The following is a 72089-nucleotide window of genomic DNA, read 5'->3' as shown; positions in this document are numbered from 1 at the left end:
CTTAATTGTGTACTCCTATGCGTACAGAGTATCAGTTATTTTCGAGACTTGTGGCACCAAATCTTCATCCTCCTTTATCTTAGAAATTGTATGCTCCAGATTACCTCCCATCTCCTTCTTAAATTTCTCCAGGGTTAATATTTCTTCTTCACTCATCAAGTTTGGAAGCCCCTTTGCATCTTCAAGTCTATCAACATCTCTCTTCAGCAGCTGATAAAATTCTTCATGTTTGCTCAAAATGTTTGGTTCCACTCCATCCCGATCCATTAGTTTTTCTTTCAAACTCATATGGTGATCAATGCTTGAGAAGGTTTGCTTATAGGTAGACCAGAATGGGACTGTTTGTGCATCCATGGTGTCGATTTTGTGCTTGACCACCCCTATCACTAATGAGCATACAAATGTCTCTTTCTGTGCCTCCAACCTATCAATTGTTTTTCATACTTCTCTGCTTTGTACTTCCAATAGATTGCATCTTGTGAGGCTAGAATGATTATGTGTTCTTCATCAAGATAAATTGCTCTCTCAGGGGTTGATTCCTTCTGTAGCTGCAGGGCTGTTTCCTGCCATTTCTCACATTTTTCTTGTTCCTTATGGTACAAATGCTTAAAAGTATTCTATCGTCCGCTTGACATAAACCATTTGGTCAATGTTGAGTCTAGCCACATTCAAGTTTAACATGGTTGTTTCCATGGGATCACTCTTGCCTACTTGGTGCACTAAAAGAGTAGCATACATTTCATTTGGGTTCAGAATGAGAGGTCTTTTATCCCTAGGAAAAATTTCCAACTATAGTAAGGCCTTCTGTCCAGGATCTTACCCTGACTCAGTGTAGATTGATTCTATGTTATCTGGCAATCTCATCTCATGTCTCCCTACTGCTTTTGTAAAGGTGTCAAAAATCAATGCCCCCTTCATGTTCCACCCTTGGTATATGATAGCACCTAATTCCTTCAGCAGTTGTCCCCCTCTTTTTGGGGTCATCATCTTCGTCTCCTCCTCGATTATGCTTTGTAATTCATCCAAGAGTGCATTCATGTGTATATTTTTCTCTTCTCCCTCAATTCCTTGTCTTTATGTTCATACAAGAATGATCGAAACTCTTCAGTCTGGATAAAATCATTATCTGATATAAAGGTTGCACAATCGTCTATTCTCTCATTGACAATTGCTTTCTCCTCAAAGCCCTCCTCAACAATATTTTCATCACCCCCCTCAGAAGGTTGTGTAGGCATATTATCATGCCTCTCTTGTGCTTTGGAGTCAGGGGACATGTGTTCAAGTGGTAGTTCCTCAATTGGTGCCTCAAGTTCTGCCTCCACTATCTCCCTAGGAACATCACCAAAGATTTTCTCTACATGTTGAATTAATGCCATTTCCTTATCTACTGGATTCACTGTGCTTTCTACATCAGGCAAGTTTATTTTCTATTGTTACATCTTCCAAGTGTAGGCATTACCATCCTTATTGTACAACTCCTTTCTTCTGACTGATTCCTCCCTCTCCAAGTTTCTGATGATGTCCTCATTCACTAGTGGGATATGCTCTATTTTGTCTAATACTTGTGAATTCTGATCTTTCTGAATATACCCCTTAGGATCAAATTTTTCTCTTGGTGTACCATAGGACAATTGATAATATCCTATCTTTCCCTCAAGGAGTGCATAGCTTGTTGTGCTTCTAATCAAAAAATATCCAAAGGATAAACATCCAGGTAAGAAAGACTATTTCCTCCTTGCCCTTAGGTGGACTTGTGTTGATCCATTCATATGTCTGACGATTTCCAAATAGGCCAACCGATCAAGGACGGTCATAGGAAGGATATTAGGGATCCCTTCAAATTCATAAACTCTGATCAAAGTGTGGTTTTCATGTGAAAACCAGTCTCCCCAGTTATGATCAATTCCTATCTCTTCATTGAATTGCAACGATCTGAGAAACTTCTTAATTTCAAGGAATAAGTAGAAATTCTTATTGTATCCTAGTAGACACATCATAGGCTTTACAAACTTGTCCTCAAAATAATTGTACTAACAATTTGGATACCTTGAATCCCATATGGACAACCACAGTTGAACATGCTTCTTCTCGTCATGCTTATCAAGCACATTTCATGGCAAATCCTTTCCCCACATTGAATTCATATCCCCAACAAATAATAACATATGCATTAACATAGAATAATGAGTGAACACTATCTGTCTAGAATCCCCTTTTATCTTCTCCAAAGAGTGATTTATCCGATTTGCAATATAGGTTGCATAATCAAACTCTTTCAGATCCTTTGATTAGATATCTATAGCCAAAACCATCAGTGCAATGTCCATTAGGGGAGGTGCCTCAACTCCCAATACCTGTCCCACAGAGTAATAGGTGTATTTGATGTGTGTTCTAAAAATATTCACATCAAACAGAGCTAATTCTTTACTTCCGAATACTACTGGTTTTCCCCCTACTTCCCTGCTTCTGTGATAAGGCAACCTCTGGTTTTTGTATGTACTTTCTAGGGAAACATACTCTTGTTTTAATTTTTCCATATCAATTTGTGCTTCATTTCTGAAATCTAAATTGAATACTATCTCAATGAAGTTCTTCCTTATTGCGACTAATGGCTTGTTGTCTTTGTCATAAATTATCTTTGTTTTAGGATCATATCTATCTGCGAGAGCTTTTATCAGTTTAGGACTAATAAATACATTTGGAACTACTAGTCTCCCTATATTCAACCTCCATGGATTACTGACAGGCTCAAGGCATTCTCCTCTTCCAATGAAACATGAATAAATCATACCCTCTGATCTCGGTCCAAATATCTCCTACAAATTCCATATTATCCTCTAGGCCATCCTCTTCAGACTTCACTCTACATAATTTCATGCTAAACGCAGGGAATTGGTCCAATAAGTCTTGGTTCAATGCTCTCTCTTCCTTTTTCTGTCTTTTTCTTTTAGCTACCTCACTAGTATCAATAGGTAGGGGATTCTTGGGCTTCCTACTCTTAGCTGGTTTAGATGAAGAGGACTCCATGAATTCACAGGGAAAAATCAATATAGCAACTTACTTGTTTCCAACTATGTGTTCCTTTTACTGTATCCCCAAGTCGCAATTCACCTCTGGATCAATTGTAAGCTTTTTCTCTTCCAAAATGGCTCTATCCTTTCTTTTATGTTTTAATCTGAATACAACATTCTTTGTATTTACTTCAAAACACCTTTCGAATTTAATTCTGTTAAATCTCACTTGTGCATGTATTCATTTTTTTCTCTGATCAAGGTATTACCATCATTACTAGTCACATCAAGAGCGATCGATGAGTTTAACACATAGACAATCCCCCTTTTTCTTTTATTGAAAAGCAATGTGTCATTGATGTGTATTCCGAAAATCAATAAGACAATGTCCTTCTACCAAACCACTTTTCGGATCATCGAAACCCTTACTTTTATCAATGGGTTATATCGATGAAACCATAGGCTTCGATAATGAGCAAATCCCTTTCTTTGAATAGCTTTGTTTCTTTGCAATCACTTCGATGATACCTCCTCCTTCGATAATCGTTATTTCCCTTTTATCAATCCCTATCATATCATTGAACTGCTTGTCTTTGATAAGATGTGGTGCTTCGATGAGAGCATTTTTTTTGTTTCTTCGTTGTATTGCTTTTATCGACCTTGATAACGTTTATTCCACGATGATACTCCTCCTTCACTTTATTGGTGTTGTAACTTTTATCGAAGTTCACCCTTTGATAACTTTCAATCCCTCGATCATATGAATTTTTCGTATCATTGATAGTATAAGACCCATCGAAGTGTTTTATAGTAGCTAACCTTTATTTTGATGATCTTGAATCTTGCGATGATCACTCTTATGGCTTCACCGATCTTACTTGTCTCATCAAAAGACTTGCTTTTCGATAATACACACTGTGGCGATAATAACAAATAATCTTTTATCGAAAGTATATGTTTCATCGATGTTACTATGTGGGTCCCAGTCTTGGTGTTCCTTCTTCGATGAAACTTGTTCTATCGATGATACAGTCTTTATGTTTCACCGAAACCCTTACTTTCATCAATGAGTTATATCGATGAAACCATATCCTTCGATAATGAGAAAATCCCTTTCTTTGAGTAGCTTTGTTTCTTCACAATCACTTCAATCCTTCTTTGATAATCGTTATTTCCCTTTTATCGATCCTTATCATATCATCGAACTGCTTGACTTCGATAAGAGCATTTTTTTGTTTCTTAGCTGCGTTGCTTTTATCGACCTAGATAACATTTACTCCACGATGATACTCCTCCTCTGCTTTATTGGTGTTGTAACTTTCATCGAATTTCACCCTTCAATAACTTTCAATCCCTCGATCATATGAATTTTTGGATCATCAATAGTATAAGACCCATTGAAGTGTTTTATAGTAGCTAACCCTTATTTTGATGATCCTAAATCTTGTGATGATCACTTTTATGGCTTCATCGGTCTATCTTGTCTCATCGAAAGGATTTCTTTTTGATAATACACACTATAACTACAAGGATATAATAAATTGATGCAGGAGCATCCCCAGTTCACAACAATCTTGCATCAACAAAAAAAAACATTTTCCTTTCTGTTTGCAGTTTCAGTTTTCCTTTTTGTGTGTCCCAGTTTTGGCTCACTGGATCATGTGGAGTTTGATTCTACTTGAAGACTTAATCATCTTTCTTTATTTCAAACCGCATCACATTTGCATCACTTTCTGGCAAGATATCGCTATCGGTTTCCATGACAATTTCTTGTTACCAGTTGTTCCTTTTCTATCGGTTGCCTGAGACTTGTTTTGGTGATCTACCGAAACCCATTCCAAAGCTTGTGGAGCCTTGGGAATTGATTTCAATGTTCCTTGGCATGTGGACGACCTTCTACATTTCATCCTTTGGATTTTCTAGAGGAATCTCTTGGCGGAGGCCGACCTTTTTTATTTTCATGTTAGGTCTTTTTCTTCAGGTTTTGATCCCTTTTGGGCCGACTGGATCCTTTGGATCAATATATATATATATATATATATATATATATATATATATATATATATATATATATATATATATATATATATATATATATGTAATTATGCTTTGTAATGTGATCAATTAGAGAATCAGGTAGCTAGACTGTGCATAGAAGATAGATCTTTCGATTCAAGGTCCCAATTATGACCAATTCTATCAGGTTTGTATGTCGGTATGTTGTAACCCGGTTGTTACTGATTAGATGTAATCAAACTTCATGCAATAAAATTATCTGTTATGTACTGCCTCCATAATATCTTTGTGTTTACTCTTGTTGATCGGTATAGATTGATCTCTTTGAGGTCCCTCCTCATCGGTGACTGCTTCAAGTGGTATAAGAGCAAAGTTTCATTCTGGAGGTTGCGTGTCCTGAATTTTGTTGTAGGGTGGTAGATTACAGATCCAACCTGTAATTGTAGAGGACTAGAATGAATCGATGGCGTGAAGAGGAACTAGGAATGGTGGAGCACGTGGGAATGTAGACCATGTTGTGATGGAGATGTTGCAAGGAATAGCAACCTGGTTAGAAGTCGTGGAGACATCCCAAAGAAGAGGTCAACATATTGAAGATGTAAGTGAAGTTGCTTGAGAAGAAGCCCCGACAGAACAAGTAAACCTATTGGCGATTGACCCAGATGAAGAAAGGCTTTTAAGGGTTTTGAGTAGGGTGAACACTAAACCTCATTTTACCCCACTGGAATATGATGGGAATTTAGATTCAAATGAATTGATGGATTGGATCTTGGAGATGGAGAAGTATTTTGATTTTGAAAACACTACAGAAGAGAGGAAGGTGAAATATACATGTACCCAGTTGAAAGGTCATGCATCTCTTTGGTGGGAACATTTGCAAGTTGATAGACAAAGAAGATGTAAAGAAAAGATTAAGACATGGGATCAGATGATTGCTATTGAAATCAAATTTTGTGTCGATGAATTATCAAGAGGATTTGTTTCGGAAGTTAAAAAATATGAGACATAAGGAATCTAGTGTGAAGGAGTACACCGAAGCATTTTACAAGTTGAACATGAGATCCGGACATGTTGATGATGAATTTGAATAAATTACAAGATATTTGAATGGATTGCGGATGTCTATACAAGATGAACTCAGTATGATCAAATTGGAGAGTGTTGAAGAGACTTACCAGTATGCCCTAAAGGCTGAAGATAAATTGAACAAAAGACATGAGCAGAGACGAAGAGGTAGAGGTGGAAGGTTTACCGGAGGAAGATTTCAAGGAGGAAGAGGATATACCGAAGATAGAGGAACCAGTATAGATCAGAACAAGGACAAGGAAGTGAGCAAAGAAGGTAATTCATACCAGAAGTATGATAGAAATTTCTACTGAAGGAGAGAACCAGATGGTTACCGGAATGAGAACTTTGGAAGACAAGACAAGAGGATATTTAGAGGAACTTGCTTTAAGTGTGGAGGATAAGGACACCATGAATTTGAGTGCAAGAAGACATAGGCTACCAAAAGAGTAGCAGTGGTGGAAAAAAACCCCACCGGATCAGACAATAAATCGGAAGATGGAGAACTGTTGATGATGAGGAGAGCTTTGTGTCATGCCGGAGGAGATGAAGAGCCCTTGCAGAGGAAGAATCTATTCAAGACCAAATGTAAGGTATCTGGTAAGTGTTGTAAAGTTATTATTGATAGTGGTAGTTCATATAATCTTATTTCATAAGAGATGGTGAATAAATTGAAATTGGAAAGATTATAAAACCCTAAGCCTTATCAGATAGCATGGATTCGGGATAAACATAAGTTGTTAGTAAGTGAACAATGTTTGGTGAAATTGAAAATTGTGAATTATCATGATGAAGTTTTGTGTGATATTATACCTATGGATATTTGTCATCTTTTGTTGGGTAGACCTTGGCAGTTTGATAGACAGACAATACATGATATGAGGAAGAATACATACACTATTGTGGCCAATGGGATGAAGCAAACCTTGTTACCTTTTAGAGGAACCTTTGAAGAATGAAGTCTGATGCCAAAATTTGTTTAGTAGATGGAAGGAAATTCATGGATGGATTGAGACATGAGAATGTGTGTTTTGCCTTAATTCCTAAGAAGACTGAGAGAGTTGAACCAAAAGGAGAGCACCTGGAAGAGATAAGAGATTTGCTAACAGAATATGAGAACATCATTTCAGATAATGTACCTGATGGATTGCCACCTGTAAGAAGTATTAGTCACTGCATGGACTTGGTTCCCAAAGCTAGTTTGCCTAACAAAGCTACACACCGATTGACACCGACAGAGAATGAAGAACTGAATAGACAAGTGCAGGAGTTGTTGAAGAAAGGTTTGATCAAGGAGAGTCTGAGCCCTTGTGCAGTACCAACAGTATTAGCACCTAAGAATAATGGAGAGTGGAGAATGTGTACCAATTCAAGAGCAATAAACAAAATCACAGTGAAATACCAGTTTCCTTTGCCTAGGATGGATGACATAATGGACTGTTTGAGTGGACCAAAATACTTTACACAGATAGATTTGAAGAGTGGATATCATCAGATCAAGATCAGAGAAGGTGATGAGTGGAAGACAACATTTAAGACAAACTAAGGACTATATGAATGGTTGGTGATGCCTTTTGGATTGACTAATACACCAAGTACTTTCATGAGGCCGATGAATGAGGTATTGAATAAATTCATGGGTAATCTTGTTGTTGTGTATTTAGATGACATTCTAATTTTTAGTAAAACAAAAGAGGAGCATTTGTTGAAGTTAAGATAAGTTTTGCAGAGGTTGAGAGAAGAAAAGTTGTTGATCAATATCAAGAAGTGTACTTTCATGAAGGATGAGTTAGTCTATTTAGGATTTGTAATATCTAAGGATGGTTTAAAGATGGACCTTGAGAAAGTCAAAGCCACTATTGAGTGGCCTACAACAGAAAGCATTGGGGAGGTAAGATCATTTCATGGATTAGCTAGTTTTTACCGGAAGTTTATCAAAAATTCATTTCAGTTTGTAACCCTATGACTGAGACCATGAGAGGAGATCAGAAATAATTCAAGTGGATCACCAGAGCAAACAAAAGTTTTGAATTGTTAAAACAAAAAGTGACTGAGCGGCCTGTGTTAGTTTTATCGGATTTCAATAAAGTATTTCAAGTGGATTGTGATGCAAGTAGAACAACAAAAGGAGCAGTCTTGAGTCAAGAAGGGAGAGCAGTAGCCTATTTCAGTGAGGATGCTCAGAAGAGATATTCAGTGTATGATCGAGAATTTTATGCTAGAATTCAAGCCTTGAAGAAATGGAGACACTACTTGTTGCCTAAGGAGTTTGTGTTGTATACAGATCATCAAGCTTTGTAGTATTTGAATAGTCATAGTAGGTTGAATCAGAGACATATGAGATGGGTAGAATTCTTGCAGAGTTACACCTTTGTGTTAAAACATAGAAGTGGGAAATCTAACAAAGTTGTTGATGCATTGAGTAGGAGAATGAATTTACTAACTGAGATGAGAGTGATAGTATTAGGTTTTGAAGATTTAAAGACCTTGTATGATGAAGACTCAGATTTTGCAGAACCTTGGAAAGCATGTAGCGAACTGGTTATGGTTGATAGGAGAAAATGGTCAGATTATTTCATTCAGGATGGGATGTTATTCAGGGGAGTTCAATTGTGCATACCTAAGAGTTCCATGAGAGACAACCTGATAAAACAGAAACATAGTGGAGGTTTAGCTAGACATTTTGGCATTGACAAAATAGGTGCATTGGAGAGTGAGCAATACTTTTGGCCTTAGATTCATAAGGATGTTAAGAGATATGTGCAAAGTTATAGAGTTTGTCAAGTTGCAAAGGGTAGTAGTCAAAATGTGGGATTGTATAAAACTTTGACAATACCGATAAGACCTTGGGAGGATATAAGCATGGATTTTGTACTTGGATTTCCTAAGACATCAAGAGGGAATGATTCTATATTTGTGGTAGTGGATGGATTTTTGAAGATGGCTCATTTCATACCTTGTAAGAAGACATCAGATGAATTGCATGTAGCAGACCTATTTTTCAAAGAAGTGGTGAGATTGCATGGATTACCTAAGAGAATAGTTTCAGATAGAGACATTAAGTCTGTTGGCTATTTTTGGAGAACACTTTGGAAGAAGATCAAGGCAGATTTGAAGTTCTACTTTTCATCCACAGACTAATGGATAGACAAAAGTTGTTAACCGGAGTTTGGTAAACTTGTTGAGATGTTTAGTGGGAGATAAAACTGAAAGTTGGGATTTGATCCTTGCACATGTAGAGTTTGCCTACAACAATTCAGTGAATAGAAGTACCGAAAAAACACCTTTTGAGATTGTTACCGGAGTGCACCCTAGAGGAATAGCAGAATTGAGAGACATTAGCAGTGAAGACCGGAAGAGTTCAGAAGCAGAAGATTTTACAAATCACATGGCAACATTGTATATTCAGGTTTCCCTCTGACCCCAACAAAGTGAGAGGCTCACTTTTTCATTAACCCCAAATATCTAATGTAGGAGCATCCTCGATTCACAACAATCTTGCATCAACAAAAAAAAAACATTTTCCTTTCTGTTTTGTTTTATGTTTGCAGTTTTAGTTTTCCTTTCTGTGTGTCCTGGTTTTGGCTCATCAGATCTTGTGGAGTTGGATTCTACCTGAAGACTTGATTGTCTTTCTTTCTTTTAGACTGAATTGCATTTGGATCACTTTTTGGCAAGATATCGCTACCGGTTTCCATGACAGTTTCTTGTTACCAGTTGTTCCTTTGTTATCAGTTGCTCGAGACCTATTCTGGTGATCTACCAGAACCCATTTCGAAGCTTGTGGAGCCTTGGGCATTGATTTTGATGTTCCTTGGCATGTGTCTGACCTTCTATGTTTCATCATTTGGATTTTCCAGAGGAATCTCTTGGCAGAGGCTGACCTTTGTTATTTTCATGTTAGGTCTGATTCTTCGGGTTTTGATCCCTTTTGGGCCGACTGGATCCTTTGGATCGATATATATATTTATAATTATGCTTTAGAATGTAACCAATCAGATAATCAGGTAGCTATACTATGCATAGAAGATAGATCTTTCGTTTCAAGGTCCCGATTGTGACCAATTCTACCATGCCTATGTGTCGGTATGTTGTAATTCGATTGTTACTGGTTGGATGTAATCAAATTTCATGCAATAAAATTATATGTTTTGCATTGCCTCCATCATATCTTTGTGTTTCCATTGTGTTTACTCTTGCTGACCAGTACAGATTGATCTCTTTGAGGTCCTTCCTCACCGGTGACTGCTTCAGAAATTCTATAAGAAATTCAGTAACGATTTTATAAGAAATTCTTCATGATATTAAGTTTCATGATTGATTTCCTTGATGATTGGAACCCATCTTCCATTGAATATCTAGCTTGTAATGACTGTTCTTTTGTCTTTATAATCTTGTAGCTGTAATAATCTTCAAGATCTGCATGAAAATATTTTAGGAACTAAGCCCTTGCTCATTAGTCTCAATGATAGTTTACTAGGACACTGCCTCCTATTCTTGACTATGAAGTGTGATTGTCTTTCTATACCTCCAAATGCCTCTTTTGTCTCATTTTATCTTCATGAGGTCCTTTAATACTTTCCACAGACCTGCACCTCTATCGTTATGTCTCTAATAACAATGACTATACATCTTCATTATTGTGATGGCTACTGTGTTTTTAAAGTTTGGATTGTATTTTGAGTTAAGAATTGTGAGCACTTATATTTCGACAGGATCATTTACTTCTTGAGACTGTGTCCTTGGTAGGGATGCTTTGGTGAAAGGTTTATTTGAACTCATTTATTGACTACTTTTTCAATGTAATGCTCATCTTATTGCCATCAATCCCTGCCACCTGTGTATTAAGATAGAGGATCAGGGTAGAGGTCTTGAAATCTTTTGTTGTTACTATTTTGAAGCCTCCTTTATCTCTCTTCAACATGACCATGCTCGTGATATATCATTTTTAATTGAGATCTTTGAGTCCTTAACTTTCATGACACTCTCATCATCAAAACTTATCACTGCATCTATGTTTCATCTTGTCATAATCTGACCCCTAAGGATTGCTTTATGACGATCTCTTCTAAATCCTTTGTATGTCTTTTGGTACCAACACTATATTAGGCCCTTCTTCCCTATGACTATATTCTCTTCCCTAACTGCTACTTGTAGGTATTTGCACTATTTATGACCATTTTAAATGTGAACTTCTCTATTCCCATTACTTTGACCCTATGATGGTTAGCTCACTGTCACCTTTGGCTGCAACTAATCCCTTTGTTTTTTGATGAGAGCTCATGAATATGCCTTTCTATGCTTAGTATGCCTAATGATCGCTATATAGTCAAAAGTTCTTTGCTCCAAGCCCTATGCCCTTAGTTGGCTGCCCTAGGGTCTTTTTTTTTTTAATGTATCTCTATCATGAGTCTATGCTTTAAGCATACTTCTTATTGGACTGCATATTGTAGCCTTCATGAAAATTTATAGTATGAATGACTATGCTTTCATGCTCACTATGCTTTGGTAGCTCTCCAACTGAATATTCTCTATTCTAACAGAGATTTCTAACATTATCCCTTGTCACTCTCTATTATTATGATAGTTGATGATCCATAGGGTTTTCTTCATGGCATATGAGGGGCTCTTGAATCTCTATTTTAATGACTTCATGTTCTGTCAAAGAAAGTTGTAACTTATCATGGACACCCCACTTAAAGCTCACCGTCTTAAGGAAGAAGGCTATCCTTGACTGCAAAAGTCTTTTGATATTGCTGTTGTCTTCAAAATTAAGACCTCCATAGACTTGCTACCTCTATTTGGTACTATTGTTGTGATTATAATCTTTACTGTGACAACAATAGTGATACCCTCTTTTAGGTTGTATTCATTGTGTCTAAGTCAACAAACATCTCTGCTATCTTCTTCATCTCTTTTACTGTCACAATCTTTTGTGCTTGGATAGTCTTAAAAGGTCTATCACCGTATATGCAACAGTCTTACAAATGCCATTTTGTCACAAGCTTATTGTTCTTTTAGGATTAACTTATGACTGCTCACCTTTGAAACTTTGTAACTATGAAGCCTCAGTGTCCTTTGCTCATTCAAGATATGAAGATGCCTTTTGATAAATAGGTTGCTCAAACATTGTTGATGTTGTGTGCTTTGTAAATGACTTTTGACTTTTGACTTGACTATCCTTAACTGTATCTTCAAGGCCATTTGTGATAAGTTTGTTTTTTTCACTGTCTTTGCCTTCTCTCAAGCTCATGACTGCCCTGTTGAAGCTGTGAACTGCATCTTTATGTTTGAACTCTACCCTTTGTATAAAGATGTGCACATCTACTATGCATACTCTTTCCTTATAGGTGATTTGGTCAGCAAATTGATTCTCACCATTCTTACTACATATATCTAGACTCCACTTATTACTGCTCTAAGGCTTAGCTACAACCTTCATTATTGTGAGGATTGTCATGAATGCAGACTTCTGCATATCTATTCTTCTTGAAGAGAGGACTTCTATTGAATTCCTCTTTTACTATCTTAACTGCTCTTTATGCACTTAAGATAACTATCAATGTTTTTGAGGTCCATTGTCTACCATTCATAATTGAGATTACGTGTTTAGACTGTGAGTTACTATGACCTTGATGTATTTATTATATTGTGCTACTAAACTCTAAAAGATGTTACTGTTAACTGTGAAAGGGTTGCACTTCTGATGTAGAATATTGCTATTGTAGTCCTTCACACCATCATGAGGGTCTTATATGATATCATATTTGCAACATTGGGACTATTCTCTTTTACTCTTTTGGGCTATCACAAGCTGGTGTCTGTTGCTTTGTGTGCTCCCAGTTGTCATAGCTTTGAACTAGGGCTATGATCTTGTGTAGAAGCTTCCTTCATTGTGACTAGGATGTTTTATTGTTGCTCTTGATTGTGGTTGCTAAAGCTTAAGATCATGGCTATCCCAAGTGATGTCTCTTCTTTGCAATTTTTGAGACTCGTTACTAAAATTGCAATATTTCTTATAATTGTATGACTATTACAGTGAATTCATAACTTTGGTCTGCTAGATATCTTTTTTTCAGTTGTAGAATCGTTGCAATATTTTTGAAATTTTCTTTTTGTAGTTATTTTAACACACGTACTATTAAATTAATGGTTGTTTTATTATGCAAATAAGGGTAATCATTACATATGTATTAATATAACATGTTATTTTTTCTTTTTGTAGAAATGTACTAATAAATTCAATGAAGGTGATAAAGTTAGGTTGTTGGATCCATTTGATAGTGTTGTTGTTTGCATTGGGAGGATTCACTCCCTATCTATTCTACATGGAGTAAACTTAAAAGGAATAGGCGACGTAAATGTGAACATTTTAACGGTCACAAGTAACATACCTCTTCCTTATGAAGACAAAATAGATGGAGTCGTCCATCTAAAAGAGAAAGAGGGAACCTTCGCAAGTTGGCCATTAAAATATTTGCAGAAAATGATATAGTTGAATATGTTTATCATGTTTCTTATTGTTTTATGCAATATTTTGAATATTTTGAAAGAGTTGGAAACTCTTAGACAACTTTGACATTTTTTATTATATTTACATATATACCCTTAGATAGATTTGACATCTTATAAATAGATTTATATATACATATTTGCATTATATTTATATATATATATACATATTAGCATTTTCACCAGTTACCAATGGAAGATGTCATGCTTGGCATTTACAGTATTTGTTGGATAAAATATTATATCAACTCTCCCTTTTTACATCTTCCAGAATATCTCATTGCCACAAAGAGATTAATAAAATTGTGAATTTCTTAGCTAATATGGCCATTAATGTTCAAGCAAATCATTTGGAGGTTTCAGCTTCAGATATTCCTTCTGATATTCATGAAGGAATATGCTCCAATATTATTTGATTAATTTGATGATCAAGGGTAAGCATATGGGTGCTTAGTTTTGGTTATGGGGTTGTCTTTACTGATATTTGTTGCTAATGGTTTTCTTCTGGCTCTTTAATTCTATCGGCTCATATTCTAAATCTGAATTATTTTATTGCTCATGGCAATGTGATGCGCTCTTGGATTTCATGGTAGACAGTGCACTTCCCTGATATGAGGCATTTATGGTATACATCCCATGCGTTGAGCTTTCACCATGAGGTGTGTCTCATGTAAGTCTTATGTGTAGGGGTGTTGACTGTCTCTTATCTATGTTGAGTTGGCACTTCTCATTGCTTACATGGTTGTATGGTGATTAAGACATGTTTCACCATTTCTAGTTGTACTTACACATGTCAGGAGATTGGTGGGGTACGACAGATTGCTTTGCTCGGCCCTTCCATTTATTGCACTATTTTTGTTTTGATGTGACAGGACAGTCCTTTATGATTTATGTTTTATTACTTGTTGTAATTTGTAGCTCTACTTTGGCACATATTTGGCTCCGCATATGTGCGAAACATTTATTGCCACTAATCTTAGCGAATGGCTAGTACTTTTATGGTGTAGTGGCATTTAGAATATATTTCCTTCTGCAGTTGATTTTTTTCTAAAAGGTTGTTTTGCAGATTCTTCTCGGCTTTGGGTAATCGAGTAATTAATTATGACATCTTCATATTATTTATATGATGTTTCTTTGCCTCATAATATTCATTGCTTTGTGTTTAAGCTGTTGTTTATGCTATTATTTGCATCTATGTCTCATTTTGTTATCTCTATGCACTACAAAATTCTGGTTCCGCCGAGATTTGGTGACTTCCAGGATGACCATTCTTTTAATGATGAAAAGCTTGGTAAAATTTTTAATCTCCTCTTATGAGGTTTCTCATTCGATCAGGAAGGTGGTTGGTATTAATTGGTTGGTGGCAAATCTAAATTGTTCTATTCGTGAGATGGTGTCTCGCTTCCTTATTATTTGTATGGATTTTCTTCTGGATGCTCCTCTAGTGCGAGCCTTGGCTGATACATTTTTGGTGCCCTCCCTCTATAATTCTCTTGCTTTGGATATTGCTTTGTCTAATTACTCTTTTGGTTTTGATGATTTTCCTTATGGTGGCTTCATGTCTCTTGTTGAGTTATTGGCTAATGGACGGTGTGGAGAGCTTCTTTTTGTGATCAGGTGTGGTCTTATTTGTGATGAGCTTGATGACACTCTGCTGCGATTTGAGAGGCTCATTGATTTAGTTCCATAGTCTCTCTTGAACCCTTCTCTAGATGCTTTCACACGTATTCATTCTCTTTTGGTTTTGCGGGCTACTCAGTTGGATGCTCCTCAATTTTCTATCCTGTTGCATATTATCTCCCCCTCTATGGATGTTGGGGATCCTCCTCTTGTGAGCTTGAGCTCCTAGTTTTTGCAGTCTTCTTGATTGTTGGGTTGATTGGGTCTCTGTTTTGGGCTGCATCTACATGGTTGATGCTTTTTGTTCTAATTGTTACTTGTATCAAGGTTGGTAATGATCTTCATGTATTCGGCTTCTATATGTTTTGGGAGACTTTTTGTATCTTGACTTGTGGGGCCTCTCATATGTAATGGATTTTTTTGCATTTTGGGTAGCGTTAGGCTTTTCTTTTTATGGGCTACAACCAGAGATTTTCTTCCAGATTCTTTACTGTCGATATGCCCTATTGAATCCGGTTGTAAATAACTTAATATTAATTAAAGTTTAATGGCTTTGCCATTTTTATCAAAAAAAAATATGATTAAAATAATGACTCAATATATGAGTCAGTTAATGACAAAATAAATCACTAATATGACTAAATAAATGACCAGATAACAACAATCAATGACTAAAGTAATGATTAATATATGACTTAATTAGTGACTAAATATAGGACTAAATTAGTGACTATTGTGACTAAATAAATGACCAAATAACAACAATCAATGATTAAATATATGACTAAATTAGTGACTAAATATATGACCAAATTAGTGAATATCATGACTAAATAAATGACCAGATAACAACAATCAATGACTAAATTAATTAAATATATGACTAAATTAGTGATTAAATATATGACTAAATTAGTGACTATCATGACTAAATAAATGACTAGATAACAACAATCAATGACTAAATTAGTGACTAAATTAGTGATTAAATCAATGACTAAATCAATGACCAAATTGATTAATCAAAACAACCAATAAATGATTAAAATAGTTTAGTCATAAATTTGGTCGCATGATTAATGATTGGCAATAAACTACCAATGGTCACGTGATCAAATTTAGTCATTTATATGCAATTTTTGGTAGTTTTTAAAGTCATATATTGTTTTTTTTTGTACTATTGAACCCTTAACTCACAATTATAAAATTGCATCACACGATACAAGGGTCGACCACCAAACCAATATAATGATATACATGATATAATATGGAGTTAAATCAAATTTCCAAAGGCTCGTCACCACTGGTAATCACACCAAGATCAACCGCAACACACTACACCACTAGGAAAACTGTATAACACGAAGAACATCACCAATTAAGCAAAATCACCAAGAACTCACACAAAAATCAATGCAAATCATCAAAACAAATAGGACATATTTAGGAAACACCAACAAGCACGTTATAATCATCAGTAACAACTGTACCAACACCACATATCAAATCTTCATCGATCAACATCTGAAACTGAGGAATACTCAAACAACACCAACTGTCATGAAGAAAGATAACTTGCAAAGCACCAAATCATGAACCATCTGAAATGAAGACAAACAAGACCATCCAAAACAATCTCCCAAAATCTCTGCTCAAGATCTGGTTATACCGGAATATACCAGAGGAAATACTGAACTCTATAAAGCACTGATAAGAAAAATAAATTGCAAAACCAATTTAGCAATCACTAGAGCAAGAATATGTTGATATCAATGACAACAACATATCCTAGTAACATAAATGTCCAACACTCACATGGCCCTATAGGTTCAAATGGATTGATCATATGTGCCTCAAAATTCAAGAAACAACTTGTCAAAGTTTGACAATTTTTAAAACTTAGGGAACTTAAGAGATAACATCGCTACGGTAGGGTGTTGAATGTTTGGCTAACCTGAGAAGAAAAATAGGACCTTGCTCATCATAAACCAACCTACCTGGACATGTTCACACTAATGGATCGTACCTAAGACAAACATAATGAAATTTACCCTATCTTGTAACTTTGCATTATATGCATTTGATGATTTTTGCATCAATAGAAAAATGGTTGCCCTAAGAAAATCAATACCGAGGTTATTGTAGAGTGTCCTCACATGGCTTTTTAGTTTCAAACGGATTGATCATATGTGTCTTGGATTTTGAGAAACAACCTATCAAAGTTTGAAATTTTTTTGAACTTAAGGAACTTAAAAGATAGCGTCGCTGTGGTAGGGAATTGAATGTACGAGAAACTTGGGAAGAAAACTAGGACCATTCCTAACATAAACCTACCTACCTGAATATGTTCACACTAGCAGATCATGCCCAAGATGAACAAAATGAAATTTACCCTACCTTGCAACTTTGCATTGCATGCATCTAACAATATTTGCATCAACAAAAAAATTGTTGCCCTAAAAAAATGGCTTTGAGTCTTCAAAAGTTGAGATAGATTATTATAGAGGGGCCTCACATGGCCTTGTGGGTTCAAACGGATCGGTTGTGTGAACCCTATTTCAAGAAACAACCTTTCAAAGTTTGACAATTTTTTGATCTCAAGGCACTTGAGAGATAGCGTCGCTATAATATGTTGTTGAACATTCAAGCAAACTAGAAAACAAACTAGGGCCATGCCTAGCATAAACCTTTCTACCTATACATGTTCGTGTTAACAAATCATGCCCAGGACAAACGTAATGAAATTTGATCATTTTTGAAAACTTTTGACTTTGCAACTTTTGACAACTTTTGTAACTTTTGACAACTTTTAACAACTTTTGACAACTATTGACAACTATTGACAACTTTTGATAACTTTTGAAAACTTTTGCAACTTTGACAACTATTGACAACTTTTGAAACCTTTTAACAACTTTTAAACCTAAGTCATTTGTAATGAATCTAAGTCAGTCCTAGTAAATCTAAATCATAAATGAATCCAAATAAAAATGACCAAGAATCTAGAGATAAAGACTAGCAACTCTATATAAAGTTTTGATGTAATCATAGTTTTCGTTCGTCATTTCTAAGCATCTATACTTTTCATCATAACTAATAACAATACAAAAAAGATCATAAAATTTGGTGAAGTTGCCCAAGGCAACCAAATTTAACACTTGAAATTTAGATAATACCAATTGTCATTCATAAGTTCCATTGAATTTTAATATCATTAATCCATAACATGCTAAATTGTTCATAACTCAACCATTCATAATTGAATAAACATTGTTTATAAGTTGTTCAAAACATAGCCATTCTTATTTGAATATACATTGTTCATAACTTAACCATTCTTAAGATGTTCATAAATTATTCAAAGTATGGAGATATGCACACAACGAACAAATTAGATCGAATATATATATATATATGCAGAATAAAAGTTTTACAAAAAATGTGGCATATGTGCCAACTCAATAAAATGTACAAAAATGGCATATGTGCTAACTCAATAAAATGTACAAAAATGACATATGTGTCAGCTCAATACAAGTTTTACAAAACTATGGCATATGCCATCTCAAGATCGATATACAATGGCCACAACTAGCAGTATATTACTCTAACACATACTATAGTTGTGGTGGATCATCAAAATTGAGCCTCTTTAAAGTACTGTGACTCTGTAGATGCCCACTGAATAACAATTCAAACAACAAATTAGATTACTTATGTCAATAATAATTTATATTTGTCAAATTAACTATATTGTACTATTATTTCTCTACAATTGAATTATTGATTACCTCATGTTGTGTTTTTTTGCTGAAATGTGTTTTGAAAATGATGGTCCCCTTTGACGATCAAGATTCCTACCAAATCAGTGAAGTAAAGGATCTGTGTTATGCTCATATCATGAAGGGGGATACACTAGTTGTAAAGTGGAAAATTGGATCCTAGAGAGTCCCCACCTAGGAGAGAGAAATGAAGCCACTAGGATGATTTTCACATGGAAGGACTTTACATTCAAAAGAGGTGGTTGAATCCATTAGATCCAAATCCAAGGGAAGCAAGGATGTGAATTCCATGTGGATTGCAAGGGTTGAAGTGTGATTTACCATCTTTTGTAAATGAGAAAGTTGACTTGTCGACTATGTAGAAAAGAGAGATGAAATGAGTGAAATAAGGGGCTACTGGTTTGGGATCACACTGTAACTTTGGATCTGAGATATCTAGACTGGTACAGATCTGCCCTGCGAATTTGAGGAGAAGTTGTTGGGACCGTGCTGAAAGTGTCCACGGTCCTCCGAAAAATCTGCGAAATGAAAAGGGTTTCTCTGTCTCTGCAAATGAAGCCCAAACCTGCAATTACAGTTGCACACCTGCAACCTACACACATAAAAGAGGGAAAGAAGGCTTGTGGATAGAGGTTTGCTTTAGTCAAACCCTGATTGAGGAATCAACCTTGAAAGATAGTAATTGCAAATGCTTGAATGTAAACAATGGAAATGTATACCTTATAGATCTACAATTTGTTGATAATGGTTGCTTTGCTTCTTGAATATAATGACAAATCCTGTATGAAATAGCATGTATCATGACAAAACCCTAACACACACACATATGCTTGCCAATGAATGTTGTAAACGTTGCTCCAATGGATGAATGAAGAAGACAAATGAAGAAGAAGACTTGATGAATGTTTGAAGACTTGAATGCTTGAACTTAACCTATTGTGTATATTTCCTCCTTTGTCTCTTTTGTATCGCCCATTCATGTATATCATCCCTCTACAAATGAGAAGATCAACTCCCTTTTATACATGCCTTAGAGGATCAATTCATCAAAGGTCGACATCGGGGAAGTTCGGAATCTCGAAATGCAGATAGGACCGAAGGGACCTATCTTGAGACCACCCTAAGAGGGGGGGAGAGGGGCGCCACACCATGCCCTTGTCCTGCCCTATCTTGGGGTCCGAACAGGGTCTTGAGGTCATCTCAGGGCTTTAACAAGGAGAGGTTCAATGTGGAAATGCAGAGAGAAGTTCCGGTTGGGAAGGAAAATGTTGTCGCCATGGTGAGGACTTCAAATGTGGTTAAAATTGCTAAGGTCCCAATTTTATGACACTACATATATATATATATATATATATATATATATATATATATATATATATATATATATATATATATATATATATATATATATATATATATATATATATACACACACACACACACACACACACACACACACACACACTTCTATCTAAACGAATATTTACAATATAGAATAAACATGTACCAGAGGCTCTGGTGGTTCTCTTGTTGTCCTAGGAGGGGTCATCGTTGATGAAATAGGTATCGATGTTCCCCATATGTAAAATGATAAGATTGTAATAAAATGAGTATACATGTGCATGTATAATCATAAAATTGAGAAAATAAAGAAATATATACCTTTTGCATCTCTTCTTCCAATGCATCATTAGGTGAATTCATCATTTTTGTAAATGATCCCAGCCATTTCTATACATGTACAAGACAAAAAAATGTTAGACCCTATCAATCTAGATGTACATATATAATCATAATACATTTGAAAAAGCAAAATCTAAACCATGCTACAATAACTCATGTAAGCTCTTGAAACTATTATATCTTGATTTAAATTGTGATCATTTACCTTTTTCCAATTAGGTGTCCTCAACAATGACCTTTTCAAAAGAGGAATCTTAGACACATGTGACATACCCTAAAAGAGTAAAATAATTAATACACGCCAACATATAATGTTAGCATATAATTTAACTAATCACAATTCAAATGAGATGCATATTCAATACAAACTGTAAACAAGATGTGTATAAAGAAGAATACCGTAATATAACTTTCTAGGCCAAATGAAATGGCAGTAATGGTGGCATCATGAACCTATGAAATTTGGTCCATAACCAACACATGTCAAACCCCACACAAATATACATTAAAAATTTAATATACATTATAAAACATTAATTTGAATTCAAGGTTTTATTCTATTTTGACATGAACTATAATTTTTTTAACCTCTGGTGCAGATACAAGTGCATGAGTTATGGTAGGAATTGTCGATGTCGTACTAAAATCTACTATTGCTTCCTGAAATGCATAATGTTTGCATTAGTTTAATTCAACCTATAATTAATGTTGATCCTGAAAAGGGTCACACCTTTAAAGAGGCAGTCAAGAAGTTTCACATGAATGGGACAAGCACCCTATGAAACAACCTCTGGGATTTTAGAAGTCGACTCTTTGAGATTGGGAGAAGGTAAAGGGAGAGAAGAATCTTCACCAATAGACTAAGCTAAGAAGGGCGATACACCATAACAAAGATTTGATTTAGGAGATGACTTATTGCAGTTCAACTAGGAATATGTATGATAATATCCATAGGGTTTTAAAGATTAATGCCATTATAGAGAAGACACGATGCACCACAGACCCTTCATTGTTAGACAAGAGAACAAAATGCATGAATCTTACGGGGAACAGGGCATAATATTCAGATCCTGACTATGAGAAGCACCTGTAAGGGTCTAAATAAAAGCATAAACTCCTAAGGAATGCTAATTCCTTTATGCCTAAAAAACATGATGTAGGGAGATGACCCTAATTGAGAGATCCCAAGAATGGGTTCTAGCTTCTTGATTAGAATAACTCCTACAAGGGTTCAACAAGAAGGTTTTAGCCTCCAAAATGTGATTTCTTGAGGAGCAGGTTGCAAAGGATACAATTCATCTTATGTTTTAGGTGTCCTATTAAGAGAACAAGACTTCCATGATCATAAGCGCACCTAATTAGATTAAAAATAAAAATACCCACATGATTAAACTAGACCAGATTCAAAAGAAATTAGCACAAGACTCTTTGATTTACAAAAATAAAAAGGTTGTATGGGCACAACTTCCATAATTCATTAAGAGCAAAAATGCCAAGGCTAGAGAATAAGTTCTAAAAAACTAATGACATTACATACACCTCTGGTGATAAAGCCATGGAGTTCCAAAAATCAGTTATGAATTTATAATTCTTTCACAATAAAACTTCCAAACTCCTAATTAGTCGTCCCCCCTTACAATATGAGCTTGCGGGCTTTTATAGGAAAACAATAAGCTTCCCTCCTAAAAGCGCAGAGTCCTTGATTTTCTCGTGCTGAGGATAAGTGTGCTCCGCTTATTGATTGTCCATAGGATGTGCACCAATTGTTGATAAAAGGAAGTCGCCCATGCCAATTTTGTGAGGTTGCTTATGATTGCATGGCCTGATTGAGAATACACCTTTTAACACTCGTCGGTTTGCAGTTGGACTATGAGAAAGCACACAATTGAGCATATTCTAGGAATATGAGTTAGCAGCCTGGACGAGAGAGTGGCTTCTATTGGGGACACGTGTCATGTAGGTGGGCCTTCTTGAGGGAGACTCCTGCACATTGAGCAAAAAACCTCGATGATCTGACATGTGGCATTTTGTCGGGCTGCGCTACTAGACCCGACCAGGTTTGGTGAAGAGTTTGCAAATGCTGATGTGGCCAATTTGAGAAAGGACAAGGCAAGGTTTCTTTGTGTAGATGGAATCTATAGTTTTTTGGTGACTCCCAAGGGACCTCACCCTGCCAAGAGACAAACTTGGATCTCTGGTTCACATACCAGTGCCTTATCCATTGGGTAATAGAGTCTGGTTCTTCCTTGTTGAGAAATGGGCACATAATTTGTATCCTTTCTCAAGCATTGGCATCTTTTCTCTTAACAAACTAGGGGAACAAGGCATAAGGAAAGCCTTGCCAAACTAGAACTCTGAGGATCTGACAACTATACATAAGACACAAGACAAATGTCTTCTTGTGTTGTAGCCCTTCTTGGAAAAGCAAAGCTAACTATTTACACTAAGCATGAATCAAAATAATTACAAAGATTCGTTCAAAGGAAAACAAAAATAATTGCCTCTACGACCTAATTTTTTACATATTAACAACTGCTTCACGACATTTTGGCTAAAGAAAAAGGATAGAAAGAAGAGAGGAGTAGCCTTTGTAGAACATTATTTGTTAGAGACAAACACATAGCTACCAGTCTTTGCCCCACTTGTCACCTTGCGCGGCAACGTCTCGTTGTCCTCAAGAGTACTCTTTTCGTGTTCATACATGAGCATGGCGAACTATGCTGACAGGTGAGCTACATGCCCAAAAAAGTTCTGGTTGGGCAACCTGGAGTCTGTTTGAAAACTACTACCATGGGGAAAGAGTTGTGGTCATCATCAATTCGAGATTTCGGCTGGCTGGATATAGAGGTAGGATCCTCCTTGGTCCGTAGGATATCCTCGTCGAAAATTGCACAAAAATACTCGAGCTAATTCCAGAAAAGCTTGTCTTCATGTTTTGCTTCTTCTTGCTCATTCATAGCTTTAAGAATGGGATCTTAGATGGGAATCACCTCTGAGTGGGATCCAAAAAATTTCGGCGCTCGCACAACAAAAAATTCCTCTTCTAAGCTGGGAATTTTGGGAGTGGGGAAGCTAGAGTCATCGGCTTCAGATCGTATCTAGAAAACATTCTCTTTTTGGCAATACTGGCTTTGTCAGGGGGTGAAATACGTATCATTGCACTGAAATTGTGACTAACTTATCTCATTACTTTCTTCGGTACGCCAAACCACTGGTCTACCTTGGAACAATGAGATAGTATCTGGCATCCGTGACGGAAAGGAGAAACCTAAGAAGGTGTTCTGCTTTAATGTATCATCTTCTAGATGTATTTTCTCTAAAAAATATGTGGGCACAGTCTCGCATTTGTGAGGCTCTTCTCCTGCCAAATATAGCCCTTCGGAGGGATCCAGAGGATAATCAGGCATAAAGTGCGAATTCCAGAAACCATCGTTTTGTCTTTCAGACTTAATCATCTGCATTTCATGCTGGAATAGAGTAAAATTTATTGAACACTTGAAGACGGATACCCTTGAGAAGGGTAGGATGAAGCCCAATCATTGTAGCTCAGATCCATGCTCAAACAGATCTTGACAAATTTTATCAAAGTACACTCGATAGCTCCATGCGAGCCGAAAAGCCAAAGCGTGTACCAACCCTGGTGAATATGCTCAAACGTGTCCCACTGGGTGTGCCAAAAAATATTGTCGATCCTCAAAAGGCTCACACCTTTAAAGAGGCAGTCGAGAAGTTTCACAAGAATGGGACAGGCGCCTTGTGAAACAACCTCCGAAATTTCAGAAGCCAACTCTTCGAGATTGGGAGAAGGGAAAGGGAGAGAAGAATCTTCACCAATAGACTAAGCTAAGAAGGGTGATACCCCATATCAAAGATTTGATTTTGGAGACGACTTATTGCAATTCAATTGGGAATATGTATGATAATATCCATAGGCTTTTGATCATTGCTGATGAGGAATTTATGCCATTATAGAGAAGACACGATGCACCACAAACCCTTCATTTCTAGACAAGAGAACAAAATGCATGAAGCTTACGGGGCACGTGGCATAATATTCAGATCTTGACTGTGGGAAGCACCTATAAGGGTCTAAATAAAAGCATAAACTCCTAAGGAATGCTAATTCCTTTATGCCTAAAAATAACGATGTAGGGAGATGAACCTAACTAAGAGATCCCAAGAATGGGTTCTTGCTTCTCGATTAGAATAACTCCTACAAGGGTTCAACAAGAAGGTTTTAGCATTTAAAAAATTTAGAAGGGGACCGGTAATAATCTGATCGGGTTTTTGAAACTTAAATAACCTGATTGGATTTTTAAAAGTAAAAGAACTTGATCGGGTTTTTAAAATAAATAAATAACTTGATTAGGTTATGGTTTGGATTTTCCTAACCGTAACTCGATCAGGTTATGTGCATTTTTGGGTTTTTTTGAGTATGTGACCATTTTTTTGTTCACCATCTTGATGCACTTACCCACCTTCTAGATGGCGTTGCTACACATTGCTTTGCAAGAGTGTCATTGGCATCACACAACAAGCTTGCCAATGTTTATAAAACCTTAAAAAATTGGTAATCAACCTATTGTTCTATCAAAAAAAAAAAGATATTTGGTATGTACCATGACTCCATTTTAATTAAAGAGGAAGCAAAAAATGATGGATGGAGATTAGTTATGTATGACTCTCTCCCATATTAAACCATGACTCCACTCCCCCATAAATTTTCATATTACTTTCACTTTATTCCACTATATCCCACATTTGTTGTCATAGGGTTTGGTTATAAATGACAATAACACCACACCACAATAAATATTTTTATCTATATTTTCCTTTCTTGTATTCCCATACACTCATTAACCAAGTAAATAATATAAAATTTTATTCAAATTTGAAAACAATTTTCAACTTTCTCTATTTATAAGTTTTGAAAATATGAATTAAACAAATCTCGTTTATAATCGATGTAGGCAAATGGATGTGTGACAAACATATTCTAGATGGACACTACAATTTATCTTGTTCAACAAACTTAGACAAAGGTTTCATTTACATTGGTGGGCATCGTAAAAAATATGCTAATGATTTGTGTCAAACAATAATCTATAGTGGTACACCAAAACAAATGGAAGGTTCTCCCTGCCATGAATAAAAAAATTGCATAAGTGCCATTGTGGTTTTAGTCAAGCCAGGTTTATAGTGGTATTTGCTTATCATTGAGATGTACACATTTATGATCTCAATACATAAATATGGGCAACACTCACCAAGCTCTATAACACCCCCTAATTCACACCATGCATCCTTTATAAAGTTATATTATTTTCAATTCAAAGACACCATAGGGAATTATTTTTTTCAAAATGAAGTAAATAAATCGAACTATATCCTCATGAATTCAAATTTGAAACTTCTATGATATATGACAACAAGTTATTCATCTCCAAAAGAATACTTTCATCTCTTTTTATACAAAAAAAAAAGTGGAGTTGTCTGTGCTTCACCCTTTTGTAATTGGATGCATGTAGTTTCTACTTTGAAAATTTGAATTTTCTTTTATTTGAAGACATTCCATTAAAATGAATAGTAATGAATAAATTCTTTTAAATAATTTCAAAGAGTTTTTTGTTTGATTCTTTCTTGCACTATCATCCGTCTTTTATTTTGTGGTATATTGAACATTTTCTTTCATCTTTACCACTATCTATAACTACTTTTACTATAATACATTGATTTATTAAAAAATAAAATAAATTAATAATCAAATTAGTAAACTATAGATATAACCATGCTTAGTTATTACATTACAAAACACTAGTACTTTGAACAAAATAATAATTGAGATATTCATAGTATCAAATTTAATTCTATTTATTGAAATACATCTTCATACTAAGTTTTCTTAATACAAATTCAAACATTTCATATCAACTAGCAACTTAATTGTGGCCTCTCCATTCTAATATTTTCTACTATCTACATGCAAAGTAACTCCAATATTAATTAAAACAAGCAAATTAAATATCAATTACACTACTAAAACAATACCAAAAGACAAATACTCTTATTATATAACACTTGTTAAAAGATATATATATAACACACACATACATACACATACACACATATATTTACACTGAAAAATAATTAATAATTTTTTTATCCAAATAATAATTAATAATTTTAATGTAAAAAAATAAATTCTTAAAGTATGTAAAACAATTCAATTAAAAATACATTAATTTATTTTATTGACAGTATGAGATTCTTTGGGTTATAAAAAAATATAAGCCACTTTGCATCAATCGATTCAGCTTTTGAAGGGCGATGACGAATTTAGATGACCATTCATAATTTTTTGTTTCACAATCAAATTTAACCTTGCCCATCGTCCCACCTACCACTCTAACAATTCAGAGAGTCATTGATCAGCGAATGTCGGGAGAAATTGAAGGCTGTATCCTATTCTGTTCTGTCCGACCACTTACCACTTTAATACATTCCTACTTTCTCCTTCAATCTAATAATGACCAGCTAAAGTAGTCACCCTTTCAATGTTCTGCTTGTTGAGGCCCCACTGCGGGCAACCAACCAAGAGAAACCGTTGTACACAATTTGATGCTTAAAACTTTTGCCAAGCCCCTTTACATTGCATTGAATGCACAGCGGATTTCCACGTTTGCAGATTGGTGGATGCCTTTCAGACTCCATTTCCTGGTAATTTTTGAAAAAAATAAATACCCATCTTTGTAAAATGCTGTACCAAAGACATTTAATACATAAATTTTTATTGTCCTCCCCTTGCTTTTCTGCTGCTCTGTTTTACCAGTTTATGACATGTCCATGTCTGAGGAAACATATTATGGAAATTTGGAATTCTTGCATACTTTGATTTCTGAAATGTCTTTTCTGTATTCTTCAACGTGACTATTGTATAGTTCAGATGAGTTTGAGTTTAACCAATTAAAGTTGAGGTTAGTGTCAGCCTCTGTTAATCTTTTTGATTTTTCTTTGCCATGCACACATCGGAAACAGGGCAAATGTGACTATATAATAAGTAAACAGATCCCTAAACAGATCCCTTCTTTTGCCAGAGACAATCTCAAATTCCATTAGCTAGAATTGTCTGACACATCTTTAAATCGATCTCTATGATAATAATGCTTTGCTTCGATGAATATAACAATGATAATGGTGCATACTTTTTCTGAGTTTCTTCTTCTTTACTTTTAATTGCTTGGTCTCCAGAGTCCGGCATAATATCACAACCATAGGTTCTGATGGGGAGCCATGAAACTGAGTTCTGCACCGTGGAGGTGGGAGATGGAATTAGTCTTCAGGCAAGGTTATTTAAACCCACAGCCGTAACAAGTGATATCGTTATTGTCTTGGTTCATCAATATTCTGTACTGGGTGGTTGCCAAGGGCTCATGAAGGGCATTGCCAAAGAGCTAGCTGAAAAAGGCTACCAAACTGTGACTTTTGATATGAGGGGTGTAGGGAGATCTTCAGGAAAAGCTTCATGGACTGGATCATCAGAGGTACAGGATGTTATTGCTGTTTGTAAATGGGCTTCCCAGTATATTTCTGCAGAAAGGATACTTTTGGTCGGATCTTCTGCAGGTAATTTTCCTTCTCAATGAATCCACTGCTTCGTCATTTTACAGAAATGTGCATTTAACTTAAACCTTATTTCTATTTCCGCATACATGGGAAGAGACAAGTTCTTTCATTAGAAATAGCAATATATCAATCCACATCTGATTTATGCAAGTTTTGAGTATCTGGATTCCGAACATTTTAGTTAGTTATTTGGATCTGAAGTTTGATAGTGGTAGCTTCCTTAAGTAAGCAAATGAATGTGCCATCTAATGGATATAAATCAATTCTGAACATTCATGATAGCTTCTTGATTTCTTGAGGACTCAATTAGGCATAGGCATGCAGCTAGTACCTTTGAAGTCTGCCGCAAACTTTCAAGTTGATTTATCACGGAATTTGAAGGCATCATAATTTGTCCTCCAAATGCCTACCGAGAAAAATTAAATTCTAGTTTGAGATTTGGATGGTATCTTTTTACGTTTGAGGATTTTATGGCATATGCAGAGAACTTTTACCAGTCGCCACTATGACACAATAGCCTTGGGGAATCTACAAGACCAAAACTAGTTTGTACAGACTTGCATAATATTCATTGTTTATTGGTTCTATTAAGAATACAATTTGATATTTTTCTTTCATTGCTGCATTAACTCATTCTGCTGATGAATAATAGCCTTGGGAAATCTACAAGACCAAAGCTAGTTTGTACAGAATTGCAAAATATTCATTGTTTTTTAGTTCTCTTTACAATACAATTTGATATCATTCTTTCATTGCTACTGCATTTACTCATTCTGTTGATGAATAATATCCTTTGCATGTGATTAATATTGAGCTCCAACTCTTTGTGTACCTAATATTTCTTTGATTCCTTAAGTAGATTAGAATGTTCAGACTGCATTGAAGTTGCTTTATTTTGGTGAAGCCTATTCAATTTCAGTTAGTAGGAAATTCTGTTACGATGCATTGTGACAAATATCATTCTGAACTCTTATTTGAATTAGTGTTCAAATAAACATCGAGTAGTTCTACTTGTTGGATGCACTAGGAAAGACAATGTTGAGAAAATGCTACAAGAGGGGGTAAGGATTCAGATTTGTGGAGCTGATTAAAAAATAAGACTCACTGCCACAAGGATACCTGTCAGTCTGAGCGTTATTTAGAAAATGTTCTGAGTTATCATGTCGTGTTCTGCAGAAGACAATGAAAAATATAAACATGAATCTGAAATCATTTTTTCTGTTTCTTTTGAAGCTTGAAATATGAAAGATCAAGAAATTAACACTATTCGGTACCAAATCTGAAGTATTTAATAAAACACTGAAACAAGGATTTACTGTTAAATTAAGTAGAAAATATTTGAGGCAAGTAACGCTGCCAACTTGAAACTTTGCACCACAATATTTGCAAAAAAGCTGCCCTTTTTTAGCAATTGGATTGCTATGCTTCCAGGCATAGTCTTTACTATGCAGCTCCAACACATTAAAAATATGAAACGTATATCTGACAGAGGAAAAAACCATGGTAAGTTTAATTAAGTTCATAATATAAGATAGAGTTAAAAAATTGAAGTGAAAAATTCTAAAAAGGCATAGGAAAAAGATAAAAATCTAGGGTTTTGAACTTGTATTATTTTATATTGTTTGTTTACAGTAGAAATCCTGAAGAAGAATGGCTGAAGAAGAATGAAGAATAAAAGGAGCAAAGAATAAGAGAAATAAAGTGGCAAGGGTGTAGATTTTATTTCATTTCCCCTTTGTAGATGCTTGAAAATATGCTGAAATGAAAGCCAATGCATATTCTATGAACAAAACCACAGCTAATCCAACCGTGTCCAACCTTTGCGTGGACAATCAGCTCCTTCAAGAAAAAATGAAAAATTGGAGAAAGAGTGGAAATGAGAGTGAAAATTGCAACGGGCAAAAGAGAAATGGTTTTTAAAGTTTATTTGAGTGTTCCAAGGTCCATATATATATATATATACATATTGTTCTGGGGAGGAAGATTCACCAAGCTGTCAAATCAAGACTTTGTTTTTGCCAAAGGGTTGTGATCCACAAACCCTCATTTGGAATTGCCAAGTCTCACAACAATGATGTAAAGGCTCTAAGAGTTATAGCCTAACACAAAAGTTAAAATATGTAGAAGGAAATTCTAGAGAATGTATTAAAAAGCCTTCAGTAATATCTTCATTAAATAGACAGAATCGATAGAGGATATGGCACCAATATATATCAGTAGAGATGCTGTAGATGAGCTAGTCTAGCTGGAAAAGAGAAGCTACAAAAATTATTTGGAATGAGAGAAGCCTAAAACTCTCTAACAAACCTACAATTTACCCAGAATGTGGACAACCTCCAAAAAAGGTTGCATTGAAAAGTTGTGTGAAGCTCCCCACTAGCTCCTTAAGCTTCATGCTCTCTCCATATCTGGACTATTCATCTTACCTCATCATTAACAATCACCATCCCCCATCTCGGTCCAAGGCTGACTGGAGCAAGGATGTCGCCCTTTAGAATTAGTGGGGGGAAAAGGGGAGGAAAGGGCAATGGGAGAGAAAGGCTGCATGGCCTCTTAGCTGAGCACTCCTGCTGAATCCAAACTTTCATTCTAGATCTATTGTCTTTCATGACAATAAACAAATCTGTATGGAAGATTTAGCACAATTCATTAACACCAAACCCATAGGATGATTATTAGGTCATCTTTCCTCGCTAGGTAAGATGCTTGTTTGCAAAGGATGGAAATCCCACCAAAGGTAAAATTTGCAATGAATGAAATAGAAGACTAGACTTTGGTTACTCAAGGAAAAGGTCCTTATTTGCAGATTTATGGGGGCTTTTCCTGGACCCAGAACTCTGAAAATTTTGTTAGAATAAGGTCTATATATATTCTTATGATGCTCTATAGCTATCTTCTTCACCAAACAAGAAAAAAATCAGATTTTTCAAGGAAGCCCTTGGCATATAAAATTCAGGTTTGTTCATGAATTCTTAATCTCCTGCTTTCAATGTCACTTAAGATCTTCTGAGCATACTTCCAGCATAGTTTAGGCTATCCCTGTTTCCCAGTGAATATTGGCAAGAATTTGCACTCAAGAAAATTGCAGGAGCAACAGGTGAGTTAATTACTGCCTTTGAATTTATCAGGCATCTCAGGGGTTTTAACTATGCAAGGATTTCTGTTAACTTTGATCCTGGAAAATCATTGCCCGATTGAATTATCTCAGACATGGGAAGGTTTGAATGGGAACATCCAGTAGATTAAGAGAATATCTCCTTTCAGTGTAGGATTTGTCAATAATATGAGATTCTGGCCAGGGTTTGTTTTGTGCATCAACCACAAGAATATAGAAGCTACCAAAGATATCAGCGGAAACAACCTCTCAATTACTCTAACAGTAATCAGTTGGCCTTCCCAAAGAGGAACAAATGTCTGATCACAAAGGTAAACGCCTTGAAGATTGAGAACAGATTACAGAGGGGATATGCATAAAAATGACAACCACAAAACACAACTCAAATTTGCAAACTCTTTCCATGCTTTAGACTCACAGGAAGATAACTAAGTGGAAGACATGAAATTAATCAACCAAAGGAGTCCTCAAAAGCCATTCAGAACCAGCTTGGGACCAAAGAAACAAATGCTTCAACATATAGATAATCTGTGTACCCATCATTGATCAAATCCTCTTCATCAACAACCAATGCTTTGAAAAACAAGAACAATAACCCTATCCAAAACTTTCAATAAAAAGTAACAGGCTTAGCTGAAATTTGAAGCCTTGATTCTCTAGGTCAATTATTTAAAAAATAAAAGAAAGCCAACAGCACAAGTTCTCCAAAAAGATCCCTTGAGTGAATCCTTGGGAAGCTCAAAGGAGACATCCTACATATGAATGGGCACAGATTTAGAAGAAAACTTGTGCATATCCTTGGGGAGTACCCCATTGATAGCTCTGGAATGGTCACTAGTGTAATGTTCCTTTTTGTAAATGCCCTAGTTTTTGCCCTAAAATCACAATTCCAAGTAACTTTCCTACTCGGGTTAAACTTCATCATAAGATATCTCTAATCTGTTTGGGGAAATTCAACCATAGGGAAGCTAGAATAAGGCGACGTGATAGGGTGCCCTAAAGATCCTCTGCCCTAGGCCCAAGAGCAGATATACCATCCCTCTTGGCCTCGTGTGGCCCTTGCCATCCATATGAGGTGGTGTACGTAGTGAGGTGGCCTAGTAACCGTTCCCCTTCATCATGTCATCTTTTTCCCCTTCATAGGATTGGATTCCTTAACATAGTGATCCACCATGATGGAGGGTTGGGGTGCATTTACAATAGGGTGTCCCGGAATTCCTTCCCTTCTAAGCCCAAGGCCAGCACTCCTTGTACCCCCTTGGCCTCATGGGACCCCTAGTCACCACCATGAGGTGCCGTACTTAGAAGAGGATCCATCCCTCTTGGCCTCGTGTGGCCCTTGCCATCCATATGAGGTGGTGTACCTAGTGAGGTGTCCTAGTAACCGTTCCCCTTCATCATGTCATCTTTTTCCCCTTCATAGGATTGGATTCCTTAGCAAGTGATCCACCATGATGGAGGGTTGGGGTGCATTTACAATAGGGTGTCCCAGAATTCCTTCCCTTCTAAGCCCAAGGCCAGCACTCCTTGTACCCCCTTGGCCTCATGGGACCCCTAGTCACCACCATGAGGTGCCGTACTTAGAAGAGGATCTCAATGCTGTTTCCCCTCCTTGTAAGCCCTTAAACCCCCCTCTCTCTCTCTCTCTCTCTATATATATATATATAAGCAATCATAAACAAATATCATATTTCTAAACTGTATGCACATTAATCAACAGCAGTCATAAACAAGATTCATTATGCTATGTATATCACAAGAAACTCATACCAAAATCACAGTATATGATTAATCTGCTGTATGCCTTAATTTATTATCAATATCAAATCTGATCTCTTCGATGTTCCCTGAATGCATGGGTGTTGTTCTCTTATACTCCATCAGGATTGGAAGGTTATGTCCTTTAACAAAGTGGTGACCGTTGGGATGAGAGGTGTCTCATTGCCAATCGCATGCCCTCTCATAACTAAACCGCTCTTACAAATCATGATTATTTATTCTTAATCAATCCTTGATATCGTCCTAGAGGAGATCGCTGCCATTAAGGGGAGGGGAGATTTCCGATCTCTTTAACAATTTCTTGTTCAACATCAAACCTTAGTATACCCGGCCTGCTGTGGTTAACACGTGCTGCTGTCGATGTTCTGATTATCGCTGGAAATTGTGAAGTCTTACTACTCGTAAGACAATTTCCAGATTCTGTTCAATGTTGACTGACGTTGTGGGGGCATGAAAACTAGTCACTACCAATGTTCGGTTGATTCGGTTGAAGACCTATGCACTTTGTAGTTTGGTGCCACATTGAAATTTGGCAGTTTTGGTTGCAATTACTTTGGTTGTGGTAGATTCTTTGGTGGATTTATTTATTTATTTTTTATTAGACTGCAGGAATCGGGTATAGCACCCCCCTATAAACTGCAGTGCGCTGGGTAAACTTTTTAACTTGATCGGTGATGCTGGCGCGGCACGTCCTCCATCACCACGAGGGCTGGGGGGAGACTAAACCTCGTGACCTTGTGCTTTACCACTAGAAGCTCTTGCCAATCGAGCTAGGCCCCCAGCCCCTTTTTGTGGATTTTCTTAAACTTGCAAGTTCAAATATTTTTTTATAACATCCCTTAGAATAATATTTGGGCACCACTATTGTTTATGTGCAGATTTTGATATTGTAATTTACTTGAAGAATGTTTAATTTGATACTTTTGATGTTTATCATAAAGACATGGAAGAAACCTTTGGGAAACAAAATCCAAGAGTTGAATCATAAATGGCTATAGGAGACCATTATACAAAATTATTTCATTTGTCTACTGTGGTAATAGATACAAAATATGATTAGTTAGCTGAGAACCTTGTCAGGAAGAATAACAGAACATAACAAGGAAATCAGGTCAGAGATGAAAAGGTACTTTAGAAAATTTCTATTAGAAGAAAACAAGGAAATACAACAGGAGCAAGTGAAATTGTTAGTTAATGTCCTATCTATTTTAATAAAAGAGGAAAACAAAATGCTAATGCAGAAAATAGATTCAGAAGAAGTCAGGAAAGTGATAACTGGACTCGAGACAGGGAAAAATTGAGGCCTTGATGGATTTTAGGCTGATGCTTTATTGAAATATGGAAGATTTAGATGTTGACAATCTTTTCAAAATTTTGTAGATTTTTCTGTGGATTTTTCAAACTTGGAAGTCGAATTCTGTTTCATAACATTTCCTAGGATAATATTTGCACATCACTGTTGTTGAAATTCATATTCTGGTATTGTAATTTTTAACACATCATAATACAATGCTTTTGACATTTATCAAAGAACTGAAGAAACATTCTCAAAACAAAATCAAGAGCTAAATAGAGACTGAAATACTTTTTTTCCTTTTGTCAACACTGGTCAGAAAAAAAAAAAATAGAACTTGGAAGCTGAAAACCCCAAAAGGAAGATTAATAGAAAACAAGAAAATTAGGTTATTGGTGGAAAGATACTTGAGAGAATTGCTTTTAGAAGAATACAATGAAACACAAAAGGAGCAAGAGGAATTGTCAGTAAACATCCTGTGTGTTTTAATAAAAGAGAAACAAATTTCTAATGAAGAATAGACCCAAAAGAAGTCAGAAAAGTGATTACTGGACTTACAGCAGTAAAAGGTCTAGGTCCTGATGGATTTCAGATGATATGTTTTTGTAGGTTCTGAAATACAGTGGACAAGAATTGACTGAAGTGATTGTGGAATTGAGAAGGAAAGTAGTTTTGAAGGAATGTAATGACACAATTTTTTCATTAATTCAAAAAAAGAAGAAAGGTTAATGTTTAATGCAATCAGGTTAGTTCCAACTTGTAATATACACTACAAAATTGTGGACAAAGTCATGGCTAATAGATTGAAAAATGTCTTATTATAAGATTGTCAAGGAAAAATAAGGATGCTTTGCGGCAGAGTGATAGATTATAGATAGAATTCTATTAGCACCATAGTTCCAAGACTCGCTAGGACTCTCGAGTCCTGGCGAGTCCCGAGCCGAGTCTCAGGGATTCGGGACTCTCCAGGAATTCACTCTAGGCAAGACTCACTAGAAACTTGTTTTTTGCCTAGTCCTGCCGAGTTTTTGCCGAGTCTTGCCGAGTCCCGATTCAGGTCAGCCTTGCTGAGTCCGAGTCTCATTTCTATGATTAGCACACAAATCCATTCATTTAGTTCATAAAGGCAAAGGGCAGATGATCATTCTGGATATGAATAGGGCCTATGACCATTGAATTGGGAATGCCTACTCAATTTTTTTGAAGAAGTTTGGCTTTGGAAATTTCATAAGTATTCCAACCATAGTTGAACTACTCGCGACTCGGCTCGACTCGCCAAGCCCCTGAGAAAAAAACTCGGCGAAAACTCGGGAAAAACTCGGCGAAAAACTCGGCAACGTAAAAACACGCTTAATTTTAATAAAAAATGCATTTTTTTTGCAAAATTTAATGAGAAGATGCATCCAATGAGTCAATAAATGATAACACAAAAGAAACAAGCTGATTCTAGATATATTTAAATGCAAAGTGTCTACAAAATCGTATCCTCATGAGAAATGTTGATGGCTGGAAGCAAAATAGTAAATAGTTTTTGTAAAACCAAAAGTAAATACAACTTCCTCTTCCCAGCTCTAGCTAAAACTACTTTCAAACTTTCAACTCTAAAATGTATAATACCAGGATTTCTTCAATGCTAATTATGTTGTTATATGGAGCCTAATCAAACTCGGAGGTTAAATTTTCCCTACTTCCATCAGCGCAGTTTCCCCCTATATTTTTCGACGGGGGTTTGGGGGCAGCGCCCCCAAGTTGGGGTCAAGGGGCATCGCTGAAGGATCCTGAAATTTGACTAAGTCTGGAAAATTGAAGAATCCTCCAAAAACTAGATTTTGCATTATAACTCTTGGAGGTCCGAAACCACTCTCAAACATCTTGACAGTATATATGGAATATAACTTAAAGTATAAGAAATGTCACTTATACTTAAATGTTATATTCCATATATGAATCCTGACAGACAGACCAAAAAACTCGGCGATTACTTGAGGGCATAGTGGGCTCTCAGCGTGGCCCTTCCAAGTGAGTTTCCCCTTTCTCAGCCCAAAACCATATAGAAAAACAAAAAATGCATGTATTTTTGGCCGTTTTCTGCTGTTATGCTAACCCAAAGAAAAACTCGCCGAGTTTTTGACAAAAACTCGCCAAAAGCTCGGCGAGTTTTTGGCAAAAACTCAGCAAGTTTTCCTGGTGAGTAGAAGTCATTACTACTCGCCAGGTCCAAAAACTCGGCGAGTTTTTGTCACTCGCCGAGTTTTCGGCGAGTGTGCCATCTATGATTCCAACTCTTTCAGTTTCATTAAATAACATTCGTGTAGGATATTTTCATGCATTTGGAAGTCCTAGACAAAGGCAGCCCCTCTCACTGTACCTCCTTATATTGGCAGTAAAGGCACTGGGGAGAAAAAATATAAAAGGAGTAGAAGGAAAATAATCTCAACGGAATGAGCATATTTCTGGAAGAGACTTGGTAACTCATTTTCAGTTGGTTGACAACACTAATGACAGGGGTTTCAATAGAGTACAGAGTGACAACGTTCAAATGGGATGGATGACAATGATGGAAGAACAAAAAAGAATGTTGGAAGGGAGTGGTAGATAAACTTATTCAAAATTGTATATGTGGAAAGGAAAGTGATTAATTCTAGCAGGACAAATTCAAGTAGTTCAGGCATTTGAAACTTTTGCAAGACAAATTCAACTAATCAAGACAGGCTAACAGTGAAAAAACCTTTAAGGCATGGTTGCAAGCCATTCTGATATATATGATGTCATTATTCCAAATTTGAAAGTGTTAAGAAAAATGGTATAAGCAACTACCAGGCTGAAAAAGAATTTTCTATGGGATGGAATGGTGATTACAAGGAAATTATCTCTTGTAGCTTGAAAAAGAACCAGCCAAACAACATCAAATGGCGTCTTAGGGTTGAGTTCAATAAAAATCATGAACTTGGGTTTGGGAGCAAAAGTAGTGTGGAGGATATACAAGGAGGAATTTGTCATATTCCCATGTAGACAGCAGGCAATGATTAGAAACATTAAACAATACATGTACATAAATATATATATATTCAATACATAAATTATTTTTACCACTCAAAATACATTTTATCTTAACTAGTAATGAAAGGATGCGTCCATTCCCAAGCCATCTCTGGAATAGACACCACGTTTCAAAGGGAATCGTGTGGTTTCAAAGAGGTATAAAACTGCACCCCAAGGAAACACAAGAGAGGGAGTGACAAGGAGAGAAGGACAAGGAGAAAGCATCCAACAGGTAACTTCGTTACTCAGTAATAATATTTATTTCAGTTTTCATAATTGATGATGCCTAGACAACCATGAGGATTGCTCGGGGAATGCATCAGTCAGCAGATGATGTAAAAGGGCTAGTCGCTGGTTCTTCCCAGCGATGAAGAACCAGCGCCTAGTAAGCATTCCTTCCCATCACCAGTAGGCTGGTACGTCCCCAGGCCAATCCGCTTAAATGTCGAAATGTTGAAGTATGTTTTGTGCCAGTTGTATTAAATCTGTTTTCATTCCTCATATAACAGTAATTAATATAATTTAACTAGTGACCCAGATTAATTGCTAAATCGGTTCCATGCCTAAAAATGTCTTACCAAATGAACTAAGCACATCTATAATGTACAGAAGGGTAAAATGAACTTAATCTTCACGCTAGATAGGTAACCTGCAATATCAGGTTTAGAATGCTGCATTAAAATACACTTTAGTGATAGACAAAAGAATAAAAATAATTCTTTCATTCTCAGACACAACTAATATGTAGAGAAAAGGAATACTAATTAATGATAGTCATGTTTTTGCAACTAGGCACAAATATAATGAATTAGTCCCTACAAATTTATATATAATGGATAAATGTTAACCAAGTAATATAGTCATGAATCTATGTTTTATGTATGCATTTGTTATCTTCCTGATATTCTCTGTTTGTTAGTACATTCAAGATAATGAGTGCAAGCCAGGGGTATGTTGGGCCCATCCTCAGGTGGCCCTATTAGCCCTAAGAGACGGGATGGGTTTGGATGGGTAGCCTAGCCAACCTGGAAAATCCTCAAAATCTAGAATGGGTCGTTTATGTATTTTGTGCTGCAATAATTATGCCACCGATCTAATATTACTGCTGACATAAAATAAAATATCTAAATGTTGCAGGAAACCATAATTTCCTTTTGTGGCTGTAAATGTAAATAGACTATTATAGATTTACAGAGCAATCTGATTTGCTGTGACGTCAAGTTTAGAATGTTAGCATATGATTGAAGGAATGTAAAACCGATTTGTGTCTTTTATCGATTTGCCTCTGTAGATATGAAAAGCAACTGAATATCTCTACCACTGATCGTTGTGTATCTTGTATTATATTTATCAGGGAGGGTGGCATATATATATAGTTTGTTTTCCATGGGATCGTGCCTCCACATGGGGTCGCGATCCTATGTGGAACCACGTGGTTCCACATAGGGTCGTGACCCCTGTGTGGAGCCACGATCCTTCTACACCGGCTATAACCTTAATTAAACTGAAGACGTTGCATAACAACAGATTTGTTAGTTTATTTCTTAACTAAATTCCAATCTTAGTTAAATCGCAAATAACAGAATTATTATTCTGTGTGTTGAGACAATTTGCGAACAGAATTAGTTTTCAGTGTGTTAGGACTGAGACTATATTTTAACACTCCCTCTTAGTCTTAGGAGTATAGACCTAAAACTTAACTGAGCTCATGAGAATCACATCACCTAGGTGAAACTAAGGATATACTCACTTTGATATCCAAGTTTAAGTATCAGCCTGTGATACTAAGGATATACTCACTTTGATATCCCTGTTATAGTATGTGCACTGACATTAATCCGCTTATATAATGTCTACTATAACTTATCATATTACTGATATTCAAGTTGTTTGATTTTCAGTTTATATGATCTTCTAAACATTTATAAGATCGTCACCTTACAATGTTAAAATACAAGTGTTCATTAACTAAAGAATCGTCATCCTTTAGGAGTGAACACAGGGAAAGGTTACATACTTCATATACTCAAATATATGACCAAGAAGTTTACATAAATTTTAGACATCAATTACATTTTAACCATACCAAGATACCTCCTGAAGTGATCAATTTTCACTCTTGCTAGGGGTTTGGTGAGAATGTCAGCTGTCTGATCTCCTGTATTGACATATTCCAGTCTTATTACCTTTCTCTCTGTCATGTCTCTTACATAGTGATATGGGATCTCAATGTGCTTGGATCTATCATGGAAAACTGGATTCACTGAAAGTTTAATGCAACTCTGATTGTCACAATAAATGATAGTAGGCTTCAGACTTTCACCAAACAGTCCTACTATCAATTTCCTCAACCATACGACATCCTTAGCTGCCATGGATGCAGCTATATATTCAGCCTCTGTGGAGCTCTGAGCTACGGAAGATTGTTTTCTGCAGATCCAAGATACCATAGCTGACCCTAAGCTGAAATAGCATCCTGAAGTGCTCTTCCTGTCTATCACGCTTCTAGCCCAGTCTGAATCAGATTATCCATGTAGGTTCAATGCAATGTGTTCATAATGCAGTCCATAGTCCAAGGTACCTTGTAGATATCTCAATATATGCTTTACTGCAACCAAGTGTATTTCTTTGGGTTCGACCATGTGTTGGCTGAGTGCATTTACTGCATGACATATATCAGGTCTGGTATTGACTAGGTACATTAATGATCCAATAATCTGTCTGTATAATGTTGGGTCTGCAAATTTGGAATCTGCTATAGCTTCTTTTAGTTTATGTAGGTTTGTTTCCATAGGAGATGACATTGGCTTACAATTCATCATTCCAAATCTCTTCAGAATGTCAATGGTGTATTTACCTTGATTTAGATAAATACCATTTGGTTTTTGCCATACTTCTAATCCAAGGAAATAATGGAGTAGACCTAAATCCTTCATCTCAAACTCTGAAGCTAGTTCCTGTTTGCATTTTGCAATGAGGTGATCTTCGCCTGTAATTAATAAGTCATCTACATATAATATGAGTATCAACATTTCACCTTTGATTATTTTGAAATACAGATTTGGATCGGCAATGTTCTTAGAGAAACCTATCTCTAATAAGTAACTGTCAATTCTTTCGTACCATGCTCTGGGAGCTTGTTTTAATCCATACAGTGCTTTCTCTAACTTGCATACATGTGTTTTAGCATTATTTACCTCAAATCCCTCAGGTTGCTCTAAATATACTTCTTCAATTGTTCCATTCAAAAATGCAGTTTTTACATCCATTTGATGAACTTTCCATCCTTTAGATGCTGCTATAGCCAGGATTGTTCTGACAGAAGTGTATCGTGCAACAGGTGCAAATGTTTCTTCATAGTCAATTCCTTCCTTCTGTGAAAAGCCTCGAGCAACAAATCTTGCCTTATGTTTTTCTATACTGCCATTAGCAGCATGCTTAATTTTAAAGAGCCATTTAGAAGATACAACTGATTTTCCTTTAGGTCTAGGCACAATTTTCCACACATCATTCTTTAAGATAGATTGATATTCCTCTATCATGGCATCCTTCCATACTTGTTGTTTAAGAGCCTCTCCGGAACTTGAAGGTTCAACATTTATGAGGTTTGTCATTAGAGTAACATAGCTAGAAAACTTTGAAGGTCTTTTGCTTTCTCTAAATGTTCCTCTAGGTGCTGCAAAGGATTCTGCTTCCTGTACTGTTTTAGTGGCCCATAGTGGTCTCTTCCTGGGATTCTCTGTTGCAGTGTTCTCAAGTTCCAAGGTGTTATCCTCAGGATGCTCCCTCTGAGTTTCAGAAAGAGAATCTTCTTCCAAATTAATGGAATTAGTTGGGATTTCAGGTGTGATGGACTCCTTGTTTTGTTAATAGCTATATCTTCCTCAAATATGACATCTCTGCTTAATTCTATTTGTCTTTGACCAGGGATGAATATTTGGTAGGCTTTAGATGTTTCACTATATCCTACAAAAATCCCTTTCTGTCCAGTAGGTTCTAATTTAGTTCTTTTCTCCTTAGGTACATGAATATAAACAGGACATCCAAATATTTTGAGATGGCTAATATCAGGTTTAATTCTAGTAAAGACTTCTTCAGGAGTTTTGTCACCAATATGAGAGTGAGGACATCTGTTTTGAATGTATACAGCGGTATTAGTGGCTTCTCCCCAAAGTGCAGTTTCTAGGTTTTGATCTAACAACATAGCCCTTGCCGCTTCTACTATTGTTCTATTTTTTCTTTCAGCAACCCCGTTTTGTTGAGGATTGTAGGGTACAGTGAACTTCCTCTTAATCCCAACATCTTTGCAAAACTCTTTAAATACTTCTGATGTGTATTCCCTACCATTGTCAGTCCTAAGAGTTTTGATTTTCCTACTAGAGTGATTTTCTGTAATAGATTTGAACTCTTTAAATTTCCTAAGAATATCTTCAGATTGTTTACTTTTAAGGAAATAAATCCAAGTTTTCCTAGAAAAATCGTCTACAAAGATTACATAGTATAATGCGTTTCCTAGTGATGGTTCAGACATAGGCCCACATAAGTCAGAGTGAATTAGTTCTAGTACTCCTTTAGTTTTTCTAGAACTGCAAGGAAAAGAGCTTTTAGTGTTTTTCCCTAGTGCACATCCTTTACAAACATCTGAATGAATTGGCTTTAGTTTAGGTAGTCCTGTGACTAATTTCTCCATAGAGGGTAGAGCACGAAAATGTAAGTGCCCTAGTCTTCTATGCCAAATTTCTGCTTGATCTATGACTTCATGAAGTAAGGTTTGATTTGGCTCATTACACAATTCATATAGGTGCCCTTGTCTGTAACCAATCACTTGTGCTCTTTTGAAGGTGGCTGTTTTTGGCCATGCCATTACCTTTCCTTCTATGAATGAGACTCTATATCCGTCGTCCTCAAGTGCAGAGATAGAGACTAAGTTCCTTTTTATGCTTGGTACAAATAGTACCCCGGTGAGTTGGATTGAGATTCCAGACTTCAGTCTGATTGAATATGTCCCGACACCTTTTATAGGATGTGCAGAGTCATCCCCTATTGTCACCTCTTCATTTGATCCCTTTTCCATTGAGTCTAGTAATTCTCTGAATCCGGTGACATGTCTTGACGATCCACTGTCTATCACCCAAGTGTTAGACTTGTTTGAAGCTTGACTTGATAGTGCTGAATATAATACAAACTTCTCAGATTCAAGTTCTGTGTTCCTCTCTACTTTGGCAAATGATGCCTGTTGTTTTACTTTGTCAGGACAATTAAATGACATATGTTCGTACTGATCACATCTATGACAATGGATTTTTGACATATCTTTCTTATGAAAGCTTTTCCCATGATGGGATTTTCTCTTCTTGCCTTTCTTACGGGAGTCGGTATTCAGAATGTGGAGGTCCTCATCCTTAGTTTTGTGATTTCCCCCTTTCAATTGCCTTGATTCTTCAAGGAGACAGTCATCCCTTAGTCGATCAAATTCTGTAAATTTATCCCTTGCATTTATGCCTTGTTTGAATGATTCCCAGGATTTAGGTAATCCATCTAGGGTAATCATTGATAGTTCTTGCTTCTCAACATGATAATCAAGTTTTTGCAGTTGATCTCTGAGTGAACCTATCCTCATGAAGTATGAGTTTATTGTTTCACCTTTATTTATACTTATGTGGTTCAACTGCCTTTTTAGAGCTAGGGTTTTGCTCAGATTGTTTATCTCATACGCCCTTTCAAGGGTTTTGAACATTTCATAAGCGTTGTCATATTTTAATATAAGTGGTATTATGTGATCCCTTACTGCATCTATCACGATTTTTACAGCTTTATCATTTCCTTCATTCCACACAGTTTTCTCAGGTTCGTCTGTAGGTTCGGGCTTGTCTTCTTTTATGAATTTGATTACTTTGTTCTCTTTTAATACTATCATAATTCTGACTTTCCAAGCCACAAAATTTGCTGCTCCTTCGAGTCTATCCTCGAATCTGATTGTGTTTGCCATTTTAGAAATCTTCGATTTGATATGTAAACTTCGCTTTTAGTCTATTCTGATCTTAAGTAGTTAGGCTCTGATACCATGTAAATGTAAATAGACTATTATAGATTTACAGAGCAATCTGATTTGCTGTGACGTCAAGTTTAGAATGTTAGCATATGATTGAAGGAATGTAAAACCGATTTGTGTCTTTTATCGATTTGCCTCTGTAGATATGAAAAGCAACTGAATATCTCTACCACCGATTGCTGTGTATCTTGTATTATATTTATCAGGGAGGGTGGCATATATATATAGTTTGTTTTCCATGGGATCGTGCCTCCACAGGGGGTCGCGATCCTATGTGGAACCACGTGGTTCCACATAGGGTCGTGACCCCTGTGTGGAGCCACGATCCTTCTACACTGGCTATAACCTTAATTAAACTGAAGACGTTGCATAACAACAGATTTGTTAGTTTATTTCTTAACTAAATTCCAATCTTAGTTAAATTGCAAATAACAGAATTATTATTTTGTGTGCTGAGACAATTTGTGAACAGAATTAGTTTTCAGTGTGTTACGACTGAGACTATATTTTAACAGTGGCCCTAAATCCAACCTTTGGTGGATAGATCAGGCCCTAATTATTAGAAAGGCAAGGTAGGTACAACAAAGGTTCATTACAGTGGTATTAGAGCCTCCTTCCTGCCACCCTGTGGAAATAGTTAATGCAACAAAGCCAAAGATCCCGTAGGGCCTTAGAAAGAGAGAGAAAAAAAGGAGCCAACGACATGAGTGAACAAGCTAGTAATGAACTTAGGGCCTTCATGGAGCAAACCGCTCAAGCACTAAGGGAACAAACTGAAAGAACCATGCAGGCCTTCATTGAACAGAATGAGAGGAATAACCAACTAGTCCTTCAGGCCCTCCAAAATATAAGCAACCATAACACCAAAGAAGCCCAATCCAATCATTCTAAAAACCACCACCCCACCCTGTCAAAGGACACCAGCTCAAGGCCCACTCGACCTTCATTCTTACCTGAGGAAGCGCTAATAAGTGATGATAACCATGACGTGCCCATGGGAAATGTAGATCAAATCCTTGCAGACTACCGCGGGTTGGATCCCGAACTATGAGATCTTGTAACCTTCAAAGACTATTGTGATGCCAAACTAAAGACATTGGGCCGGAATGAAAGACATCCTCCAGCCCACAAAGAGCTTCAAAATAAGCTTCGTAAGGTGACTATCCCCAACTATGATGGGGAAGGCAAGGTATCAGCTAGGTCATGGGTCCAAAAATTGGATACCTATTTATCCCTCAGCCCCATGACTCAATCCAATGCCATTAAATTTGCTATACTTCATCTATCCGGAGTTGCCCATGAGTGGTGGCACCATGGCCTTATCACTCAAGGACATCAACTTATAAACACATATGAGGAGTTCACCCAAAAGCTCATAAAAAGATTTGACCAAAAGCATCCTGAGTGGTACTTTCGAGAGCTCACCCAACTAAGGGAGCAGGGAACTATTGAAAACTATGCCACAGAATTCCAGAAATTAGCAGTGATGGTACTGGGTCTAACACAAGAAAGGCTTACTTACCTATTCATAGAAGGCCTGAGGGGATCAATCAAAAGCACAGTGAGTGCCCATGAACCCCAAACATTAGATGAGGCTATACAGAAAGCTATGAAATTTGAAGAAAGCTCACCCAAGGACAAGACCAAGCCCTTTGGCAACTCCTCCAAACCTCCGCCCAAGGACAATAAACACAATCAAGAAGGGATTGTAAGGTCTTGCACCTATTGCAAGGGAAGGAGAGAAAAGGGACTTTGTTTCACATGTCTAAAACCCTATGAAGGAAGGAGCCATAAATGTCAAGGCCGGGCTCGTAGAATAGAAGCCTCACCATATGAGGATGAGGAAGAGCCACCAAGCAAAAGGATGAGACTGGGGGAGGAAGATCAGGCCATAGTTGCCACTATCACCCATGCTGCTAAACACAATCTGTTTAGAATCAAGAGTTCGCTTAAAGGGAAGAAAGTAGTCACACTTGTGGACAGCGGAGCCTCCCATAACTTCATTGATGAAAGGGTTGTCAAGCAGCATAAATTACCCACACAAACTTTTAAGGGGTTCGAAGCAGCAACAGCCACAGGGGCAAGGGTCCAATGCACTAAGTTGGTACCTAAGTTGGAGTTCATAATAGGTAGCCATCCGGTAAGGGAAGATCTCTACGTGGTACCATTGGACATAGATATCATATTGGGGACTCCATAGATTTATTCACTGGGATGTTTTATGTTTGATCTCCCAAACCAAATAATCAGATTTCAGAATGAAGGGAAGGAAGTTACTCTCAAGGGCTTACCTGATGGTAGCCCTAAAGTGGTTTCTTGTAAGAAATTGGAGCAAATTTTTAGAAAAGGACGAGCAGAATGGGTGGCCCAATGCATGATACTAGATAAGAGCAATACTCATGAGAAATCCACGCATATGGACATCAAACCCATCATGGAGAAATATAAAGGGGTGTTTGGGGAAATTCCCCAAGGTTTACCTCCCAAACGGGGGTTTGAACACACTATAGAATTGGAAGAGGGGGCAAAACCAGTCATCACTACCCCTTATCGCCACCCTCACAAATATAAGGAAGAAATTGAGAAAACCATTAAGGAACTACTCGCTATGGGACACATCCAACCTAGTTCCAGCCCTTTCGCATCATCGGTGGTACTTGTTAAAAAGAAAGATGGCACTCTAAGAATGTGTATTGACTACAGAGCACTGAATATGAAAACCATCAAAAATAGGTACCCAATCCCAAGGATAGATGAGTTGATTGATGAATTACACGGAGCGAAATATTTCTCCAAGATCGACCTTCGATCAGGATATCATCAAATCAGGATGAGGCAAGAGGACATCCACAAAATAGCTTTTCGGTGTCACTATGGACATTTTGAATTCTTGGTTCTACCTTTCGGTCTAACCAATGCACCAGCAACATTTCAGTCATGTATGAATCATACTTTCCGCAAGCAGCTAAGGCAATTTCTACTAGTTTTTTTTGACGACATTTTGATCTATAGCAAAACTTGGGAGGAGCACCTCAAACACATTGAGGACACATTAAGGATCCTAGAGCAAGAGTCACTTTATGCTAAGGCATCCAAATGTGAGTTTGGAATGGAGGAAATCCTATATGTAGGGCATAAGATTAATGCGGAGGGGGTTAGCGTGGATGAGGAAAAGATAGCCACTATCAGAGAATGGCCTAGACCTAAGTCCCTCACACAATTAAGGGGGTTCTTGGGGTTATGCAGTTACTACAGAAGGTTTGTACGGGGTTTCTCCAAAGTGGCAGCCCCTCTCACCGATCTAACTAAGAAAGGGGCTTTCACTTGGAGCGAAGTAGCCCAAAGAGCTTTTGAAAGTCTGAAGTAAGCTATGAGCTCATGCCCCGTCCTAGCTATCCTTGATTTTTCCCTTCCTTTTGAACTACAATGTGATGCCTCCGGAGAAGGGATTGGAGCTGTCCTCATGCAAAAGAAACACCCCATAGCCTTCGAAAGCCGTAAGCTGACAGAAACAGAAAAGCATTACCCCATCTATGATAAAGAGATGTTAGCCATCATGCATGGCCTAGCCAAATTCCGCCAATACCTAGTTTGCACCAAATTCCATGTAAAGACAGACCATAACAGCCTAAGATTCTTTTTAAACCAAAGGGATCTAAATGATAGGCAACAAAAATGGGTCAGCAGGATACAAGCTTATGACTTTGATATTGAATACGTTAAAGGAACAACCAATGTGGTAGCAGATGCCTTATCAAGGAAGCAACAAATAAATACCATAACTTCTATAAATGCTGATTGGAAATATGATCTTTTGGCCGAATACGCCAAGGACACTTTTGCTAGCGAGATTTTGAGGGACCCATCAAGTCATGCAGAATACAAAGTTGTGGAGGAGCTTATCTTATATAAGGACAGGTTGTACTTGGTGCCCAACTCTAAACTCAAGGAAGTAATAGTTAAAGAGTACCATGATAATCCTTTGGCAGGACACCCAGGTTCTATAAGACATATAAACAAATCAGAGAACGGTATTCTTGGAAAGGACTTAAGAAAGAAGTCCAAAAATACGTACAAGAATGTACACAGTGCCAGAAGAACAAAGCAGAACTCAACCACCCAGTCGGGTTGCTACAACCATTGCCCATTCCCGACCAGAAGTGGGAAAGCATTTCGATGGATTTTATCACCGGCCTACCCAAGGCCGAAGGAAAAGATTGTATATATGTGATTGTGGACCGTCTCACCAAATATGCACACTTCTTTGCTATAACAAACAAATTCCAAGCATCTCAAGTAGCTGAAGTGTTTTTTAAGGGAGTTTTCAGACTTCATGGGCTTCCCCAAAATATCATAAGTGACCGAGACAGGTGGTTTATGGGGCAATTTTGTCAAGAAATCTTCAGGATGGCGGGGACTAGCCTCACTCCGAGTACTAGCTATCATCCCCAAACCGATGGACAAACTGAAATCGTCAACAAATGGATTGAAGGATATCTAAGAAATTATGTCACTGGGCAGCAAAAAGCTTGGATCAAATGGTTACATTTAGGAGAATACTGTTATAACACTACACATCATATGTCTATCCAAATGAGCCCATTCAAAGCACTTTATGGTTATGAACCCACCTCTTTTGGATCACTAATTACTCTAGAAAGTCAAGTACCACGAGCCAAGGATTTTATTCAGGAAAGCATGGACATCCTAAGGGCTCTAAAAGATCACATACATCAAGTCCAAAATCAGCAAAAGATATACGTTGATCGTAATCGTATTGAAAGATCATTTGAGATAGGGGACTTAGTCTTCCTACGGTTGCAGCCTTACAAGCAATCTTCGCTGAAATCTAGTGGGGCAGAGAAGCTGAAGCCACGGTTCTACGGACCCTACCCAATATCAAGGAAGGTAGGAGAGGTAGCATATGAACTTGAGCTTCCTCCAGGCAGCCGCATCCACAATGTATTCCATGTGTCTAGATTAAAAAGAGCATTAGGGCAGCAGATATCCCCATGCAAGGAGTTACCTCCAATAGATGACGAGGGAAAATTAACACTCGAGCCAGAAGCCCTTTTAGACGTAAGAGAAAGGAGAATAAAGAGTAAAAACATTGTAGAATACTTGATCTTATGGAAAGGGTTGCCGGAGGAGGATGCAACCTGGGAGGGTGAAGAGATCTTCAACCACCCAAATCTCCACATCGCTTGAGGACAAGCAATGTAAGGGGGGAGGACTGTCATATTCCCATGTAGACAGCAGGCAATGATTAGAAACATTAAACAATACATGTACATAAATATATATATATATATATATATATATATATATATATATATATATATATATATATTCAATACATAAATTATTTTTACCACTCAAAATACATTTTATCTTAACTAGTAATGAAAGGATGCGTCCATTCCCAAGCCACCTCCGGAATAGACACCACGTTTCAAAGGGAATCGCGTGGTTTCAAAGAGGTATAAAACTGCACCCCAAGGAAACACAAGAGAGGGAGTGACAAGGAGAGAAGGACAAGGAGAAAGCATCCAACAGGTAACTTCGTTACTCAGTAATAATATTTATTTCAGTTTTCATAATTTATGATGCCTAGACAACCATGAGGATTGCTTGGGGAATGCATCAGTCAGCAGACGATGTAAAAGGGCTAGTCGCTAGTTCTTCCCAGCGATGAAGAACCAGCGCCTAGTAAGCATTCCTTCCCATCACCAGCAGGCTGGTACGTCCCCAGGTCAATCAGCTTAAATGTCGAAATGTTGAAGTATGTTTTGTGCCAGTTGTATTAAATCTGTTTTCATTCCTCATATAATAGTAATTAATATAATTTAACTAGTGACCCAGATTAATTGCTAAATCGGTTCCATGCCTAAAAATGTCTTACCAAATGAACTAAGCACATCTATAATGTACAAAAGGGTAAAATGAACTTAATCTTCACGCTAGATAGGTAACCTGCAATATCAGGTTTAGAATGCTGCATTAAAATACACTTTAGTGATAGACAAAAGAATAAAAATAATTCATTCATTCTCAGACACAACTGATATGTAGAGAAAAGGAATACTAATTAATGATAGTCATGTTTTTGCAACTAGGCACAAATATAATGAATTAGTCCCTACAAATTTATATATAATGGATAAATGTTAACCAAGTAATATAGTCATGAATCTATGTTTTATGTATGCATTTGTTATCTTCTTGATATTCTCTGTTTGTTAGTACATTCAAGATAATGAGTGCAAGCCAGGGGTATGCTGGGGCCATCCTCAGGTGGCCCTATTAGCCCTAAGAGACGGGATGGGTTTGGATGGGTAGCCCGGCCAACCTGGAAAATCCTCAAAATCTAGAATGGGTCGTGTATGTATTTTGTGCTGCAATAATTATGCCACCGATCTAATATTAATGCTGACATAAAATAAAATATCTAAATGTTGCAGGAAACCGTAATTTCCTTTTGTGGCCCTAAATCCAACCTTTGGTGGATAGATCAGGCCCTAATTATCAGAAAGGCAAGGCAGGTACAGCAAAGGTTCATTACAGAATTGTATTATGGTGCAGAGTAATAGTAGGGATATCTTGAGAGGCCAGAAAGAATTCTCATTCTTGACCTCCTTTTATATGAATCTCAGGTCTGGATTTGAATGAAGCTTTGGAATGGAATATGGAGGAGGAAGATAAGATGTCCCTCTGGAAAGGCACTTTGATAGGAACAGCTCCTCTTGGCCAAGAGAAAGTAGTGACAGTAATGCAGGACTGTGTTGAACAAGGGTGGGGAGAGAAGGTCTCAAACTACTAGATAACAGAGAAAAATTTCTTCTCAAGGTTAGAGGGATAAGGAAGGCAATTCCCTGCTAAAAAAGTATGTCTGAAGCCTGGATTATTCTTACGACTGGCAGTGCAACAGAATGCTTTACTGTATGATGCTCTACCCTGTAAGGGTTTTACCAGAGCATCAAGATTTTGTTTATGTAAGGATAGCACAAGATATGGGAATCACTTGTTCTTCATTGCCAAGTATCATGGAAGATATAGGGAGGTTCTCCAATAAAATAGAAACAAGATGGTCTGGTCCAGAATCAGCCAAAGAGTGGATAGAAGCTTAGCCTAGAAGAATTTGGAATGGAGTTTGAAAGGAAATGTGAGCAATTGGACTGAGAATCATAGTCAGGAATGTATGGTTAGAAAGGAATTTGAGAATCTTCGAGGGAAAAGAAAATCCAGTTTGAGAATTATGGTCAAAATGAAAGATCTCTGAGCTAGTCAAGACTTGGAGACCCAGGCCATCTTAGCTCACAGGAAAGGAGGAAACTCTAAAAAGATGGGAACTGATTAAGTCACCCGATAATGTTTTTAGTAGGAATAATCTGCAAAGATTGAAAGGAATAGGGAACTAACTTTCTAAGGCTTGATTCAAGCATATATTGGATGGATCAGCTAAAGGATGCCCAGGCCTGGCAGGAGGAGGTCTTTTCAGGGATGATGATGACCTTCCTCTTTTAATGTATTCAGTTTATGTTGGTATTGATACTAGAAACAAAGCTGAAGCTATGTCACTGCTTGAAGGACAAATTGGCAATGGAGGAAGGGATTCAGATAGAAGTTGAAGGAGACTTGATGATAATAATTGAAGCTGCGAAGAGTAGGGAAAGACTGGCAATTGAACTATATCATTCAAGAAATATAGACAGAAAAGGAAAATATGAAAGTAACATATCCCCACGTCAGATGATTCAGGAACAAAGTGTATGATCTTGCACTTAATTGGGGAGGGAATTAGAAAGGTAAGCAAGTTTTCAGACAGGCCTTCCCATCTTCAGCTAGAAGATTAATCTTAAAAGACTCTGAAAGCCGAAGAGTCCTTGATTGTTTATAACATAAAGGGATCAGGGAGATATCACAGAAGAGGGCTGGAGATGGAAAAGGATATTTAACTATTGAAAAATGTTGGTTTCTGCCTGCTTGCAGCGGTTTCATAAGACTTGAAATAGATTGTAAATATATATAAAAAAGATTAGTATGATATATGGAAGGATACAATAGATAATTTATTTTTGATCTACGCAAACAGAGGATAGCATCCTATAATATTAGAAGTTTAATGGAAGGCTTTATTATGATATAAATTGTTTACATTACCTTGTCCCCTGTCTTTACTTTTATGTTTTCTTGCTTGAAATCCTGGGCTGGGAATGAGTGCAAAGTTATCAATGAGAAAAGAGGAGGGTCTGAATTTATTGAAAGATAGGAAATTTAAGTTTTATGGGCAATTATTCTTGTTTCAAGTATAACTGGCATACTGGGTAGGATTAAAGGCCCGTCTGATTAAATATGACGATAATCTTCTCAAAGCACAAACCCCTTAGGAAAAACATTACAGAGAGAATAATGTGCAAACTTTTTCTTTACATTTGCCTTTTTCTGATTTTGCTTGGTAGCATATCCATGGTGAATAATTTGGATCTAAGGTTGCAAGTGAGTTTGTGTATATGCTCTGCAGAATAATCTCAGATGAGCTACTCTCTACATCCTATTGCAACTGAAATCAAAGATCTCAGTTTCAGTAAGGAAGCAAGAAACTATATTGGAAGTGACTTCTCAAGTATGAAGGGGTATATAAATATGCTTGAAATGAAGGAGACTCGCCAAATATAGTGTTTGGTAGCTTCATATGATTGCTGTCCCTTTTTCATTGTCTTTAGCTTGCTACGATGAGAGGAGGCAAAAGAAAAGAGGACCAGACTATGGGAAGATCTCAAATAATTTGTTAGAAAGCTTACGTTAAATTCATTTTTTCAAAGAAATGCTGAGTAGTACCGGACTTCATTTTTGTGGACCTGAGGAAGCAGAGAAGATGAGATTGGGCAAGTAACAATGATAAGAGGTAATTGTGCAACTGGTGCTCCAAATAATTGCTTTTCCCTAGATGTATGGCAGGATTAAATGGACTTCAAAGTTGTATAACTATATTTGCAATTCTTTGGTGGGTTAATGATCCATAATTGACTTGGATATTCCATAGTATGATTCATTAACATGGATTACTTATCCATACATCCTCAATCTAGGCTACTACAATACTACAAATATGTGAATTGAACAATCCACAAAATCACAACACAATGAAGAGCATGCTGCGAAAGACAAGAACTATGCTTGTGAATTAAGTGTACAGTTGTTACTGAACTCGTATATAGTGAATTCTTATCTACTTCTCCATAAAATACTAGAAACTTGTAAAGAAATGACATAAACATGTAATGGCAAGCATCTCATAAAAAGAGATAACATGACTGATTTACCCTGGATAAACCCAATTAGGGCAAACAATCGGGTAACAATCCATTATCAATTAAACAATTAAAGAGAGATTCCTTTCATCATGGCCCTCGAGAATGTCTTCCATTCTACAATGCGTCTTCTCACCTTTCACATGCCTAGCTCAGGGGCAACATAGTCAATTACCTAAGTGTACAGGAACAGGACTTCTCTCACCTCAAGGCTTAACAAGGACACCAATAACAAGTATATGTAATGAAATGACTACATATATTCATACTAACCCTAGAAACATGGGAATAAGATGGAACTTAAAAATCCAACTAGTGAGTGATTTACCTTGGATAATCCCAAATAGGGAAAGAACTGCAGTAATAATCTACTATCAATCAAGAAAAACAATTGAGATTCCCTTAATGATGGCTCTCAAGAATGTCTTACATTCTACCAATGCATTCTCTCACCTCCCACAAGCCTAGCTCAGCTGCAACATAGTAAATTACTTAAATTTACAAGCTTTTTCCCCCCTTAAGGATCACTAAGGACATTAACAAGAAGCATACTCTCACAGCATGTGGTGAAATTACTACATGTATTTATAGTCATACCAACTCTAGAAACATAGGAATACGATGCTACTTTTAATTGCCAAACATTTAGGGTGGATATGTATTACAATCCAGTTTTCTTTTATGAGCTCCACCTCCTTAGCATATTCCCTAATGGGTGTATTTATTCCCAAGGATGAACACAGGAGGCAACAAGAGGAATTGGAACATCGTCCATATGAAGAGATGGAAGGAGAACTGCTTCAAAAACTTGGAAGAGCTTTTGTTCTGTTATTTGTTATTATACATGGGGTTTCTGGTCCCAGCCACAATGCCTGTTCTGTGTGTAAAGTTCTTGCATGCTGCCAAAATCATATGATCATTTTGTCCCCAACTAATTCTGTCACTGATTGACAAATCAATCATTTTCTTTCCCTGTTCTAGTTCCAACTCTGCTTTGAACTCACTTCTGATGGCTGATCCACTCAATCAGTTGGAACTGAATATTTGTACAAACAACTTGGGATCATACCTCCCAAATTGGGGAGCTTTTGGTTCCATGAAAGCTATGACAAAATTTCAAATACAATTTTGTCAAATGTGATACCATCTTTACTCTTGTTGAGTTTTCTTCTATCTGCTTATCCTCTCAAAATACAGATTGTTATGTGGAAAGGCTTTCACAACCTTATAAAAAGGCGCTCCATTGGGTCTTATAACTCACCTTGCATCATAACAACTGCAAACATGTATGTACACATGAAAGTTATAAAAATAAACCTTTCTACAAGGCTGCCCTTTTCTTGGTTCTTACAAGTGAAGTATTAGTGCAATTGTACACGTCAATATAAATGCCAAATATACTCCCATCAAATTATGGCCTATCGAACAATTTAGAACTGTGTTCTATAAAAACTTTGTATGTATCCTATAGCTTGTGAAGCATTATCTAACCATCGTTTCACATAAGTATGCTATCAATGTTCAAAAATTTTGTCAACAATGTGAGGCCAAGCACAAGCTATCACAACATGTGAGTTTGGCTCATTCGATCGGATTAGGGCCTTTCCTTTTGCTTTTAAATTAACTATTTGTGTCTTAGGAGGGAATTGAGGAGGTCTAGGACACGCATCTTTGAACAATATGTTTGTGGATGTCCATACTCATGACATGCACAGGAGAAAAAGGGAAGTGCTTCAAAGTCTATTTGTTGAATCCAATTTGTACTACCCAATCTAATCTCCAAAGAATCAGGGAGAGGATTATTCAAATTAATTTTAACACATATACAAGCAAAAGTTACCTTTCTATTGAGTTTATGGTGAGAACTCAAGGGTTTCCCGATAATTGTTGTAATGGATTGCAGAATATCCTGTCTCCTAAACTCCATTGGCAATTGAGGTAGGCAAATCCATACAAGAATCTTAGATGGAAGCTCCTCCATTGGATCAAATCCTACATGTCAATGTTTGATAAATAAACCCGCCTAATTATGAAAATAAGTTCTCCCTTGAAAATCATATTCCGATATGCCATTCTAAAAAATACCCATTTGCAGCTAGAATGATTTCCATATCACTTGTAGGATTACAATTCTTTCAAGCCCAAGTCTTTAAAAAAGGCAAAGAGATACAAATACCCATAAAATTGCAAAATAAGGCATGCTCAGACAAGTTAAAAACAATAGATTTCGGATTGAATAATTAGAATTGGCTGATCTTTGTATTTCTTTAAGCATTCATTGGAATTCAGATGATTAATTGATTGCCAATCAGATTTAATTTCCTTTGTTGCATGCAATAAAAAATGAATCACTTTTCTTTTGTGCCTAGATGAAGAAGGTTCAACCACATTTAGAGCATCCTTAAAACATAGGTTGGGGGGGGACCCACAACAGCTGCCATGCAAGCAACCTTTCCTATAAAAACCAAAGAACTGGAAAAAATGGCAACAAAAGTTGCGTGGGAAAAAATCCTCACTCTCTACAAACCCAGTAGTGAAAAACCAAGGACTACAGTCCATGCAGCTAAAGCCTGCAACCTTTCACATTCGTTGCAGCAGCGGCCAAACCCTCTAAATGCCTGCATGCCATCTCATAATTTAAAAAAATATTGTAAATTTCAATTATTCTCCTTTCCATTGAGTCCATATTGGAGTTAAGTTGGGGCAATTATTCATATATAAGGTGTAGACACCCATTTCTGTCCATTCAATTAAATAGATATTTGATATTTATTTGATTATTTAACCATTGTTCAACTATTAATTAAATTATTATTTAATTAATTCATCGTAACTATGTTATTCTATTGATTAAATAAATTATTCAATTTATTTGATTTAATTCATTTAACCAAATTCGGACAATTAATTAAATAAATAAAGCATATTTGTTTAATTAATCCCATCTCTCACATTTAAATAAATTAACATTTATTTAAATCCCATCTCGCACATTTAAATAAATAAATATTTTTTTAAGTTCCTAAATCCCTAACACTTGCATCTTCTAGAAAGTGCAAGTTGCAAGTTAACCCTCTTCTTAATCATTTCTAAAACCTCTATCATTGGCCTAATCACCCTTTAATGGTTTGCACATTCCTAAACCAAAGGTCAACTCAAAAGCCATCAACTCAAACCTTTAATGGCTTCCTCTAAAGTCTTTAAGCCTTTAATGGTTTCATTCTAGAGTCTTCAAACTTTTAAACGGCTTCCTTTAAAGTCTTCAAGTCTTTAATGGTTTCCTTTTAGAGTCTTCTTAAGCCTTTAATGGCTTCCTTCAAAGTCTTCAAGCCTTTAATGGTTTCATTCTAGAGTCTTCTCAAGCTTTTAATGGCTTCCTTTAAAGTCTTTAAGCCTTTAATGGTTTCCTTCTAACGTCTTCTTAAACTTTTAATGGCTTCCTTCAAAGTCCTCTTAAGCCTTTAATGGTTTTCTTCAAGTCTTCAAGCATTTAATGCTTTGTCCCCCATTTCTCTCAAGCTTTCCCATGTTGACACTTGTCAACATGTGATTGGCTTGATGGAGAGCACATGGATTGAGGATCAACACTTCCTCAAGCAATCCTAACCCTTCCTCAATCAAATCAATCTCAACCCTTCATTTGCCCATTTTTCCTATAAATAGAGCTCATTCCTTCATTGTTGAGGGTCACACACACGAGTTATCCATGCATTGTTACTTTGCTTAGAATTTTGAAGGCTTTGTAGGAAGGATTTGTATTATGTTTTAGCTCTTCCACTAGTTGGAATTGCTATTTAACATTAATACTCCATTCACATCTTCAAGCATTCAACACTTCACATAATCAACCATCTCCCATCCTCCATTTGACATCCATTGTGCTAGTGCTCAAGTTGAGGGCATACTTCACATAGCAGCAGGATCTTGGAGAGGAGGACAAAGAAGAGCCATGGCATAGGGAGCATCATGAGGGAGTAGTATTCATGTTTCGCTTTGTTTATTTCCTAATTAGCTTCTTGTACTAATCTTCTTTGATAATGCTTCATGTTTTGCTTTTGGTTGAAAGCTTGTTACTAACATGATTTCCTATTGGTTTATGCTTACCTCCATTTCTACAGCGTTGCATAAGGCATTCATTATTACATTATAGAACCGTAGTATGAAACATTAGAGCTAAATTAAGAATTCACATGAGTTGACATACAAATTATCAAACTTTTAATGTTTAAGATTTTATTTCAATTTGAGTTTTTATTACTAATGTGCATATACATAATGTAACAAAATCAAAATGTTGAAATGCTTAAAGTACAAACTAACAAAATGTAAGCAATGTAAGATCTACATCTACTATGCCTATGCCTCATCCTCACCTAAATCAAAAGCAGACTCTAAATTTGATTCATTGCCAATATCAACGGTTCTCTCAAATAAAATTAATTCCTCTTGTGCCTCCTCAAATTGCGTGGCATCTAAGGGATCAACATCTCATTGCAAAGTTGGTGTTTGTTTATCTTGGAGTCACAAGGCACCATCACCAACTTCTTTCCTTGTTGAGAGGTAAGCATGTTTCTCTTGATAAAATAGATGTTGTATTTGGACCATTTCCTCTTTGTAGAAAGGGAATTACCTGTGAAAGGGGATAAATGGAAAGCTTCCTTCATTTCAGCATGTCCTTGGTTTGCCATGTCCACAACTCAACAAAGATGGATTGAGCTAATATAGCTTCATCTATCCCTGCTTCTAGTTTGTTGAATGTTGGACCATGAAGATTAACAAAGGCAAGCCATTATGTTCAAGGTAAAGTTGCTTTCGTAGTCAAATGCATTTTTTGAAGGGCATTCATTAACTCTTATTTACCTCTTTATTGTTAGGAGGCACACTCTTAGTCCTTGGTGCATACCATTTGGGATTTCGACCTCAAGCTAGCATATAAAGTGGGGTGTTCATGGTGTTCCACCACCATGTCACAATAGTTTTAATATGCTCCTCATATAATTCCAAAATAGGATTCTTATTATTGGTTGCTTGCTTCATCTACCCAATCATGCTATTAAATATCTTGTTAATCTTTCAAAAACTAAGAGAGTTAGTATCAACATATCTAATGACATCTACAACAATTGAGATAAAAGAGCAAATACATTTATAAACATTTTTTTTAAAATAATAAGAATAAAATTTTATAAGATTCAAATAACAAAGAGTGAATGCTAATACAAAAAATGAATAAGATTATCAAGTTACAAACATTAATAAATCAATAATTTAATATTAAAAGCAGAATTCTCTTAGCTCATGGTGGACTATCGATATTCATTAAGGATCTTTTGTTTCACAGCGATTCTCTCATTAGTGTTTGTATCAAGCTATCTACCTTACTCGGTTAACCATATCAAGACTCTTGCACCTCCAACATTCTTTCTAACAAAATGAAGCAGTTAACAAATCTAATTCCACAAGTTTGAGGAATTCCTTGAAAAAGTCCTGAAGAGAGCAAATAAGATGTGGGTAGCTGCAAAAGAATATTTGAACATCTTCCACTTCTACCGCCACTCTCTTTACCCAATCTCTCTTCCATATGTTTTTCAACGTGTTGTTCAACTCATGAACACAATGCAGAATCCAAAAAATATACTTGCAAGCAACCTCTACCATCATGTCAACTAATTTGCACACATGCCAAATCATTGATCACTTGTACAACATTTGAAGCCTCTACCTCACTAATGGCCTCCTTTAAAATGTGGCTTGCAACGGGCAGGTTATGCTTTGTGCACTTCGGGCTGTGTGGTGTGGGGGCTCCATAGCACAAGGCAGCTTTTTAATTTTTAATTGAAATTGAGCAGAATTTTTTTTAAGTTCTTTTTTTAATGTTTTTGGAGTGTGACGACCATGTTTCTAGGCTGTTTCCTAGTAGATTCGAGTTAGGGGACTGGGGAGATATTTTCGGAGTGTCCTCGTATTTCTGAAACATCCCCCATATATAGACACCTGTAAAAGGGCAAGGGACACTTTACCCTGTGTTTTTGCCAAGTCTGTCAAAGTGGTGTAGTAGTGCATGGTTTAGAAAAGTGATTTGATCAAACGATTCAAAAACTATAGTTTGAATCCACAATTTAAAACCAAGGTCTGCATGGGCCTTTTTTAAATAAAAATGGTTGCACGAAGTTTAACAGAAAATTTTGTTATGAAGTTTGCATAGAAGTATTTTTAAGTGGTGGGAATTACAAGGATATAAAATACTAATCGAATGTTGTTTGTGTTAATGCATGGTAGCTTCGGTAAGATAAATGATTGAATGAGAGATAAATGAAGTCTCTCATTCAATCATTTATTCTATCGATAAACCATTCAGAAAACTTCAAGCTATTTCGTTTGATAATTATTCCTCATTCATATATCAAATCTACTCAGTCGATCAATATCGATAATCATATTATAGTATGGCATATTGGTGATCACCGATGGTTATTGAGTTAATCATGTATCCCGATTTATATCGGATGTGTTCCCAGCAATAAACTAATAATGATTATCGAGTTGCTATCGGGTGGCAAAGTATGCACCGCTTGACATATATAACCATTAGTTAGTCGGTTAACTTCGACACCGATTTACATTGGTTAATATGCCACGCAAACACTGTTTGGCATACATCATGAATACCGATTGGCATGTACACTAAGTTACGTGGACCCCGATTAGTATCGGGCTGGTAATTAAATAAACACCGATTGATAGTATATATCAAAGGGTGCGATTGAGTAGTGTCTTGATCGGTCATGTCTGGTCATGTCCATAAGACATGACCGGTCAAGGCACTGCTTGATCCTCCCCTCTTGCATATATATATCAATTGATATTTGTGAAGAGGATATTGAAATCGATAAATACTCCTCTCACCTGCCAAACAAAGAAGATACTTAGATTTATAATAGAGATAGATAATACATAAATATAGAGAATATAAATTAGAATACATCTTGCATATTGAATTGTAAATTGAACAACATTTACAGTTTGCATGTTGCTTTCAATTTCAAAGCACGTTTTATATTCTATTTGAGAAAAAATTAATCGTGATAAGAGGAGAAGAAGGTTAATGAGCTTAAGTATAGTGTTTTAAAAAATGAAGGGGTGGCTATTTATGGAGGGTTAAATTTTGAAATTTAGTGAAATTACAATTTTTTTAACTTGAGAAGGTATATTAATGGATGAATACACTATAAAATATTTGCTTGTATTTTTAAAGCTATCAATGTTTTTGAAGACTTAAATGTTGTATTTACTATTTGAGTGTAAAGAGATTAAAGAGGAGGATGGAGGATATAGGGGGATGGATATATCTTTTCTATATTGATTTAGTTTATTGTTTAAAAATATAATGTTTGAGAGGTCCCAGATCTTGATATTGGTTCCCCTTTGGAGTAAGGGAGGATTGGAAAATATGTTCCCTGGGTTTGAGTTTGTGGATATGGAGTATGTGTTGGTTTATTGGTAAAGCCTTGTATTTATAGATGCAGAAAATGTCTCAATTTACTGGAGAAATATTGTTGTGGATGCAGAATATGTTTCACTTCGTAGCTGAATTCTTTGTTGTAGATGCAGAGTCAGTGTTGATTCATAGGCGGAGACTTGTATTGTAGGTGTGAAGTATGTCTTACTTCATATGCACAGTAAATTACTTGTGGGCTATAACATCTTTCCCAATATCTGAACCCACTTTAAGCCAAATGGCACACAAATGGAGGAGCTATCCTAAAATTTCACATGCATTTGTTTGAGATTGTTGATGCAACTAGTTTCAAAATTGTATACGCAATTTATTCATGAACCTGAGTTTCAATAGTTTTGTGTAAAGTCTGTTTGTATTTATTGCAGGTGCACCAATCGCAGGTTCTGCTGTTGACCAAGTTGAGCAAGTTATGGGTTATGTAAGCTTAGGTTACCCCTTTGGCATGATGGCATCAATATTGTTCGGAAGGCATCATAAAGCTATTTTGCAGTCACCCAAACCAAAGCTCTTTGTGATGGGCACAAGTGATGGGTTTACGAGTGTAAAACAACTAAAAGATAAGTTGAAGATGGCAGCTGGACGCAATGAAATTCATCTTATACCTAAAGCTGGGCATTTTCAGATGGAAGGCCCTGCCTATGATGAGCAAATGGCAGAATTAATTGATAAGTTTTCTGCAACTTTGTAGGTGAATGGGATTTGATCAACAACAGAATATGTGTATGCGTTCCTTTCAACTTTTAGAGTTTGTTTCGTCTCTTCTTGGTAATGTTTGTAAACTCTTCTTTGTGATTGGTCAGCATGCTGGCAGTGTGTCATATTTTAAAACAAGTTTGCAGAATTACTCTTGATGTTTGGACGGCGATGATACTGAAAACAATATAACCTTATACTAGTGAAATTGTCACAGATCATGGTCACTATCTTTTAATCAAAGGAAGATGGCATGCTTATATTCAGTCAAGCAATACAAAAATAGCGTGCCTATAAAATTTGTGTAAGTACTGTGATATTATTGAATTTTTAAATTTTTTTTGGGATTTTTATAATCTACAGAATCAATTCTTACATTAAAATCTCTTCAGTGAGAGTTAAGACTGAGGGGTATCTATAGTCCATAGATGAACTACTCGCCACTCGGCAAAAATCACCAAGGCGTGAAAAAAAAAACTCGGGAAAAACTGGGCGAAAACTAGGCGAAAAACTTGGCAACTTAAAAACACGCTTAAATTTAATTAAAAATGCATTTTTTTTGCAAAATTTAATGAGAAGATGCATCCAATGAGTCAATAAATGAGAACACAAAAGAAACAAGCTGATTCTAGATATATTTAAATGCAAAGTGTCTATAAAATCGCATCTTCATGAGGAATGCTGATGGCTGGAAGCCAAATAGTAAATAGTTTTTGTAAAACCAAAATAAATACATCATTACAATTACAACTTCTTCTTCCCAGCTCTAGCAAAAACTAGCGGAGAGGTAGAACTAGAGGGTCTAGTCCTAAAAGTTTGCAGTGGGCGTGACTGTGCCTCCTCGCTTGGTATGGCTGGCTCGTCCTCCATCCTGGATGAAGCTATGTCTCCACCTGCTTTTGGCACTGGCAATGACGACTCATCCTCATTCTCTTCCTCCTCAATGTCATCCTGCGTGAAACCAATTCACCCCCCTCCATAGCTTGCCTCTCCAAATCAGTGATGTCATCCTCGGAAAACAATGAAGGCTGCTCCTGTGATGTCCAATCATTGTAAGGATCTATATCATCCAAGTCAATTGGACCACCTTCTAGTTCCTCTACCTTCCTTACATAGAATCGAAGATTATATTGCATGAAGACAAGGTCATTGAGGCGTTTCTGTGCTAACTTGCTCCTCTTCTTCGTGTGGATTGCTTCAAACAAGCTCCAATTGTGCTCACAATTGGATGAACTACAATGCTGGCATAAGATTTTGAGGGCAAATTTTTTGAGATGTGGGGTATTTCCACCCCAACTTTGCACGAAGCATCTGCAAATTAAAATTAGGTTGAGAGTAGCACCCCTCGCCGGGGTTTGAGGTTGAGAAAGAGAGGGGTAGAGAGATAGGTCTAGATTTTGGGGGAGAGAGGAGAGAGTGAGATGGAGTGTGGTAGAGAGGGGGATAGAGGAAGAGTGATAGGGAGATAGATAGGTCTAAAATTCGAGGTAGATAAAGTGAGTGAGATAGAGAGAGTGAGAGAATGTTGATAGGAGCATACTGATTAATGAAATTTAACTAAGTCTGAAAAATTAAAAGATCTTATAAAACCTAGAATTTGCATTATAACTCCTAGAGATCTGAAACCACTCTCAAGCATCCTGCCAGTATGTACATGAAGTATAACTTAAAGTATAAGAATTTCAATGTCTTTTTTTCTTTCTTATACTTAAATGTTATATTTCATGTATATATTTTGAGGAAGAGAATGAAACTGACCTGAAAAAACAAAAATAGATAATTTTTTGACGTATTTGGGCCTCTTTTTTTAGTGTATCCGAGTTTTTTAATAGAAATTCGCCATCGAGTTTTTCGGCGAGTAAAATTTAGAAAAACTTGCAGAACAAAAAAACTCGGTGAGTTTTCAAAACTCGTCGAGTACTCTATGAGTTTGCCAACCTGTCAAAGCTGTTTGGGACATGATTTTGACCTCATCGCTTATAGTATTAGGGTTTGCACTTAACAAGGTTTCATCCTTGATAGACTAATTCTGAACCTTTCAGAGTAACCAACATCCACAATTTTAAAAATAATTTTCAAGTTTTTATACTTGATCAAATATTATTAAAAATTGTTATGAAGTTTTTTCTTCTATATACATTACAATAAGAAACTCTAAATAATTAACAGTATACCATAATGGTTTTCATTCAATAAATTTTTTTAGTGATAAAAAAAGTAGTGAAAATGATTAGTAATTATAATTTTTTGAATAATAATAGTAATAACATATTTGAGTTGAGCTATTTATAAAAATAAATATGGAATTTAATAATCATCAAAATAGTTTTAAATATGTTTTTACTTTGGGATATATATATATATGTTTAAATAAATTTGTTTAAATAATTGATACATCTACAGTGTTAAATAAATTCATTAGTTATTAGTTATATTTATAATATTTATTTTGATAAATATTAAATAATATTGGGAAAGGTGTATAGTACATTTTGTATCCCAATATAAAAGTAAATAATGTGAATAAATATTTAATTGTGGTAAATTTTAGAGATGTGGATGTTACATTAGAAACATATTTCTTATTAGGAATCACTTAGTACTAAATATTTAATTTTAAAATCATGATTTAGAACACTTATGATTTTAAGGCACATGGTTTATGTAAACACAATTAGTTGTTAAGGTTGGTTTGTTGGTTAAGGTTGGATCGAACATCTCATGTAGATTGAACATTTATAAATATGAATTGTGATATGTGGCTACATGGATTTCATTTACTTGTTAACATAGAGAAATACAAGTAGAGCGCTTGATACTTTAGAGACCCTGTATGGATACTTTGCAAGTGTATTGTAATTTTGTTCTTGAGACAATATATTGTGTTGTGTGGGTGCTTTGAAATAAGTTTTTCTTAGAAGAGTTTTGCTAAGATTTATCTACTATTATCTTGTATTATGTTTGTTATTATTTTGCATTGTTGATTCCCAATACTTGTTTTGCATTTGCATTTGTTTCTCACCAGGGTTATGCGAAAATGATATTTTTTGCTATAATTTTCTTATTATTTAGTATCAAAGTTTGGTTTAGTTTGTGAGAAGAGAGATATTTCTAGTGAGTGGATCATTTGAATCTATGGTCATGCTGGAAAGGATTGGAGACATTTCAAGTTTTCAAACGTGTTTGTAGACTTAGGATATTAAAAATTTGAGCTTTTGTACTAATTTGACAAATGAGTTTTTGTGGGTTCTTTTTTATGAAGGTTTCAAAGGCGAATTTTAGCAAATGACCTCTCCATAAAAAATGGACTTCCATCAGTTCCAAAAGATTCAAAAACTTATGGATCAATATAAAATTCAATGTATTTTAGAAATAAAAAAAATTTTAAATTTTTTTTTAGACTTGGTAGAAAGTGAGTAGTGAAAATCCTTATAATCCATGCAATTGTATTAGTTGACAGATTTCAAGAAATGTTTTTTGCCAATGTCAGAATTACATCACTTGGGTACGTAGTACACTATAGTTTGCATACATAATTTAAAAAGATTTCAGTTCAATATAGGTAGGGTTATTGTTGACAGTACGTTGGTGCATGTGGAGTTTGAAGCCCTTGGTTGCATTGGAGATTGAAACTTGGCTAGCAATTATGCCATTATAGGTGGTGTGATTAGTGGTAGTCATTTCGCTTCACTTCAGTTTGCATTGCAAATATTTCTCTACCTATGTACCACTACCATTGACAATATCACTCATCTACCCATCAAAATAATGCTTGACCCTTTTTTCAATGCACATAAAAGACATTTTTTTAACAAAGCATAACTTTTACTCACAATGTTCGATTTCGATTTCTTATAGTTGATATAAAGTTATTTCTAAATACTATATAGTAGTATTATTGGCTCCTTTAGAATTTTATTTTGGTTTGTAACAGAGATTTATCTGAAAGCCAATGATGTCCATTTTGGACTTCTTGTAGGCGACAAAGCATTTTCTGAGCACGTTGTTGTGGATTAGGTGTTAAATCTTTTAATGTTTCTATTTTACACTATTACTAATGTAATGTTGTACATGTATACTGTGCTATGAGATCTATGAGTTGTGCAATTTTGTAGGCTATCTATACTTATATGATGCATAGATAACTTAGATGTGGGTCATCGATACCCCTAGGCAAATTCTATTGGTTGGTTTTGTTTGGTCACTTTGTGCATTGGTATGTATTGTAACTAAGAGGGAGATAAATGGAGTACTTGAGACAATTGTATTGGGACATATAGTTGTTGATTATGGTTGGGTCACTTTTAGCGAGAGTTTGATGTAGGTACATTGAGGGTGGCAATCATGACGTCATGTCAATTCTTGTATGCATGGAGCTTTGGCATGACATGGTTGTTTATGCGGATATATGACAATGATAGATTGATTCTTGAATTATAGGTTGTGGTTTATATTCTTGGTTTTGGAGATCATAGCTCTACTTTCTTTTTTGGAGCTCTTGGTATGATAGTTGAGTACTTTGTGTAGACCTAAAAATGTCTCATCACTAACACACTAATTATTCGCCTTTATTCATTAAATAATTCTTTAATTATTTAGTTAATCTAATATTTATTCTTCTAAACTAATTTAATCATCTCATTTCATCACTTCTAATTATTTTATTATCTTCTTAATTAATCGGTCATCTAACCCCTTTCTTATTATTAATTAAATATTTATTATTTAATTAATTTTGAATTAATACCTTTAATTAAATAATTTTGATTATTTAATTAAATTCAATTTTTAATAATTAAATAATTTTTTAAGTTATTTAATTAACTAATTCATTCTTTACTTATTAAAAATAAAAAAATCTCCAAATTCTAATTCCAACTAATTTCAATAAAATGTGCATTTCATGATTTCAAAAATCCAAATTCAAATCAAATGCAATTAAAATTGGAATTTAAAGTCAATTTCCTACAGCACATGTCAAAATTCTAACTGGGCCATCAATTCAATCATCTCACCAGTTAACAAAGTTAACTCTTCAATCACCTTTTCTAACTCCAAATCAGCTTTTTGGAACAAACCAATCAAATTAGTTAACTAATCAATCCACCCAATCGACTAATCAATCTATCCAGTTCACTAATCAATCAATTCAGTCAACTTATCAATCAAATGAGTTTATCTCTGAATCGATTTTGTCTCAAGCAATCCCAACTGTTGATCAATTATGTTCTTGGATCAATCTCAACTGTTCAATCTTCTAATTCGAAATCTATAAATTGAGCTTCATTTTCCCAATTTTAATAAACACTATCTTTGGAATTATTGTGTGAATCTTATGTGAGAATCCCATCGCAACATTGAGAGCTATACACCACGATAATGTAGAACAACAATGGAAGCCAATTGGATCAACAAAGGGAGTTTAATGCTTAGTTTCATTATTCTGTTGATTTGATTACATTCTATTGTCATTTATGGAATAAGTTAATTAGAATTGAGTTCTAGTCGTTAGCTCATTTAATCTAGTTATTTATGCCTAAATTTCTTGTAAAAATATTGGTGAACGCAATGTGAACTAACAACATGTTGATTTTCGCTCGTTTTTTGTGTTTTTGCAGACTCACAATACGATGTTTCACATTAGTCCTCAAGATTTTGCACTCATTGCATCAGTATTTTGCATGTGTTGAGATAATGTTTCACATTAGTTGTGCTAGTGTTTCACATGTGTCTATCGTATGTTTCACATTCATCATAGGTAAAGGCAGGGTAAGATGATTAAATCTTTTTTCTTAGTTACCATGTTGTCTTTTCATTTTGAGTTTTAATTAGAATTCTAGTTCTAGAAATTTCACTGAATTAGACACAAACTAGATTTACAATGCCTCTAACCCCATGACTCGCAGAGTAAAAATCAAGATTGCAGGATCTTGACAGCAAGCAAAACACAGAAGACTACAAATGCACCATCAGAAAACTTTGCAAGCAGACCAATTGCTATTTGAACCAGAATTGCAGATTGCATACTTTTACTATCAAAGATGTGTCCTAGGTTACATCCAAAAGTACAAAATGATACAAGGGACACATTTGAGATTCTAACCAGGATCTGTAAAAAATAAAATAAATTCATCTGTCTACATGTTTTTATTTATTTTTACTTTGAACATAATTTTGTTTTGCATGCATATAGATACTATTTTGCATGCAAGTAGATACTATTTCACATTCGTGGGTCTACTGTTTTGCATACATTGGTTGACTGTTTCACATTCATTCTATTTGTGCATTGAATTAGATTGGTAAACCTGATTTCATTTTGTTTCTATTGTTTATTTCTATTATGAATTTTTTTGTGCTACTAATGGTCTGCCTGCAGTGTGTGGCGAGGATAACGAAGATACCTCAATCGGCCCAAGACCTCAACAAACATTAAACTATTGACATTATGTTTGCAGGGGTAAATTAGGAGTGTGTTTTCCATTTTCTAGATTAAATAATCTTTGGATTTGGGCTTAAAATGAATCACCACGTTTTGTGTCTAGTACACTTGTACTCGTGAGTGGATCTACTGCTAACACACACTATCCTCTCCCCTAGCTTTCATGGACCTAGGTGCAAGAGAAAAGTGTTAGCGACACTCAAGTTTTTTTTTAGGTAGAGGGTTTGCCTCCCGAGTAGCCAGTAAGGCCGGGTGAGAGGGAACGACCCAAGCGGTATTTATTCAGCTCACTATATAAATTAATAAGTTAGGCAAAAACCGTGACTGCTTTGTGACGTTTATCTACACCAATGGTTCCTTCAGTATCCACATTCGTGTGAGATGCATAAAAATCCTTTAACAAGGCCTAGTACAGGCTCTTAAGTGAGTTACCACCACATGGGTAGACACTAGGTTCTGCTGAAGTTCCCCCACTATGAACCTACTATTTTAGGAGCCCAAAAAACCCTTTATTTGTTGGCACAGGAGGTCGGACCTCTAAAGTCCTCCCATAATATCACAATCTAGAGTAGAGATAGCAAGTTTCTTTAAACTTGCGAGTCTCTGCGAATTCGAAGTTTGGCATGCCCGAGAAGTGAGTGTCGTGGAGGGGAGCCAAAACTGGCAAACTTCTAAGCTATCTGCTTTGGATAAATGCGGCTTGGATTTATTTACGCAGTGGGAATCCAACAAGTATTTCCTTTTGCCAATCTAAGAATTTGTACTTGAATGTGTTTTCAATTTGTTCAAAAAAATCAAACAACCATTCTATATTCTATGCTTTCAACACAAACAATTCCTACAACAAAGATTTGCATTCCAACAAGGTCACAAAACAACAACTTGGTCACCAAACTATTCAAACAAGGTTCTCAAAATCAAACTTGTCTCAAACATTTTAACATTTTCCAAAAAAAAAATTAGGTGCATTTTAGTTGCATTATCATCCAAAATCTCAAAAAACCAAAACAATCTGTCAAAACCAACTCCAAAGAGTCCCATTCAAAATCCATTCTTATCATGCCAAAGTATTGAATCCTTCCAAGAATCCTCTATACATATCCAAAGTCCTACCTCGTGTCAAGAGGATAATCCATAGTCAAAAGAAAAGAGTCCTAACATAAATCAAGATCAAGATACCATGACTCTCCAATCTAATCTAATTTTTGATCAAGATCCCACCTGTCAAGAATCTTATGAAGATCCCCCCATTCTTTTGTATTTCATTCACGATGATCCCCTTCCATCTCAAGAGCAAAGTGTCTTTCCAAGTACCATTCAACACACACCTCCTAAGCAAGATCATGATATTTCTTCCATCTCTTCAATGATCCAATTCAAAATCAAGAGCAAAGCACAAACTCCAATGATCCTATTGAAAGTCAAGATTAGAGATTCCCTTCACCTCCATGTCAAAATCCTCCTAATCTTCCACAAGATCCCATCACCTCTATCAAAGCTAGTCATGAACTACTTATATATCAAATGGGTTCCTCCACTTTCATCCGATTTGGTCTACTTCATGATCCCATGATTTCTTCCATACCATATCCTCCTCAAAATGGACTCGCGTCTTGTTTTAAAAGCAACAAGTATCCTATTGCTAAAAAGATTTGTCAAAACATGCATTATCAAGGCAAAGGGTTAGGCCTACATGAACAAAAAAAAAATAGAACCCCTTCACATCAAAACAAATCTCAATTATCATGGCTTTGGCTACACAACTCACTCTAGAAATGTTGGTGTCCTTGCTAAATCCCACATTCCTCCATCTAAATCAAAGCATACACAATCCCTATCCTTAAAATCCGTCTTGGGTCCTTTTATTCCAAAATCAAAGTCTTCCTCCCTTCCATCAAAAGATCAACATGTCCCATCTGAAAGACATGTAAAAATGAAACAAAATTTGATCCAAAAGAAAACAACAATATCCAAAAGGCTACAAAGGCCCATTATGAGAAAAGAAAAATTCAAAACTATGTGGATTCCTAAGTCGCTCATAGAAACAATCCATTCCAAAGAACCAAAAAGAAAAGAAAAATCAAAATCAATGTGGATTCCCATAAAAGCAAAATATCCAAAAGAAAAATCAAAATTGGCATCCAGACTTGATATTCTAAAAGCTTCCCCAATCATCCGCCTACACATCTCCTATCTTCCAAATCTATTATTCCATCATTTCCTTCATCCATTTTGGGTCCCTATGTCCCGAAATCCACGTCCACTCCTTCCCCACAATCTCAAAATCCAAGATCCACTTGTCCTCCCTCACTCCACCACTTCTCAAGGTGTGTGCCAACATTCATCTTGAAGATATTTCCATCTATCCTTGCACAAATCTTCCAATAGCCTATCTATTATCCAACACCTATTTTCCATCCTTCCATCCCTCCCATTCAATCCTTTGCATAAATCCTTCATTTGTGAAATAGGTGTTTGTGTCATTTTGTCACACACTCGCCCACACTCAATTTTATGTTTAGTCCATTTCCTAGATATATATTCATGAAACTCTTAAGAATCCGAGGTTGTTCCTCTTTAACATTATCTTTTTGTTGGGATGCATACTCGATCCAGAAAGAGAATCACTTATTGTATCTTGATACCGACATCATTTGATTACTATATCTCACACAATCAATTTCTCTAAGTCGTTGTGGTTTCTTAGGTGAAGACATGACTAGTGAAAAATCTAAAATCCTACTTCAATGCCACTGTAATTCTCAAACTCATGTGAGATTCATTGCTTATGATCCAATGCACAAAAGAGTAGATGATAAGATAAAAAGCAATATCAAAGATCAAAACAAAAGCATGAGCAAGAAAAGAAATACCTAGAAAAGAAAAGAAAAAATGCAATGAAGTGCAATGTCAAAATGCTTGGCTTTGGGAACATGCGAGTAACTCCATAGAGGCTATGGACGCTTAGTTGACAATGGAGAAATATTCATGTGATTACATCGATGACCTCGTCAGAGCTATAGACGCTTGCTGACAATGAGGTTCTATCTAGGATGCTTTTGAAGTCATGATAACTCATGTAGCTAGTCATGTCAAATTCTAAGGATTACAATGGTCATATGTGCTAGAATAAACCCAATCGCACACACATGGGTAATCAAAGACTAAGTACCTTGATCCATTTGTGATTCTTCGTTCCTTTTGAGTAATCTTCCTAGTCACTAGATATGTTTGGTTGAATTTTCTTAAGGTTCTAAGTGTGGGTTGGGTCTCTATCTTTGAAATGTTTAGGAACACTTATTCGAGTAACACTAGATGTTCTAATGATTTTACACATTGCCCTTTTGAAAATGGAGACCTCTATACTTGGGGGCAATTTTCATCCACTCTATCCTTCCTACTACATCTCCCATTATCCCTCATCCACTATTCATCATCCCATCTACATTCATTTTGTTTTTCCACCTTTGATCTTGATGAGGTCAAGGATATTCATACGCAGTACACATCCTATTTGCTTCAACTTATCCACACCCTATAGTCCATATCCCTTATCAAATCCATTCCTTCCTTCCATCATCCATTACTACCTATGATCTTGCTTCTCCTATCCATATCCTATCTCCATCCATATCCCTTTTTCCATCCTTTATCTTGAACAAAACTAAGGACAAAAAGAAAAATGCAAAAACACGGTTTCAAAAAACTCTTACATGTCCATCCTTGTGGATCCAATCATTTCAATACACCAAGCCATCACCTTACATTTACAAACCAATCCCTTAGCTTGGATAAACATATGGTCACCTCGTGTGATAGTCCTTGGAAACCAAATCAGCTCCGATTCTGTAATAAGCTACCTCCATCTTTTGCCTATCCATTTCCATTCCACCAGTTCCTCCATGCATTCATAATGCTCTATACCTTGTGAGACATTGGGGCAAATAAATAGAGATTTCTTGATAATAAATCACGACATGTGTCTTTTACCTTAATCAATGATCCAAAAATCTTTCAAAAAAAAAAAAAAAAACACTTTCAAAATCCAAAAAACATCAAATAATCTTAGAAAACTATAGAAAAAAAAAAATCAAAAACCAAAAAACAATCCATCAATCACAATTCACAATAAATTATCCTTTGCAAAGACAAACAGTTGAGCAAACACAACTAGAACATCATGCAAAACATTAAGCTTAACAAATCATGTATCAATAGACAAACTACCAAACTAGCCTACAACTTAATTGATCAACTTCCTATCAGTTTAAGCATCCTTATCACACAACGTTCCTCTATGGATACATCGTTCCTAAAATATTCACCTATTAGATATCATGCTCTAACAAATACATCTTTCCTGCAATGGGCGTCCTATCAAATAATTATCAAATACAAAAACACTTATCCTTGGCAAGAAGATCAGTATGTTTGTTGACTTGTTTGGTCAAGTTAGTCTTATCTTTTATTTGATTTATCTTTATCAATTGATGACATAGCATGTTCCTATGCTACTCGAAGATGTCTACA

At 36.1% G+C, this 72089-nt stretch overlaps 1 protein-coding gene across 2 annotated transcripts; it reads left to right on the top strand.

The window, feature by feature from the left end:
• Positions 1-27006: 27006 nt before the first annotated feature.
• LOC131030623 (uncharacterized) lies at positions 27007-61383 on the top strand. Of its 2 annotated transcripts, none has more exons than XM_057961506.2 (3): positions 27007-27406; positions 27938-28312; positions 60790-61383. In XM_057961506.2, exons 2-3 carry the CDS (start codon positions 27970-27972, stop codon positions 61110-61112), a joined length of 666 nt encoding a protein of 221 aa, XP_057817489.2. In that variant the 5' UTR covers positions 27007-27406; positions 27938-27969; the 3' UTR covers positions 61113-61383. The 2 variants fall into 2 exon arrangements, with proteins under 2 accessions (XP_057817489.2, XP_057817495.2); XM_057961512.2 differs by lacking the exon at positions 27007-27406 and adding an exon at positions 27505-27663.
• The last annotated feature ends 10706 nt before the right edge of the window (positions 61384-72089 follow it).

The sequence above is a fragment of the Cryptomeria japonica genome, chromosome 4 (genome assembly GCF_030272615.1).
Source record: "Cryptomeria japonica chromosome 4, Sugi_1.0, whole genome shotgun sequence".
In the NCBI taxonomy this organism is placed as follows: Eukaryota; Viridiplantae; Streptophyta; class Pinopsida; order Cupressales; family Cupressaceae; genus Cryptomeria; species Cryptomeria japonica.
Note: the sequence above shows the minus strand (reverse complement) of the source record. Positions and strands in the feature narration are given on the sequence as shown.

Excerpts from the sequence above, each read along its gene's own strand:
- LOC131030623 (XM_057961506.2), top strand. The coding sequence starts at position 27,970 with ATGGGGAGCCATGAAACTGAGTTCTGCACCGTGGAGGTGGGAGATGGA. Across the intron at positions 28,313-60,789 it reads TTTGGTCGGATCTTCTGCAG|GTGCACCAATCGCAGGTTCT; the intron begins GTAATTTTCCTT and ends TATTTATTGCAG.